At 42.7% G+C, this 72,089-nt stretch overlaps 1 protein-coding gene across 1 annotated transcript; it reads left to right on the top strand.

Annotated features, from left to right (window-relative positions):
• Positions 1-26,957: 26,957 nt before the first annotated feature.
• On the top strand, positions 26,958-62,438 carry LOC137156606 (atrial natriuretic peptide receptor 1-like). Its single transcript, XM_067553487.1, has 23 exons — positions 26,958-27,011; positions 28,079-28,175; positions 30,434-30,566; positions 32,223-32,346; positions 34,273-34,377; positions 34,982-35,084; positions 36,395-36,540; positions 39,677-39,749; positions 41,987-42,134; positions 43,531-43,617; positions 43,885-44,028; positions 44,960-45,081; positions 46,261-46,402; positions 49,450-49,498; positions 50,636-50,737; positions 52,062-52,181; positions 53,103-53,196; positions 54,182-54,269; positions 55,239-55,378; positions 56,631-56,783; positions 57,935-58,033; positions 60,565-60,656; positions 61,932-62,438. Exons 1-23 carry the CDS (start codon positions 26,958-26,960, stop codon positions 62,091-62,093), a joined length of 2,577 nt encoding a protein of 858 aa, XP_067409588.1. The 3' UTR covers positions 62,094-62,438.
• The last annotated feature ends 9,651 nt before the right edge of the window (positions 62,439-72,089 follow it).

Here is a 72,089-nt window from a genome sequence, read left to right as displayed (position 1 = left end):
CCTAGTGCTCATGCAGTGCTTTTTCTTCAATAGATTTCAAAGTGTTTTACAAATTAGGTCAGTACCATTATCCCCATTTTCCTGATGGGGAAATGGAGGCACAGAATTGTGAAGTGACTTGCCCAAGGGCACCCAGCACGTCAGTGGCAGAGCCAGGAATATAAGCAAAGTGTACCAGTGCCAACAGTCAGTCAGTCTCTTTTTAGAACAGATGCAGGCTCCTGAGAGAAGAGAGTATCTGACACTGCTTTGAAGGGGTCAGGTAATTCCTATGAAGAGCAGAAAGAGCTCACCTGAACGAGCATGAGGTGATGCAGGGAGGCTTCTGTTGCGATCGAAAGCCAAACCTTTTGGGACTCTGCAGCCTGCTTAGGTCTACGGAATAGCTTTATTTTGGTGTTACTTTGAGTCTTATATTTGAAGAATAAAATTGTGGCCCAAAGGAGGGGTCTGAAAAGACTTTGGGCCTCATGTTAGTCTTTCCAGAGCTGGGGAGACAAGCCAGTGGTTTACACCAGGTCTCCTGCGTCCCAGTCCAGTGCTCTAACCACTAAGTTAAACTGCCTTCCATGGCCAGTAAGTAATACCAAATGGGTCACCGCTGCTATTATGAAAAATAAAACATCTCTCTAATCCCCAGGCCTATGCCCAAGGGAAATTCTCCACGCAGGAATGGCTCTGCCTTAGAGCATAATGAAGGTGCTGCTGGTGTATGATTAGGTAGCTGATCCCTTAGAGAGAGCTGAAGGAGAAGGACTAAGCCATAGGCCATTCTGGGAGAGGCAGGGAGTGTCTTTTGCCTTCAGCTAATAGAGGGTTCCTTGGTGCTCCGAGAATTGGCAAAGGAAAGTGCTGTCTTGGGGGAGAGGGGTCAGGCTGAGAGCCAAAGCTGTGTGTGAGAGGCAGAGCGGCAGGCTGGGAGCTGCTACTGAGGGAAGGCCAGGACACAGGCCGGCAGAGATGAGGGCCCAACAGTGCTGCAGGCAGAAGCAAAGGAGAGAAGCAGCTGCAGGAGGATGGAGCCTGGGAGGGGGAGCCACTCAGCAAACCTGGGAGTGACGAGGTCAGTTGTGCTGTTAATGCTATTTTACATGTTAATGTGCAGCCCCAGCATTTCAAACATACAGACTCTCTGCTGCATTGCATACTCATCTCGCCAGTGAGGTTTTACCCACACACAGAGGGCATAGCTGCACCTCACTTAATGCTGCACCCAGTCATGAAATTTCCCACTTTCCCTGGGATGCGCTTGCTTTTGGGATGAAACACTCCCTCCCCCCTCCACATGTTCCTAATCTCAATGGGTGCAGCTCAGGTTCTCCTCAGAGAGTTAGAGTCCTTTAATTCCCCTCCCTGCAGCGTCCATTTGTGCATTTATTATATCTCCCCCCTCCACAGTATTAACAGGTGAGGGAATATATTGAAAAGCACCTGCTTTTCAGAAAGGAAACTGTGAAAGAGAGATTTACAGTCCTCCACTTCAAGTGTCATTGGAGAAGGAAGGTTTTCAATCGCCATATACCACCATTTGAACAAATCTGTTATGTGAGTCTGCCATCTGCTGGGAAATACCAGGGGAAAAAGCTGTGTTTTTGATCAAATGATCAAAGCAGCCTTAAAGCCAAATTGGCTGGCAAGTTGCGTGTTCCCCCTTTCTGAATGGGGCGCTAACGGAGTGATTTTAATGGATGTGACAGAGGTCAGACTGACAGCACCTTCAGTGAACCTTTTCACACTAAGGAAAAGGTAGAGCCCAGGCTGTGGCAATGCAAACATTTCCCACCAATGCACCTTAATTCTGAACTGGAGAGAGAGTTGTTCAGTCTTCATGAACTATTCAGTTCTCGATTGTCCGTCAACGGTCTGATTAGCACCAGTTAGCTGGCAGTTTCTGGGCTGTGGACATTTATCCAATAAGAACTAAAACTAGAGAGGCTTCTCCAAAAATACTTACTTTTAGACCTCTCTAGCTGAAGTTTGTTTCTTTTGTCAGTCAGTAAAAAAAAACCCCAAACCAACCAACCAAAAAAACCCAAACCCAAAACCAAAACAAAAAAACCCCAACCCCACTACCACAAGAATGACCTGTTTTAAATACAACACTATTTGTAACATAAAATGGTATACTTATTTCAACTGGATTCTACAAACAACTAATCACATACAACTAATAACTATTTGAATGGAATCAGACTAGATTCATAGGACATACAACTGTAATATTTTATGCTTTACTATATTTAAAAATTGGAACTGACTGGGAAATTTTTTGTCTCCCACAAAAAATTTCTGTGAAAATGACATTTTTGTCAATAAAATATTTTAAAAATGTTAGGGTTTCATCAGAAAAAAAATCTAAAACATTTTGGCAAGCAAAACCTGGGAGAAAAGAAATTGTTTAGCCAAAAACCTGACATTTTTCCAATTAAAATAGAAACATTCCCATGAACATTTCCATTTTTTCAAAAAGCCTTCCCTCCTCCTCCCCAAACTTTATGGAAAATTCAGCCAGCTCTAGTAAAAATGTGTTTACATCTGGATGTTATTTTGAATGAAATTATGCTAGATTTTTAGTTTATTGTGTCTGTCCTAAGACTAGTTTCTGCTATATTAGTTCTTACTTTACTGGCATGAGTCAAATACTAATTGCATAATCACTAATGTTTCCTAAGCTGCTTAGGGCGTTTAGATACTTATCTTTGATTTAATTTAAATGAAAGATGTGTATAAAAGGGGTTTTGGAAGAAGAGTGTGCACAAAAACTGGGAAGAAGTTTCTAGATCAAAAGCTGAGGAACCTCTGAAGGGAGAAGATTATGTAGACTGAGCCCTCAGGCAAACAGAGCTGAGGCTGACAACTGACGGGTTTCCTGGAGTACCCTGAAGAAGTGAAGAGCGTGGGAAATGGCTGAGGGAGGATGGAGAAGTGGGGGGCGGATATTCTGGTGTCAGAGTAAAGACTGCTTCATCTGTCTGGGGCACCAGTGTTGCAGCTGGCAGAAGAGGGATATCAGTTGTGACTTTCGGTGGCATTGCTGTACCCCACAGCAGGCAGAAGATCCTTCAGGGAGGGCTGTGAACCAGGGAAAACATGGGGGAAGATTTAGGGACTTCCATTTTGTTTTGGACATTTGTTAGCCTAGGAAGGTTGGAGCTTTGAGTTTTGCTGGAGGGTTCTTTGCCACTCCAGCATGGGGATTCGTCTAGCTTCAGTTTCCCTCCTTAGTGAGTTCTTTAGCACTGTGGAACCCATTCATGATTTGCAAATGGAATTTCCACTTTGCACATATAGTTGTTCGTGCGCACACACACACAACCCCCCCCACACACACACACAGCTGCAGCTGTTAGCCAGGGGTGGCTCATATTCCAAAAAGATGCAGTAAGGTGGTCTGACTGTTCCCCAGTAGCAAAGAGACAGCATTGCCAGCATACCATTAAAATGTTCCTTTTTCTTTCTGTGACAGTTGCACAGTAAGAAAGCTTCAAGTTCACCCTTCCCAGGTGACTCCTTCCCTTTGAGATCAGAGGAAAACTGATCTATATGAAGGTCGTAGTACAAAAAACATGGCCTTTATACAAAACAGACATTTGTGGAGCCTCTGATCACAAAGCCTTCAATAATATGGTTGAACTAGGAGAACACTCTATAGCAAGTTTTCTGGAAATGTCCTATGAAACTTAATAGAGATGAAACTAAGCTCTGTGAAGTTACTCTAAAAGTCTATTGAGTTTAAGAAAGCTATAGAAAAGATAGAATTCTATTTGAACCTCCCTATGGAGTTCTACAGCAGGGATATAATTCTCTATTACATTCTATAGGATGGTCCCAAACCTAAGGAAAAACTTACCATTTTGTATTAAATTTGATAGGATAATGCCATGAGAGGATCTGTACAGTGCATAAGGGGCAAAAGTCACTGCTTCTTTCCTCCTTGGACCCCAATAGAGTTACACCAGAGATAAATTTGACCCTGAGAGTTCAAGGTCTGTCCACTTCTGCATTTGTCAAGAGCCATCCACTTATTTTTCAGTCTTTGGTTTAAGATGAACCTTGCTAATTTGCACTGACTTGGAGCCGTACACTGAAAACGAGTGACTTTTGCAAATAAGCAAACGAAGAAGCAAGACAAAAACCAATGAGGATAATGTATCCCTAAATGTGCTGAGATTCATTTTGAGAATTTTAGAGATAATGTGGAGGTATGTTTGCTGTAGGTATATTTTTAAAACAGGAACGACGTCTCAGGGATATAAGACCCTACTGTAGCACTGTCTTTGCTATTACAACGCTGCTGAAAAATGGGCAGACCGCTACTTGTATATGCAAGTCACGTGAAGCATGGCTTATTGAGACTATATTGTATTTATAGTTAGTTCTGCTTTATACTGGATTTGTTTTATCCATAGGTCTGAGTAAGCATAGCAGTTATCACCCTTATTGCCTATATGTTCCTAAGTAGGAGGCTGTTTTAAACTTGATAAAAATTGAATTTGTGAACAAAGATGCCGCAGTTAAATTGGTATGGCTACATTCTCTGTTCTGTTACTGCCATCTAGTGATTATAGGCTAAAGAAACAAAATAATCCAACCAGTAATAACCATATCTCTTTTGTGGTGGATTGAATTATTACAAGCTGCTGGCTTTTGCATAAGAATTAGCTTCTGTTAGCAAAATCTGATGATTATAGCTATCATTCTCTGCTCACCCATTTAAAAAAATGCTGCCAAAAGGAAGCCATGACTGCTATAGGACTGGTGGCAACTTGTGAAAGGTTTTTTTTGTTTGTTTTTTTTTTAAACTCACAACCCTCAAATGCAGTCCTCATCAGTTCCCAGGCCCCTAGTATATTAGGCAAGAAAATCTGACTGGTGTAAAAAACAGTTCTAGGCCTCACAGCTTTTAAAATGTTCTGCCTTTGCCATTGTTTCTTCTCTAGGAGATCGCAAAATATGGCACTGAGAATTTTACAAGACACCTGTCCTTGCGTTGGATATAGGAATCCTTTAGCCTTGATGAGCCAGTCTGGTTTGTTTTAGTTACATTGAAATCACTTGTCTTGTCAGTTCTCTGATTACTTCAACTTTGCGTTCCCCGCCATCTGAATGTGTGCATGCATGTCAAAACTCTGCAGCAAGCATGTGCAGGTTATATAAGATTTTTCCATATCATAAAAGCTTGTCTTCAGACACCACTAGATCTGGGAGAAATGGAGTTGGTATGTCCATAAACATCCATCTTCCTCATGTCTGAAAAGCACAGTACAGCAGAGCCTACATTGCTTTACTGTCACTTAGTTTATCACAATAACATAACTCTCACTTTTTAAAATAATTTAGAGCTGGAAGTAGAATAATCCTTTTAAGGGGACATCCTGTCCTCTGCACGCATTTTAATACTCTATAGCAGTCATCCTTGACCAGGGGTACACGCACCCCTGGGGAGGGACATCAACTCACCTAGATATTTGCCTAGTTTTACAACATGTTACATAAAAAGAACCAGCAAAGTCAATGTAAACTAAAATTTCATACTGACAATGACTTGTTTTAAGTGCTCTATATACTATTATACAATAAGTATCACACTGAAATGTAAGTACAACATTTATATTCCAATCGATTTTATAATTATAATGGTAAAAATAAGAAAATATTTTTTCAGTAATAGTGTGCTGTGACACTTTTGTATTTTTATGTCTGATTTTGTAAGCAACTAGTATTTAAGTGAGGTGAAACTTGAGGTACGCAAGACAAATCAGACTCCTGAAAGGGGTAAAGTAGTCTGGAAAGGTTGAGAACCAGTATGTTTTTAGCCCTACCATCAGCTCAACCTAAAAAAACTTAAAGCCACTTTTCCTTCACCTTCTTCAGCTGTGCCAAGTGCAGCTTAGATATATTCCATTCAAGTAGTGTGGTGTGACAGCTAACCTGAGAGCTTACACTGATAAATATCTCTAACAAACTAAAGGAGCCCCTGTGTATTTGAGTTTTGTTCTCTCTCAGCTCAGAGTCTAAACTTTATAGAACAAGTGGCTGTGGTGTATGTGAGTAAATATTACTCTTCCTAGGTCAGTGGAGGAGTGTGACATGCCAGGCTTGTTCAGAGTAACAGAACCATATGTCTCTTTATATTATTATTCCTTTTCCAATATTTCTCCTTTCCGCATTCCTATGAAAGTCGATGCCATTTTTTCCAAACCCTTTAGTAATGGGTTCCTAGTACTGGAGTTTGCCCTGAGTAAACAAAACTAAATGCATCATGTTTTACATACCTATTTTCCATAAGTCTGGATAGATTCCCGTACATCTCAAACTTGTGCTGTCATCTTGAGATTTTTTGTCATTATACAGCTCCAAGGATTTAAAACTACTTTACAGAGAGATTAGTTAAGCTTCATAGCATCCTTCAGCTGTAGGTATTATTTTGTACCAATGCATAAATTCAGGAACAGAAGTTAGAATGATTTACCCATGTTCACAAGACAGATTAAAATAGAACTCAAAATTCCTGTATTCTAGCCTCCTTCTGTATCCACTAAACTCCTTGCCCTTGTATTCTCTGTACACACAATTGAAAAATCATAAAATAAACTAGCAAAAGCCGAACAAGTTCTCCCAGTCTCTTTACTGTGTTCCTATCTGCTGAAAGAATGAATTGTTGAGGAAGAAAACAAGAGAGTCATGAGACAAACTTCAGCAATGCTGGTTGTGCATTACCCCACACTGTCAGTCAATTGGTGTTTTGAGTGTGCCAGGTGTACTTCTGAAGGCTTCAATCCTTGCACAAGAAATAGACTCCTCGACCGAGGTCCAGAGCAGAGAGTTTGACAGATCCCCTGTGCCCAATACTGTGATCTTTAGCAAGCCACTGAACACTTCCGTGCCTCAGTTTCCTATCTGTGAAGTGAAATAAGACATATCCACTTTTTTAAAGCACTCCACTTGGGGCTATTTTGGTCTCAGTGTGGAGCAGGTCCCAGAGTAGGCAACCTGGAGACTTTGGCTCATACAGAACACAGCCATCCAATGTTCTGCATCTTGGTCTGATCACAGGGCAGCACTTTCCTGGAATTCACACTGGCTGTCTATTTGTTTGTAGGGGGGAGTTTAATGCATATTGATCTCTAGAAATGCAAGCGGCTTAGGACCTTCCTGTTTGAGGAACCACCTCTCTGCTGGCCACATAGCCACAGCCGTGATCAGCACAGGCACTTGAACTGGATATAAAATAGAGGGACTCAGCAGAGCATTGTCTCTGAGGGGCCTTCTGCTTTGGAAGCTGCTTAGGGTGACCAGCTAGCAAGTGTGAAAAAAAATCAGCACGGGGTAGAAAGCAGGCACCTATATAAAAAAAAGCCCCAACTATCAGGACTGTCCCTCTAAAAATCAGGGCATCTGGTCACTCTAAAGCTGTTCTATATTTGGATCCAAAATAAATCCAGGTCTGTGGCCCTTGAGGGCACATGCATCAGCATGTGGTCCACTCCTGCCTTTTAATCCCACAGAAACCAGCTCAGACTACACCGCTTGTGTACCCACTGTGTTATTTATTGGAATGCCCTCCACAGTCAGGTTCAATAGTACAATTTATAATACTGCCTATGCTTTCAGCCCTCTCCTCAGGTCTCCCTCACTGAAGTCTCAGCTCACCCTGTTCCTCTCCCTTTGGCACTTTCTTCCTGTGGCTCTTTGTCAGTCTTCAGCTGATGAGCTAATTGGTTCAATAGCTACTGGTCTGATTAGATATGTATTTACTTTTGATTACCCCCACTCAGCTTTCTGAGGAGAACTAATGGGTGTCAGAACAGGCTTACCTGTTAACTCCCTGTACTCTATCACCACACGCTGCTACAAGATGCATCTATTTATGCAGACCATTAAAGATGGAGGCATCTGATGTTTGCAGGGGTAGAGAATTTTGTTGGCTAAGTTCTCATTAGGGGTTGGCTGCTGGTTTTATTTTGACTGATTATATTTTTAATTTGTGGCAAAAAGATGCCCAGGGCAAAGTCTAGGGGCCTTTTCTCTAGACATTGTTAGAAATTTAAGAAATAAAAAAATATGGACCAGATTCTTATAATGGAGCTGCACCAATTTACACTAGCTGAGGAGATTCTGGCCATGTCTGAGGAGAAGTTTCTTGTTACAATAGGAAATGTACCTTTTTAGAGCCCAAACCCAACTTTGCATGAGCTTTGAGATAACAGCATTTCACTAAGCAGCATGTTGCACTGCTGCTCAGATACCTTTCTTGTCAGATCGGAGGCCAAGTACAGAAAGCACCAATCCAAAGAAGTGACTCAGTGCTCCTTGGGGAAGTGCTCAGCATCTCAGTGACAGATTTATTTTAAAAATACACTGCATGAAAGTGCAGGGCAGCTTCCGGAAGCTGGTTCAACATTCCCTCCAGAGGGCTGTTTAATAGGCATGGTGCTGAGTTCTAAAGATTCTGCACACCTCTACAAATATGCTTCACTGTATTTTATATGCCATGTCAGTTTCTCTCTAAACCACGTGACTAGGGCAACCCAATCCTTCTTTTATTGCCTTATCTGAAGACCTTTATACCAGGGGGGGCCTTATGTGAAATTTTTATTCCTATTTTACAGATGGGAAAATCTGAAGCACAAAAATTCAGTGACTTACCCAGATTCACCAAACAAGTATATGGCAGACCCAGGACTAGTTCTCAAGTCTCCTGACCCTCAGTTCTGTTCTTTAAACCACCAGAAGAGACCTTGTTGCCTTCTAACAGAAGGAAGGACGAGGAGAGGTGGAATCGGCATTTGTTTTTGCACCACTTTTAAAATGAAGGATTAGGAGAGATTATTGCTAGGAAAGGGGAAGACCAAAGTTTCCCAAATAGCCTTCAGAACTGCAGTTTATAGGAGCTACAAGTACATGGGCAGCTCATTGGCCTAGCTATGGCCTCTTTGTGTAGCACCAGTGATGCCAAGAGGCCATAAAGCCAGATTAACTGGCCCATGGAAGATTCCTCAGGCCTGGGAGAATCCTCAGGTGTTTTGGAGCAGATCCGCCTCTCTGCCCTTCAGCATAGGGAGAGAGGCTTGAGTGCTGCTGCTCTCCAGTGATCTCCAGCTGCTGGAACAATCCTCTGGTGGCAACTGGGTGCTATAAGGGACTCTGGGTTTCGTTACTAGGATGTGACAGCATGCGTTACAGTACTGCAGCCCCTCTTGCAAGTCATACACACACAGCTACTGCGACTGTTATGTTTGTCATGGCTCTGCCGCTCACATTTTAGCAGGCTGACCCTTTGATCGGGAAGCCTGTTGAAGGAGTATGCAACACAACTCCACATATTGGGCCTGATTCTCATTTACACCATGGCCCTTTTTGCCATTCTGGCAGTGTAAAGGGGCCTTTGGATGGATGTGAACTCTATTTGTGCTCACTTTAATGCCCCTTTACACTGCCAGAATGGTATAAAGTCAATGAGAATCAGGTTCACTGAGAATTTCTCTGCACACAGTCACCACACCTCCTCAACCCATCTTATCATATGACACAGACTCTCTTCTCATCTGTCACCCCAACTCCATGTAAGAAACCCTTCCATGCAAAGCTCTTTAAAAACCATTGGTACCTGGAAATAGGGCCCTGTAGAGAACATAGCTCCTATAATTCTAGTGATAACATCTACATTAAATAATGCATATTGTGCATAAAACAAATATTTCCTCCTAAATACTCTCTAATCAAGTTCTTGACAAGCTGTGGGCAATATCCTGCATGTAGATTCCTCATTGATGCAAGTAGGAACTCCACATAAAGACCAAGAGCATAGATACCTAGCACCCACTAAGTGCTGCAGACTAAAAGAAAAAATTTATCCATGAGTCGGGTAAATTTATAGTGCTGTATGTCTTTTGTACAGTAATCTGCAAGTTCATCATTGATTGAGATGTTTTTGTAGGATTACACAGTAACTGCCCTACTCAGTCATGTCAAAGGGATTGCTTCGCGATTACAAATAAAAGGATACAAAATTGCCATAGAAAGATTTTTATTGCATTTGCTATCCTAAGAATAAACCCTGTCATTTCAAGCCTTGCAGCAAATCTCTGCAGAGAGAGTACACATCAAGAATTCTTCAAAGTGGATTAGTTAGTGGGGCTAGCCATTCCCCAGAATGGGTCTGGACATTGGTTAATATTGTCACTAAAAATTGCAACTTTTTCCTCTCTTGTTGTCACAAGTGAACAAACGAATTTAAGCATATAAATACCTTTCTGAGGGACTGTATCATTTGATATGGAGATGGCTCCACATGCAGCAGGCCTCCCAGATCTCTTCAGCTGATGAATAGCAAATACTTGAAAGCTCACCACCCACCTAAAAACGTCAGAGCTAAGTCAGTCTTTCTGCAGCACAGGTTCACAGCACTGCTTTAATCTTCACATACATTTGCTGTAAACTGACTTCCACCGATCACAACTTCTCTACACTATATATTGACAGGAACCATGGAGCACAGAACAGATAGGGCATGACATTTTCTGACTAGAGTTTTTGAAAGGCCAACTCTGTGGGTTGCACACATAGGAAGGTTTAATTAGAAATGAAGAAGAATTTGTTACAAAAAGAGGAAAGGCCAAGATTTTACAAACTCCTAAATCCATAGCTATGTACCTGATTTTTAAAAGTGACAAGTATCCAGCAGTTCCAACTGACATCAAATAAGCATCTCATTGATTATGAATAAGGATCTAGGAGCCTGATTTTAGGTGCACATTATGGAAAAATTGGCCAAAGATTTTATTCTGAAGCATGATGAACCATCACAAAGTGTATTTAATCCACCACAACTTGGTCTCAGCAAAGAGCTAACGCAACACTGTGGTTGAGACTTCACTATGCATGCGGAAAAGAGAGCAAATTCCAAGTGATAGTTTCAACAGCAGCCTTAGCACAAGACACTTTGTACAAGTGTAGGGCTGTGTTTCTGTATATTATTCTCTTTAATGTCTCAGGGCCAGGCAGCCTGAAATTGGAGTAGGGATTCTAAAGTGAACCTCCGACTGCCTCAGGGATGGGATGACTGACTGATATCCAGTGAGAAGGCAGGCCAGGTTGCTGCCATCCCTTCTCTCCCTGGGTTTTCCACATGAGCAAATATGCTTTAGTTTTTAGTTCTCACCTTAGGAGCTTGTCAGAAGCTTTGAAGGGTTGCACTGAAGCAATACCTCCTATCTCCTGCTTGGTGGCAACTTGTTCCTAGCCACACCAACGTAGCTCGTGGGCTGCATTGGCTGCTATACGCCCACTCAAATGGGGGAGGAGACTGTGGCTGCTTTACCCCATCGGAACCGCTCTGCTCCCAGAAGCCTATTTCTGCAGCCCTCTACCAAGCTCTCTGTCTGCAGAAGCTTGAAGACCCAGCAGTGAGTTTGTCCCCCAATGCTTGAGGGACGTGTCTGCAGGTGCTGTGGGAAATACAGCTTTGAGACTCTTGGGGTGTGGGAAATCTCAGCCATAATGGAAATTGCTAATGCAATATTTAAGTGCCGTGCAGAAAGCTAGGCTGAAAATGGATTTTTTTAAAAAATGTATGACTGTACTACAGAGAAAAGACATTAGAGATGGACAAATACTAGCTCATTTAATTTGTCTATTAATGAATAATAATTCATTCAACAAATATTTTGTTCCCAGGTTCAGCCAAATCTGAACCGAAGCAAAATTAACAAGACAATTGAGTTAATGCGAGTGGTAGAAAGATGCGCTGGGCCCCCTGGTGATGGGGTATGCCCCATCCCACTGACTCTGCACTCAGGCAGTGCCAATTAGCTACACCTGCAGAGCATGCTCAGCCTGGAGAAAGGAAGCTTAAAAAACTGAAGGTGGCCAAAGAGCAAGGGGGAAAAGTTTGCTCAAGAAAGAGGCTGCTAGAGACTGAGGGAGCCCAGTATCCAGAGGAAACTAGTCCAAGGCAGTGACTAGCCTTTCCTTCCCTCCCCCTCCTCCTAATTACACGCCGAAAGGACTCGAGGAGGGAGCCCAACTGCTTTAAGGAACAGCGAGCTTGCACAGGAGTAGGTGCTCTGGAGGGGCAAGGGACAGAGAAGGCGGGCAAGCCCAGGCTGAGAGCTGGCCGACTACAACCCTCCATTATTCCGCACAGCAATAAGGTCTAACTTTTTAAAAGTCTTTAAGTGTCTCAGAACTAATAAAGTCAGCATGACACAGAACGATGCATTCTGGGATCTCTTTGATAAACCAGGAAGAGCCGGAACATTTCACAGAGGAGAGAGGGTTTTTGTAAAAGGCTCCTTGAAAGCGTTTTTGCCCCATGCAGTCCAGTGAGTGGGAGAAGTTCAGCATACATTTCTGGAAGCAGGCTTAACTCCACTCTTGCCTCCATTTTATCTCCTCTCTGCAATCTCCTGCCAGATGTCCTGCTGCAATTTAAACTTAATGGGACCCACACTGAATTGGTTTCTTCCCCTTGCCCTGCCTCTCCTTCACTTTGTCACTGTTGCCAGCACCACCATCCTCCCAGTCACTCAGACCCATAACTGGCAGGACCCCTTTTGCCTTGCCCAGTGCATCTCGGCAGAGTATAAATTCTCTCTTCCTCCTCCAGGGCAGTCGATCTTTCTTTTCTAGCCACAACATTAATCTCTAGTTCAGAGCCTCACCGTCTCCCATCTGTCTACTAAACCCTTCTTTTCTCTGAACTTTATGACACACCTCACTCCGCTCTAGGCCACTCAGAACATGACTGCTAGCATCTTCTTCTTTTACCTCCTGCTCTGCCCACTCTCCTCTTTAAATCCCTCCACTGTCTCATCTTCAGGGCATCAAGCTGAGGCGTCTCAATCTCATCAAGGCCCTTTACACCTCTCCCCTACCTCACTTATCCATGTTTTTCCTTATTGCCTGTTTCCTCTGCTCCCTCAACACCAGCTGCATCCATTTGTCTGCTGCTCCCATCTCGGTCCTTTATTCCATGATGCCCTACCTCTGAATTACTACATTAGGTCATCACCCCTCTCCTTCAGATCTTCAAGTTCTACCTCTGCTGTGACACCTACAAGAAATCACCCAGCTAATGTGGAGATGGGTACTATCAGCAGCTGGGACTAGCCCATTAAAAACATCCCAAACCAAAACGTCAGGCACCAGAAGTTATGCAATAGCTACTTATGTAACTGGGTGATCTGATTTTCATTACCCTTCTCCTGCCTCTCCCCTCCTCCTCTCGGTCATTGAGATCTATTGCAACTTGGTTCGGGTTGGACTTCAGGACAGAGACTGTCTCTTGCTTTGTGCGTGTACATAACCGAGCACAACGGGGCCTTTGGATGCTGCCCCAATACAAATAATCAAGAGTTAACTCACTTTTCATTTGGCTTTCATGAAGTCTTTTACTAGGTGACTGAGGCAGAAACACGGAGGAAGGCCTCCCCCAATGGCTATCACTGCTACTTTAATAGTGCAGGTTCAAACCGGTGGCTGGGCTGGGCTCATACAGAGCTACTAGAACCAATCTGTTTTAGATAAGCAACCTCTTCATCTCAGCCAGCACAGCCAACCACTTTCCAGCCTGGCAACAGAGCCATAGTTAAGGGGGGCGCGGGGGGGCTTCAAAATCACTTAAGTGAGTTAGAAGCACAAACAGGTTGACAAAACATAGAGGGCTAGGTTGTATCCTTAGGCACAGCCCTGTAGATGGGGTGGTGGATAGCTTCATCACACTGACAGGAGACCCTTAGGGGCACAGTTCCTCCTGTCTCCTCCCTTGATCCCGGGTTGGGACAGGGAGTAATTTTCCACAGCCCTTTAACAATCAGCATACTCTGGCTTTTGCCTTGGAGGTTGCAGAATTGAGGCTTAGGATTTGGGGAGGGGCAGGGGGTGAGCTCTCTGCCCACCTTACGAGCATGCAGAGTACAGCTGTTGGGAACCTGATCTCCCTCCCCCTACCTGTAATAGAAATGCAGGGAAGCGACATATAGGAATGGACAGGAGTCTGACTTCCTCTTTACAGGCATATTAGAGTCAGTCAAAATTTAGCCCCTAGTCACAATACCTAAGCACCCCAGAGACCAAGTTCCAATCCGGGGATCTTTGCTCTATGCACAGTTTAAGTACACATACGGTGTTGACATGACATGCTGCTACTGGTCACAATCACCATGACCTAATAGGGGGGTGCTTGACTCACTGCTAGGGTGACACCTTCTCTTGGCTGTTCTGGGGGTTAACTTAGTGAGGTCAACACCCCTTCCTGCAGTTGTATACGGTCTCTCCACCTCTTTCTCTGGGTCTGCAGCCCCTCTCTTGCTGCCTCTTCATGCCTCAGCCAAGCCACTGTATGCATTTCCCCTAACCCAGGGGGTCAGTGTTTTTTCTTCAGCAGTCTTCCCATTCACTGCTTCATTGCCCCTTCCTCAGTCTTAGGCAGCCTTCCCACAGCCTGCCCATGGTACCACAGCCTCAGTGGCTGGCAGAGGAACACAGGCCCATCCTTTACTCCAGATTCCAGCTCAGGTTCCCTTTAGTCAGCAGCCAAGGTCTGTTCCCCTCTAGACCTTACTGCCTTTCTCTACTATCTGGGTTTGCCAGTCTCCCAACTTCTTCCTCCCCAGAGGTCACTGTATGCTACCTCTCTCTACAGCCTCCAAACACACCACCTTCTTCCCAAGAAGTGTCTGCAAACTTTCCCAACCACACTCTCTGCTTTCAATTTCCTGTCTTTATACATCCAGCCCAGCTCTTCCTCCCAGCTGGGCTCCCTCACCCAGTCAGGGGATTGCTTAGCCACCTGATTCCTCTCAGCTGTGGCCCATTGGGTTAATTAGCCCCCTTCTCAGTTTATATTCACCCTTTCATGGCCTGTGTGGGGTGAACACCCATCACACATGGTTGTATCTGTTGGGATGAAAGCGGTCTGCAGGCTTGTTGGGGGATGGGGATCATTCGCACCAGGACAGGAATATCACATTTAAATTTTGTCCTCAGAGCATGAGAGGTGCATTGTTTAATGGTGTCACCATTTCGTACAAGCTCCGCGATGCACTTGAATCTATTTTTATTTGATTTTGAGATCCTCTTGCAGAATAGGATCTTCCAAATTATGGAGCAGCAGGAACAGGTCGAACTGAGCATGACTGAAACTACACAAAGCAATCTGGAAAGAGAGGATGTCTCTCCTGCTGGGTTCAACTCTACCAAAGCTCCTCAACGAGACATGGTCTTACATATCAGAGCCCACTTCCATTGGATGATTTGACCCTGAGGGCAGGCAGGAGGCTGAAGCTAGCATCTCACAATGGCATTATAAAACATAACTCTTTTGTAAGTGCTGCATCAAACAAAAAGTGCCTTGAAACATGCCCTAGTTAGACGCAGCAACAGCCCAGCCTGAGATGGAAGGGAACCTCCTGTTCCAATGTAAATATCCACGTCCCCATGACTCACCCTGGCAGTCCAATCATTCCCAGAGCTAGGGACTCTGGGAGCCATTCTGGCCAATCAGCTAGCAGCACCTCCAAACATTTCCCCATCAGAGATGGAGTAAGTTTTCCAGCCTGCATGAGACACAACAAAGGCACCGACTGAGAAGACGGGACTCTTATTTTCCACAGTCCCGTAATAACACGTCCCCTTGCCCCTTTTATCCTAGGGGATAATTCCTGGACTTGAAAAATGGGAGAGCAAATGTTTGGATTTACCTCTGGGATGAACGTGCTCCAGCGTGTGGTACTAGTTAATAAATATCCTACAGACTTCATGACAAAAAAGAGAGTCTATGTTCTGACTACCTGTCAGGTGGGCTGCTCCAGCACTATGGCAATGGGTGTAGTAAAACGACTAGATAGATTAGGTTGAAAGGTTTCTGACTCAATACTCAGGTGAATACCCAGTGAGCACTGGGAGCGGGGAGCCACACTGCTGCTCTAAAAAACACCCAGCTGGCCATCACTTCAAGGGGCTGATGCACTAGCCAAGGATCCCTGTAATGTACAACAATGCGGCCACCACCCCATGCACAGAAGTGTCTTACTCAACTTCCTAGAGCTGAACCTGCTCCTTTGGTTTTGGTTGTGCCCTTCCCCAGCACACCAGCAGTGCCCCATATAGCATTGGGCAGTGGAGTGGAAGGGTGGCATATAAGCTGATTTCAACCTGCTCAGTGCCACCGAGGGATTCCTCGATGGCAGAGGAATACTTTGCTTGGGACATCTGCCAGCTGGCACTGCAGCACGTGCTATATGCGTCGCACAGAGCCCAGAGTTCAGCTTGGGTCTGCGTCTTTCATCTTGGGCTTCTCACCATTCCCAATCCTTCATGTGGGCATGGCTGTGATACCTGAAAGGCGAGAGTATAACTCACCAAAGCAGGCAGTTCACTTTGTTCCTTGGCAATAAACAACAGTTTGTTTTCTCCTTTTATAATAAAGACCCCTGATCTCAGCTAGTATAAACCAGCATTGTTCTATTGACTACAATGGAACTACACCCTTTTACACCAGCTAGGAATCTGGCCTGAAATAATGTGGATTTATGATCAACTTCAAATTTGAAGTATTAGCAAACTCCCAGAAGTTCCATTATCAGGTGCTGATGAAGTAGGTTCACTTTCAATCTTCTGAATGAGTTTATGAATGAAGATAGTGACATTATGAACTAATGTGAAAAACCCCAAACAGGGTAAAGTCTGAAAAGAACTCAAATGTCTGTGTGGATATACTAAATGTAATGGTTGGAGGCAAGTAATTTGGAGTGGGAATAAACCTAAAAGTTAAAACAATTGGTTCTATTGATCCTCATTAGCAAATAATGTGTAATCCCCAGTAACTGCTCATATACCAGTAAAGTCTATTTCTTTCAGTGAACTGTGGTTTAGCCACTTGCAGTGTAATGCTTGTGTACTTCCGGGAAAGAGAACAGTTACCTGTGTGTCTAAAGAAAGAGTCCTTGTCTCATTTGTCCAAGTGAATAGAAACGGTAGTAAAAGTATCATAGCATTGCTGATGGAAGAGATGGAAATCACTGACCTGTTAGGTAAAGCAGTCCATCTCCCTCCTAGGATAGAATTAGTCCCTGTTGCACATTTACTAGTGTTTTGTTCAGTCTATGAATGATTATCATTATTAAATCATGTTTTTAATAAGTACTGCAGTACAGCCGTGGGCCCCTGTCAGGACTGCAGTCCCAATGTGCTAGGCACTGCAAACCCATAGCTGGAAGAGGGGGAGACCTTACAGACACAAATGGGAATTAGGGGCCTGACCCTTACTGTCAATGGAAGTTAGGCACCCAACTCACATTTGTGCCTTTGAAAACCTCCCTCAACATCCCCGTCTCAACGAGTTTACAATCTGAAAGGGCAAATGGCCTAAAAAGGATTTGTAGGGCCAGCTAGCATCTTGAAAGTGTAAATGAAATTCAAATGAACACACACCGTTTAACCATTGGGATACATCATAATGTAGAAGGGATATTTGGTAGAACAAGGAATGAAATCGCTCAAATAAGGATCACCACTGACAAACCTTGCCGCAGGCAGCAGCATTTCTGCAAAGAAGAGCATGACACTGAGGTCTACAGTCACTGAAGTGAGAAAGAGCTCATAGGACAGTGTAAGGGGTGGATTATATGGTAGAACCATTGCAATAAAAATCCCCTCTTAAGTGTATCGGCTTTATATGGATAAAATTCTCTTTCACTGAGTTATCAAGTCACAGCATCCTACTGTCAGGGGTCAGGGCCTGATTCCATGCTCATTGAAGTCAGTGGGAATATTTCAGCAGGATTTGAATCAGGCCCTAAATGCAAAACCCCTTCAGCATAGGCCGTACCTTTCCATATCTGACCAATCTTAATAATCATCCACATCAAGTATTCGCATTTCAAGTACAAGCCCTCCCTCCCTCCTTCACAGTCTGCCTCTGAGCCATTGCTTCTGCCATCAACATTACTGTCCAACTAATAAGGTGCGTGGTCTCCTCTGGGGTGCTAGATCTGACCGGAAAATAAATCGTTGACTATCAACTGGCATTTGACAGAAGGCAAATGTGCCTGCCATCGCAATGACTAACATACTCAAGGCAGCAGGGAGTCTTGGGTTTCAGTGAAGTGCTTTCAGATGCATCTTCCTCAGAGAATTCCAATGCTATTTCGGGGAAAGACATCAATAGAAAACCCATTCAGTGGCTGAAGCCAGAATGAGGCATACAGCTTATAGAGGGGAAAAGGCATATTAGGGCAAAGTATGGCTTTAAATGCATACCTTGGACCAAATTCATCCCTGGGTTAATGCCACTGAAATGAATGGAGTTACATCAGGGATGAATTTGGCCAATTGGAGTTAAATAGCAGGTTGCGCTGAGGGTCGGAATTATTCCTTGCCCCACATCCTTCGCACCGACAGCCAGATCTGCCAAAGCAGATTTTCCTAAAAGCAAAGGCAGCGTGCCAGCTGAGTTACATTGTTCCTGTACACTGCAGACATCTGCAAAACAGCCGGCGTATGTGAGTGAATTGGCAAGATGGGAAGAATTTTGGCCTCCGGTGATGTTTGTCTTCCCTCCCGCTTTTGTCTTTGGCAGCACTAATTCTAGGGAAGCCCTCCAAGTGCCTCTCCAGCATCCAAGACTTGGTCCATACCATCCTGCCTCACCTGCAGAGACAAAGAATGCAGTCAGCTGCTGTAACCTGAGTACTGCCGCACAGTACTTTAATAAATACATCAGCAGAGCACACCCTGCCTTATGCAACACTCTTGATAGAAAGAGAAATTGATTCCACAACAGCATGTGTTGCAGAGAAGATCATTTGTGCTAAAGCCCTAGCTAAAGAGGAGAGGTTGGCAGCATAGGGGATGGTAAAAGGTATGACCAGAGTGGGCTGTGCTGTAGTCAGCCCCAAGTGGCATAATGAGCTGTAGAAAGCTTTCACGGGCCAAGGTTATTTAAACCAGCTCTGATGCTGTTCTAAATTAGCCCAGTGGCCGACCTGAGGATCAGGGGAAATGGGAAGGCAATGTAAAGCTACTTTTGCCCCCACCTCACTGTTGAGGCTGCTTCAGCATCCTGAAGACGGAGCCGTTTGTATCAGATTAAGAGTTGGTGTGCATTCACCGTAGCGCAGTCCTGCTAGGGCAATACAAAAGAGTTACAGAAGCAAATTGTCTCTGCAGCATGGGCAGGTAAGGCATGCTGTGCTGAATTTCTCTCTCCCCTCCTCCCCACTTTAGAAAAGGCACGATATATTAAATGCAAAACCTCTTTGTTCCGTGGGAGAAATTAAACACCCTGAAGTCAAGGGGCCTGATTCTCTTTTCAGTTATAGTGGTGTAAATCAGGAGTACCTCCGTTGATGTCATTCTAGTATAAAATGAGGATATCTGAGCGGCATACCAGACCTAGGACTCCAACGGGAAACTTAGGGCAGACACATTGCCTGACTCTGCTCTCACACTGCTATAATTTCACTGGCTGCAATGGTGTTACTCCCCCTTCCCCCTCCCCTCCGATTCTGCTGTAAGGGACAGTAGAGTCAGGCCCAGGGTATCTATTAGGGCATGCATTTAAAGCAAAAATTAATACACTGTAGTAAGCAGTAAAGAGTAGTGGTATCCAAGTCTCCATGTATAAAACTGTCCTATTACAGGTTCATATCATATTCCCCATATATCATATACATCACTGGTTGGAGTTTAGTCCATGAGCCAGCATAACCTGACCTACAAGATGCGGAGGATCACAACATATGTTCTAAAAAAAAAGCAAACCTCAAAATTAAGCCAAAGCAACACAGTAAGAGGGAGAAGCAATGACCCTTAAGACACAAGATATATAGTGCAGCTTAAATATATTCTGTAGGGTTACTTTAACCATTATAGCAGCATGATTCACATTAAAATTATGCAGACCTAAATTCCCCATTTCATTGTGCCAAAAATGCATCCAACACATATGTTTATACTTGAATTTTGATGAACAGATCCTATAACTCATTACCAAAGTGCTCCAAAATCCACATTAAAATATAAAACAATAAAATAAACCAGAGTGATCGAATTACAAGAATGGTTCCAAAGGAATCATCTGTGATAAAGTGTGTCATGGACTGAATTGAAATGAGGAGTTTATTTTACATCTAATATTTTACATCTAATATTTGTCAGCTAACTGAGACTGTAAGATCTTTGGGCCATAAATGCATGGCATAATTTCACTGGCTCGATATTCTCTTTGTCAAGCAATGCGTGTTTGTAGCCCGGTATAAGTGACTAATAATAATATTAAATACAAAAACATCCACCTTAAAACCACTGATACAAGAAAGGAGTGTAAAGATAAACTTGCTTTCCCTTCTGAATAAACAGGGAATGCCTTTACCTGCAAAAATGTACAGCTCAGACACACAAACATTCTGTACAGTGCAGGTACAAAAATGCGCCTTATATAGAACTGGGACCTACCCTTACAACAAAACTGGGTAAGTAGTTGCAAGTTTCCTAAAGGAATAGTGTTTTTGTTGACAGGAGAATCGCTGAACCAGCCAGCTGGCCTGACCTACTAGCTAACTCCCACCAGCTGCTTCCCTTTCGTGGAACCGTTATTGTACACATCTACACATTAACATTTCAGTGTCAAATCAACTGTTTTGTCATCCTTTTCCTCCCCATTCCCTCTCCCTCCACACTGCATCTTGTGCTGTCTGTCCATGGGAACAGGATTAGGCTGTGATCCTACAAGCTGCTCTGTGCAGACAGATTCTTATGCCCACATTGAACCTCCTGGAAACCAATGGGACTCTTGCCAACCGCAGACGCCTATCCATGCAGAGCAGTTTGCAGGTACGGAGCCTTGATTGTACGCGCATTTGAAGGGAGGGAGCAGGAACCAGCTGGTGTAAATAGGTGTAGCTCCATTGATTTGCGTGGAGCTATGTCTTTTTACACCAGCCGACGATCTGCACTCTTGTCTGTTCCTGTTTGTAATACACCTCTGAAACCTATAGAATTATACTGTGTAAACAGCGGATAAGAGGGATGTCTGCACTGTTCCCATATCTCTTTTCTCTATAATCTGTCTACGTTAGCTATTCTTCTAGCACTCATCACTATCATATCTACAGTGGCCATTTAGATTTGCAGTGTTGCCCACAGAGAACTCAATAGAAGGTTCTGCTCTTCATCTGTCCCAGCTCTACTTTTTTATTGTTTTTCGTCTCCTTTGCTGTTACTATAATTATAGCCAGATCAGCAACTCCTCTCAGTACAGGGCCCTCAGTGAGTATTCACCCACTTTCCTGCCTCAGTAAGTCTCTGCAGCACCAGCACCATGGTGCAGACAAATCTTAAACCAGAGTAGGAAGAACAGTGCCTTTTTCCCCTGAAAAAAACAGATAAATCACAGAATCATGCCTTCTGCCACACTGTCTGCCCTGATTACGAGCAGTCTTGCTATCTATTAGCCTCCCACGGAGCCCAAGTGTTAGGCTGTCAGTATTCGCAGTGAGATTAGTTTAACGGTTGCCATCACCTCCAACTATCAACATGTAAAGATCCCCCAAATGACAAAAATCACAGCTATTTCTTTTTAAACCATGAAAATCCCAGAATCCATTCCTTCCATGACAGCGATTAATCTACAAATGCAGAGAATTTCAATGCTGTGTGTTCCCTAAGGAGGAAATTTCTTCCTAAGCATTATAGCAATCCCCAGAGGACATTCCTTCTTCCTAGAATATGCAGGGAAGATTCTGAACATTTCACCCTGTAAATTAATATTCAGTACTTGGTTGTCGGTGTTTTTTAAAAAAAACTTTTTAGTGAATTAAATGCTGTGTCAAAGGAGTGGATAGACCACTCTGGAGACTAAAGACCTCTACTGTAGTAGCAGTACAAACTTCTACACAATGCCTCACTCACATGAGAAATCAGCTGTAACACTGAGAGCGTAGTTCAGTGTCCTTGGCAAATTCAGTGCCTGGCTAAGATTACCTTTACAAGGATGCCAGATAGTACCAGCTGTGGTCGAGGGAACAGACTCAGGCCACACATTTATTTCATGTACATGATCAAAAAGCCATCAGACTGAAATACCCTCCAGTCACCACCACCTTGGACTGACCTTTGATGTACCAAACTGGAGGTGAAAAGGAAGAATAGTCTTGTGGTTAAGACACTTGAGTGGATTTTGGAGATCTGGGCTCCATATGTGCTCTGCCGCAGACACCCTTTGGGACCTTATTTTCCTGCCCTTTAGTCTGTCTCGTCTATTTAGACTATAGGCTTTTCAGGGCTGGGACTGTCTCCTACCGTATTTTGTTCAGTGCCTACACGATGGGGCCCTGATCTCAGTTAGGACTAGCTCTGCCACTGGATTGCTGGTTGTTTCACCTTCCTGTGTCTCAGTTCTCCATCTGTAAAATGGAGATAATGACATTTACGTTCTTTGTAAAGCACTTTGAGATCAATGGACAAAAAATGCTGGATCAAAGCTAGATATTATTATTATTAATAATAATTTTAATTATTGGTGTAGCAACAATGCAGGTCCAAGTCTGAATGATTCTAAAGTCTATAACGATGCATTATATACATAAATACATATACATGATAACCTGGGGGCCAGTAAAGTATATATACCTTCCTTGCTTTGTTTAGGTTTCCCACAATCTTGAACTTCCTTTAATTCTCTCTTCACAAACCCTTTTTCTGAGCTGCCATGCTGGCTAACTGCCTGTCAGCTTTTTTCCTCTGTGTAAAACGTACTCTTTGCAAGCTTGATTAAGTGCTCAGTTCCTTCTGCTACAGTTGAGTTAAACTGTCATTAAACATTAATCAACTGAACCCAAGAGTTCAGGTCTCTTGGAACAAATGTGGGTTAGTTTTTATTTTTAATTCTAAGGTTATGGTTGCTTCTTTCCTTTGAGATTCCCCACAGCACTCACCCCGCCACACACACACATTTGAAAGAGAAATAAATAAGCTGCAAGTTTAAGTGTTCAAGGCCCAAATCCACATAAGGACGTAAGCAATGCAGACTTAGGACAGGGCATTGCAAGGCCTAATTTTTAGGCACCCAGCCCCCCAGTGGAATCCACAAAGCCTGAGTTAAGTGCCCAGGATCCCTATATGCATGGAGAGAGATAGGAGCCAAAGAACGGGATCCACTAAAGCCAGGCACTGTATGGGAAGCTGTCTAAGCCCAGCCAGTAGCTGATGTTGAGGAGAGGGGTGTGTCTCCGAGACCTTACCAATCTCTGGCTGGAGGGAGGGACCTATCCCTGGTTGGAAACAGCTGGGCATTCCACACAGAGCATTCCACAGCTGGGAATGCTCTCCTGGAATCAGACGCATAAGATGTTTCTTGCATGAATGATGGCAGGTCACATCTAACTCTGCACAAAACAGCCAAGAGGGTAGGGGGGAGAGTTAGTGACAACTGCTTCCTCCTCCCTTGTAATGTTAGACTAGGGCTTAGGATACTCACCTGGGATATTGGAAACTCCAGTTCATTTCCCTCCTCTACCTAATGAGAAGGGATTTGAACATGGATTTTTCCACCTCTCAGATGAGTGCCTGAACCACTAGGCTCTGGAATATTCTGATATAGTGCGCTTGCAATCTCACTTGTTGAACTGTTCCACTGTCTAGAAATACTTAAACAACAAGTAGTGGGGCAGAGAGAGTGAGCCTGGCTTTATGGTCCAGTGGTTAGGGCATTCACTGAGAAGTGGAAAACCCATGTTCAGATTCCTTCTCCTCAGAAGAGGAGAAACTGAGCCAGGATTTCCCACATCCATGGCGAGTCTTCTAATTGTTGGGTTAAAGGTTATAAGGGAGGGTGGCGGCTGCGGCTGCTCTGTGTGGCCTGAGGCATGCTTTGAGAATGCCCACCACTAGAGATAGATGGGCTAGTATGTTCCTCAGACCAGGTGAATCTAGGCACTGGGGCTTAGGTGTGAGATAGGTGCCTAGACTGAGGTGCTGTGTGCATGCCCAACTGCAGAAATATAGACCCCGAGGGGACCTTTATGGCAAAATGTAGGCGCCTCCAGAGTTCGGTGGCCGCTGAGCAGGGGTTCTGATGATCTCAATGGCATTTTGGACTTAACGTGGGGCCTAAAGTCCTCTTGTGGATCTGGGCCCAAGTGCTTTTCAGGAGGACACTGAGCATGCCTGCTATCCCCCAGTACCTAATCCTGTGAGATGTACAGCGCCTCCTGCAGGCTGAGGTCACTTAGTATTTTGTAGGATCAAGACCTGATTTAGCCACCTTGTATGTAATCTATAAAGCCTTTTAAAAATGTATCTGCCAAGAAATCTGTAAGAAATCTAATCGATTGCTAATCTAGCTGTCTTTATTATGTGTGTTTCAATAGCACCCTGAGGCTCCAGCCAAGCACTATCCATAAGAAAAAGTCCTTGACCTGAGCAGTCTGCAATCTAAAATCAACAGGACAGATAAAGGGTGCGTGGGGAAAGAGGCACAGAGAGCTGGATTGACTTGCACAAGATCACACGAGGGCAGTGGCAGAGCCAGGAATAGTGTTCCAGGGCAAAATTTTCAAAAGTACGTAAGTGATTTAGGATCCTCAATCCCATTTTCAAAAGCGATTTAGGCACTTAGGACCCTAAGTCCCATTGACTTTCCTAAATCTCTTTAGAAAATGGACAGTGGGCTCCTAAATCAGGCAGGTGACTTTAAAAATGTTACCTTAGGTCTCCCAAATACCAGTCCAGTGTCCTATGCATTGGACCACACTGCCTCTCTCCAATGGATGCCATACAGTCCCTAAAGGCAGCTTTGCTGAATTCCACAGCAATCCAGCTGATGGATGACTCTTCTCACTTGACTGCAGCTGAATTTCTAATCATTCCCCCTGTGATGGCTTTTGTAGCAGCAGAAAGCTCTAGTGACTAGAGTCTAGTCGACCCCAATTCAACCTGTACTTTTCAGAGCACTGCTGTTCTGGTCTAAAACCACTAGGTGGGAGTAACAGAACAATCCAAACACTGTTAATTATCCTTCCTTTTATATGTGCCTGAAATATCACAAGCTGCAGACTAAATGTTGATGCCTCTAGAATTATAAATAGTCCAGAATTTGAATGTACAAATCTTCATTCTTTGAATTGCTAAAATACGTGTGTTATTATCAGAGATGGGACATGAACCACCATGAAGTTCGGATCTGGATCCAAACGTTCTTAACATGTCTGCACATGAAGTTTTCATTAGAGCTGGCCAAAAAGCTTAGAAAATTTGCTGTGTCGTTGTTGGAAATAGAATTCTAGCAACATTTTTCTACAAATTAGAACATTCAGCAAATGTCAACCAGTCCTATATGTGATCAACTCCACCCACCCAACTTTTTTCTCTTTGTGTTGAAAATCAACTTTTAATTAGGTTTTTTTCATTCAAAATTCAAAATGTTGACCAGTTCTTATTTTGTTTCAGCTCATTATCAACACAGGAGTCATCTGGAAACCCTGTATCTCAATCCAAACATCCCTAAAGTTAAGGATGGAGGATTCATATCAGGAAGTTTGGTTTGGGTGTATTGGTGGGCAAATATTGTAATCAAGTATTTACAAACATTTATTTGAACAAACAACACAAACTTTAGCAATATTTATAACCCTTTTTACTGGTTTTCTGCAAACATTTGCATTCATATTATTTTGGTCGCAAGAATATTAAGAGTCTCATGAATACTGATGTAACTGTGTCCACATAAAGATTTACACTGGACTTACTCATACATCAATTTTGAAATCTCTTTAATTACCCTCTGCTTGTTTCTAAGTTAGCCATCCAGTTAGGAAACTGAAATAATGCCATGTGACTTAGGTGACCAGTTGCACGCCACGGATAATGACTAGTGAATACCCAAAGACATAGCAAGCAGTTTGTAAACAACACTTAGACATAAATATGTCAGCACACAGGTCAGCTGGTGTGAATATATGTAATTCCATTGAAGTCAATGGAGTTTCCTTTTCTAGTGAATCATTGAGGCCATTTAAAGGGACCACGCTGAATAACTACATTACAATATTTTAGTGCCCTGTGTCACGAAATGAAGTCAATGATTCTCTGCTGATTCGCACCAGCTGAGGAGCTGGCTCTGATAATGATAATCAAACCGCTTTGAATGACAAACAACTTAAATAAGTTAATAAAAATCCATTTGTCCAGAGATAATTTACAAACAGAAAAAGGAGCAAAAAGCATTGGATAAATAATCCTGTTGTATTCAAGTCTATTTTCTTTTAAAGATAAATATAGCTACGTGTGAAGTATGTTGCTGAGATTTCTCTCAAGGCCCTTTTCTCTTTTCACCCACAAGTATGAATCTGAATTCTGAGATTGTCCACACCAATTTTCTCTGAAGAATTTCCAATGCGTTGATGACCAAATTTCGTTCTGAGCGCATGGGACTGCAATCAGAATTTCAATGAAACTCAGAGTGAAACTGAATGCAACAGAAGTGAGCCTTAATATACACCTTGGCCTACCAAACCAATAGATAGCATACCGCACGTGCAGAGGAAGTGTGCTACCAAGCAGACACACGTCATCGGGCTCAATGCAGGGGTAACTGGGCGGAATTCTATGGCCTGTGTTATACGGGAGGTCACACTAGATGATCAGAATGGTCCCGTCCAGGCTTAAAATCTATGAATCCATCTTACCCCAGACCCAGCCTTCCCTCAGCACCTGGGCATTTGGGTGGTAGCTGCTGTGTGGCTGAGGTGACAGTCTGCTGTTTCATCACAGGTGCTTTGCCAGAGACAGGGGGGAGATTCCCACCCCACAAAGGGAGAGAGGACAAATAACTGCAGCAGCTAGAGCTGTGATAAACGCCTGGCTGGCTGGAAACCTGTGGGGAGGGGAGAATCTAGCTAACCTACAGCAGCACCAGCCCTGAGCCGAACTGGGCTTGATGCCTATTTGGGACCATGGGAACTGCCAAAACACCTGCTCTGGGGCTCCGAAGCATCATCAGTTTACTGGTAGGTAAACTGCATAGATCCTGCCCTCATAGATGGTTCAGAGTCAAGAAATTAGTATTGCAGTGCTGTTGCTATTAATACTTCTTAATTACCGACTGTTCCTAATATATCCTATTTCACTAATTTACAGAATAATAACAATAGCTGTAGAATGCATAGGAACAGGTGGTTCGACTCTCTTCCACTCTTATGCACAAGACTAATGGCAGAATCTGTTAGAAGAAAATATTCTATTCTCCTAATATATAGGAAAATAATTAGAATATATTGTATTCTACTCTACTAAAAATATGGAACAATAATTAGAGAATGCATTAGAAGACTATATTTTATTCTATTTACTGTATTACTAGTATGCAAAATAGAATACATGAGAATATTCTATTCTATTCTATTCTTCCAATATATAGAATAATAGCAAAATACATCAGAACGTTTTCTATCATATTCTTTTAGTATTACCTAGAAAAATAGCTGGATATATTACTCTATTCTAGTATATAAAATGTAATATATTTTATAATATGTCCTGCTGTTGCTTATGCTCTATATTTTGTGTCCCGTTTCTTGTGATTAATATATTCTACTTTTATTAATAGCTCATAGTACGCATTAATGAAATACTATTAAAAATTGATATTTAAACGTGTTTGATAACATATAAAAGTTATGCTGTATTTTTGTATAAAAATACTCTAAGAAAAGAGAGATTCTAAAAATAAATTATGTGTTAAAGATTAAAAAACAAAAGAGGATTTGAATGGAGAATGACATTTTAAAAGCACACAAGATGAGCTCTGTTTAAACCCATTGCACAGCTGGATGAGCTGAGTTTCTTTTATTGTCTTAGAAATAATTTCTGGGGGACCCTGTGGGAATATAATGAACCTGTAATCTAGTTACTGAGCATTTAGGTTATTCCTGGATCTGATCTTTGTTCCAGAAAGTTGAAGAGACAAGGAATGAAGGAAAAGTGTTTCTGGTTTTATTTTTGTTTTAAGAGAACAGACTTTGTAGACAAAAGATCCTGTTTTTCAGGATTATTGGAATGTTTTTTCCCATGGCAGGTGATATTAGTGGAGGGATGGCATGACCTGGATAACAGTGACTATGATTGCTGGCCCCTGGAAAAACCAGATGAGTATAACATGCTGGACTGTGGAGGTGAGTGGGTCCCACAGTTGCTCAGGGAAGATCATCTCTGCCTGCTAGGGAAATGGATGAGAACTTGAAAATTTAAGTGATCAGACTAATTCCTAATGCTTCTCAGGTCTCAAACCTAGCAGAAAGTATTTGAGTCATCAGCAACATTACTTTCCAGATGAAGTAAGTCAAGGAAAGTGGCCAGCACTCATACACTTCAGAATAAATATTTGTCTGGAGCTCATCTGTTCCAAAGGAAACATAATTAGGATTATTTCAAAAATGAAATCATTGTTTTCAAGCAGGGAATTTTGTTTGGCATTAGAAAAAACTAAAGCAGCCTAAACAAAACAAAGCAAACAATCAGCCCTGCATTGCAGCCAGATTGTGTTTAGTACGTGCTTCAATTTTGCAATGCCAGTTCCAGATTGGATGGAATCTATTTAAACACTAAGCCATTAAGTGGAACCCTGCATATATATTTTCATGCTTTAATTCCCCTGCCGCCAACTTTGTTCAGTAGAAGCAGATAAAGAATCTCAGATATTTACACACCTACGTATAAGACTTTGAAAGATGGGTTTCCAGTGCAAACAAATCAGAAATGTAAAGGCTATTTGTTTGATCTCTGAAATTCAAAGTGGTTTTTTAAAAGGAGTTAAGAAGTAATCAGAAATAAGCAGCTAAATAATTAATGCAAATAACAGTTATATAAATGTTTGAAAAGGTTAGGATGAAATGCAGCAGCTTTTGATATACTGCTGCGAAGAGAAGTAACAGGACCCAATCCTACAAGCCATACACTGGTAAAACTTCCGTTGAAGTCTGTTCACAGACTGTAGGCTCAGGCTCAGAATGTAACATAAAAGTGTTAACATTGCCTCAAAGTTCAGATCTCATGGTGAAGTTCAGAGAATATTGACTATAAACTGGACTTTCTCTGCTCTGGTGTTTTTAGCATTAAAACAACGGTTTCCTAATGCAATTGACTTTCTTGACACTGTTGTTACCAGTGAACCAAAATGCAAAATGACTGTAAAAGAAAACAAAGAGAAGGTAGGGGAGGGGCAAGAGAAGGGTAGTTAGAGTTTTGCTTCCCACTACCCTCATGAATAAAGCGATTACACTAATATGTGTCGGTAACCAATTTTAGAATGATCTTTAAGCTTTATACCATTTATGTAAAATACTTTTACCAGCTTCTAGATGCAGATGAAAACTGAGCTAGAGAGATATTATGGCTCTTATTGCTATAAATCACGAACACACTCTAGTTCTTTGGTATGCATTTGTATCTGTGTGTGAATAGAATTAGATGAAGGGATTTGATGATGTTGTCAATCTTTTTCAAGGAAATAAAGCCTTTTGTTCTAAGACATTTATTTTGTCCTTTCACCTAGCTGCAGTGAAATACTCTCAAGCTAAACATTTATTTTACCTTTTAATAATTTGTGACAATCTGGCTAGAATAATATATAAAATTGAGCTTTCTTTTGTCTCTTCTATCATATTCATTATTAATTATTTGATATGATTGTTCCTCTCATGCTGTAGACCCGAAAGGATTGTTTCTTTTATAATTAGCCCGTTTATATCTGAAATGGGAATTATATGGAGAAACAAACAGTTTAAATCACCAACAGGTATGCAAGTGAAAAATATTCTAATAAAGGAAAACTCCATTGTAATAGAAGAGATGTTCTAAATCACATCTAATTACAATGAAAAGGAAATCACCGCAGAATAGTAACCCTTACGCACATGAACAGTACTATTTAAGAAGACTACTCGTTTAAGGACTCCTTATATGATTAAGGGTTTTCAGGACTTGGCTCTATGTGTACTAATGATTCTCACTGTTTGTTCAGTGATCTCCACTGAGAAAGAATGGCTATATTTATGGCTTGATGTAAATAAATTAGCAGGAAAACAGTGTGAATCAAGAATAACTGCACTGAAGTCCGCTGATACAAGTCAGAAGAGGATGAGGCTCACCTGAGCAAAGTGAGCAGGGTTTGGTCCTAATTTTCCAAATACTCTGATTCGTTAGCTTGCACATTGTAAGGGGAAAAAATCTAAAAACACTTCCCCTCCAATAGATGTGCTTTTGGAACATGATAAATAGGGAAATCCTTTGGCCAGCAATAATGACAGGAACAATATTTGTGAAAACATTTATATTTCAGTTGGATTTTTGCTATAAAACAATGTGTCCAGTTGCACACAACTATAGTAGGTTAAACCAAACATGTTGACACCTAACTGTGTGTTATTTCTAGGCCTTGAGATGGCATGGGTCCAGAGACCGCCAGAAAAAGCTGTGAGTGGAGAGTTCTTCAATGTAACCTATGCCGTCTTTGCTTCAGATCAATTTTATCACTATGCTGTGCAAAACGGAATCCTCTCGCACAGGTACCGCCTCCACTGGAGGGTTTCCAAGTTTTCAGAGCAATCTAGTGACCTGTGTATTCCTTTATAAGCAGGTATTTTCAGCACTATGACTGGCACAGACTTTGGGAGCATTTTTTCCCCTTAGTGATTGCCCCATTGCTCTCTGACAAGCGTACACAATATTACTATAACATATACTTTTAATTCTCATAGACTTTAAAGTCAGAAGGGACCACCATATCATGCAGTCTGACCTCCTGCACATTGCAGGCCACAGAACCTCATCCACCTACTCCTGTAATAGACCCCGAACTTCTGGCTGAGTTACTGAAGTCCTCAAATCATGGTTTAAAGATTTCAAGTTACAGAAAATCCACTTACCCCTCTCTCTGAGAGCCTTATCTACCCACAGTCTTGCACCAGTTTAACTAATCCAATTTAAATTAAATTGGTGCATGTTCATATCTACACACACTTGGTTCAGGTTTATAATGACTTATGTTGATTCAATTTACCTCAATTTCTTTCTGGTTTGGGCTGAACCGACATGGGCCACCTTCAGCTGAAGCAGAAGTGTCTACACTGGGTTTTTCACCAGTTTACCTGAATAAATGTAGTCAATTTGGATCAGGTTTGTTTGTAGACAAGGTGTAAATGGACTGAGCTCCTGGGCAATGGTTAGGCCACTGGTGTACTGAGAACACTGCCGATCATGCTGACCAATATTATGTCATTGTTTACTTGTACTCCCCCTTCACGCTCTGTGTCCATTTGTTGTTTCTTGCCTTATATTAAAAGTTCTCTGGGGGCAGGGGCCGCCTTTTTGTTCTGTGTTTGTACAGTACACTATAGAAAGTCTTTAGATTTTAAGTCTGTTATATCTATAAAGTAAGCCACAATTGAAGAAAATCAGTTTGATTGTTTTGAAGTAAAGAATATTTGAAATGGAATATCCCAAAGTTCAGAGAAACATGGTGCAGAGACTGTAAGTAGAGATGGGCAAATGAGATGGGGAAAATCTTGAATTTTTTTTAGGGTTGTTTTTTTTTTTTTGTATGTGGTTTTTAACATGTCATGAATTTTCAGGGGCCCCAAATCACTTCCCAGATCATCTCAAAATGACTTGATATCACAAGTTCACATGTTTGAAATTTTATACACACATACCACAGCAGCTATCCTTGGCTAATTTGGGTGGTGTAGCAAAGACAGAGAGGAACTGCGTGACACACAGGAAATCACACGTTTTATATCTATATCACTGTTGATATACACACTAAGGCGAGGATGGAAGTAGCCAGAGATATAGTCACTCTGGTTCCACCATCAGAAGTGACATGAAGATCTGAGCCAGGTGTTGTGTGGCCAAGATCCCCCATCTGGTGGTGTAGTCAGGGTGGAGGGCCAACCTGAGGTGATGGCAGCTGGTAGAGAATTAATAGCTGCCAGACCTTTTCTGCATGGGGCCAGATGGTGCCCGAGTTTACTACAGTCATCTATCTCTCTGGGGCTACTCCCACACATAATAAAACAATATAACAAAACAGCAGTGTGTCTCCTGCTGTGTATATCTGTGCAGTGTAAAGAACAGGACTTCATAACATGCCTGTTAAACCTTTTTAGGAATGAGAAATGAATATAAAATCACCTCTTTGTATTTAAAAATATACTGGTTAGCAATGCTGCAGCAGCCAAGAAGTTCTGTGAAGAACAAGAGTGCCCTTCCAACTGGAAAGATGCAAATGGAGAGAACTGCTGTGTCCATCACGCCAACATCCACTCCTGTCCTTTGGCCTTCATGGTTAGTACAATGGATGAGGCTTTCAGTAGTCTGTTCCGTATACTAGATGAGACAGTTTAATAGCCAGGATCAAGATAATGTAAAATGGGTGCCTAAAATTAGGCCCCTAAATCCACATTAAGGCCTGATCCAAAGCTCACCAAAGCCAATAGAAGGGTTCCCATTGATTTCAGCGGGCTTTGGAGCAGGCTCCTAGAGACCAAAACATAGCCTGATTTTCAGAAGTTCTGAACATCCAGCAGTTTCCATTAAAATCAATGGGAGCTGCTCAGTGACTTGCAAGATTGGGCCCCATTTGAACTGGTTTTATCATATTTGATCAAGGTAGAAAAACATCCAAAGGCCAGACAATAAACTCTGATGGCTGACTTTCCACTGCAAGAAGAATCCATCCATTTCTTTTGGACTCCATTAGAGCATTTGTACCCAAACATACCGGGTGAAATTCTGGCCCCGGTGTTTGTGCTAAATTGTAGAGGGGGAGATTCCATCTCTCTTCATTTTGAGTACTTAACATATTTTAAATGGTGACTCCAGAATGACCTGCTTGGGCCTCTTAGTCTATTTGTATTTATGGAGGGCCAGATAGTATCCATGCCTAGCTCATAAATGACGTTCACTTCACCCAGCTGCATCAAGGCCCCCGTGTCTCCATAGCAACGTTGGCCCTGCTCCTTGCCAGCACAGCTCTCTTGGAGACACTCGGTTAGGGATTCCCCAGGCTGCAGCTGACCTCAGAACTTCCCCTTGAAGGAAGGGGCTACAGAAATATCATCCAGCCTGTGGACGTGTAACCTTTTGGCTGGAATCTCCGCTGGCACAGCAGAGGACAATATGCATTTTGCCAGCACACACTCTCCTCCCTCAGTCCACCCAGTGGCTGCCGCCTCCCTCCAAATCACTCCCATATCCACACACAACCCCCTATGGGAAGAGAGAGGATATACTGTTGTGGAGGTGTTCTGTCCCCAAATCTTGTGGGGAGGGTGAGATCTGTGAGTGACACTAGCACAAAGGCATCATCCAGCCTCTCGCTTTTAAAGTTTGAAGGGTTTTTGAGCTTTCCAGCTTAGACAAGACAAGCCTATGTAAAATAGTCCCCACAGAGCAAAAGTGCTGCAGGAATGTGGGCTTGTCATACTGAATGGATATTTACAAATAAAGCTCTTTCCATTAAGCAGGAGCTTTCCATACGGTGTCATTTTTCAGATAGGTTTTACCCTAGCTAGCATGAACAATCCATTTCTTTTTTGTGTGCTGTATTCTAAAATGCATGAACAGAAAAGCCTGAATAAATATCTGAAATTGAGCAATAAGGGACTAATCCATTTTTAAAAAATCCATGATCCTCAGACAGTCATTATAATCCTCCATGGCTAAGGCTGCTGGGAAATTAGTCTATGCAATTTTAATGAGAAATGCTCTGAAAATGGAACATTTATGAAAGAAACACCATACTCCATAGTTATCACAAAAAAAAAAAAAAAGCTGCCACATCAAAAGTAGAGCTACAGCGAATCCACCATATAGAGAATAAAAAACTGCAGGCAAAATTCTATGTTTATTTACACAGAAGTAAATACAGATTAACTCCATTTACTTCAACAGAGTTACTCCAAATTTAGGAGCCTAAATGAGATGAAGACAGAATACGGCTCCTGGACTTTAAGTGAATGTGAATTTTATGGAATTCTAAACCAGACTGTCAGTCCATGTCCCCTTCCATTTGTTTGTGTTTTATTTTAGCACACAATAGTGTCACTTATGATAGAGCATCATACTTTAGGCAGCGTCATAATGAATAATACTTTGTTAATTATTGGAATATAGCACAAGGCCCCACAAGAATACTAAACAGAAGAGTATTCAGGCCTGGGATTTTCCTTGTTTTATTATCTATTGAAATAACTGATCTGTTTGGTAAAGGGTAAAGGTGGAATATGTGGTCCATGGATTCCGGATGATGGCCAGATATTTACTCACACCTTATCTACAGCTGGCAAAATGAGTCAGACAAACTGGACTGCCAAGGTATAGTACATTTACTGCGCACTATACTCTAGATCTAGACCTTTAGACTAGCAGGCCAGATCCTGCAGTCTTTATGTATGAAATCCACCCACTTATTTCATTCGACACTGTGCGCATATAAAGCTGCATGATCAAAACCAGATCCTGCGAGGTGTCCAGCTGTCTTTACTAGGAATTGAGTGCACCTCGCATCTTGTAGCAGCCAGTCCCCTGGAGGGTCCTGCTCCTCTCATGTCACGGCGGTTCTGTGAGGGCTGTCCACATGTATCAAAAACATATGTGGAAATGGCTGAGGCATAAGCCTTGGAAGACCATAGATGTCGCCTGTCCCAGAGGCTGACCTATTCAACAGAGCTGCATGTGCAGCAGTCAGGTTGGGTGGAGTTACAGACTCTCCCAAGGAGAGACAGAAGTCTTGAGTGGGCATTTAACACCCATTCTGGTAGCAATATCTAATGAGATTTGGAGACAATGGATCGTATTACCCTACAGGCTGATGGGAAGATTACGAGACCTCCATTGCCTAGGAAGAAGGGGGAATAATAAATTGGTGTTAAAAAAATCAAATGTATGAAATTTAAAGCAATGATTGTTTGTTCTGCAGGTGGTTTTAGTGCATGTGGGTGTGACCTCTCTCATCGCACACATCAGGGTTGGGCGAATGCAAGTGGCCCTGGAAGCCAAAACCACTGTGCTACCTGCAGTAGGTATGGTATGAAATGAAGCTTTGTCACACGTTAAATGGGACTTACAAAGCCCTTCCTGTTGTCTTGATAGGAGGGGAGACCAAAAGCTCTCAGAGCCCCTTTACAAGTGAGGGTATCCCATCAACTGTTTCTATAATTCTTTTTCAATCTACTTGAAATCTCTGAAGTTTTTCCAGCTTCTCGTTGCCTGTGTAGGACATGAGAACTGTAGAAGGCTGCACGTGATCAAACAGCTGGAATCAAATACCAGAACTAGGTGCTCCAGGCACTACAAGGCTTGCTGGGTTGTTATTGGGATGTGAAACTGTTCTACCACGGGGTCTCTTTCTAGTAGATGGACATTCTTCATCAGACAGGAAGCAGGCTAGCCTGAGGCATGACAGCTCATGTGCATACACAATTACCTTCTCTTTGCTTGAGAGTCTGAAGTACAATGTACTAGTAGAATAGCTCTATGGGTGAAATACAGACTCCATTGAAATTAGTGGGAGTTTTGCCATTGACTTTCACTCTATAGTATCTAAAGAAATTCCCAATGGGATTATATTTTAAGTAAAGGAAAGGAGAAAACAGTGATTATTTAACAAAGCTACTGTCTGTCATTGGTCTTCCTGCCTTCAAAACTAAACAGACAGCTAATACCTAACTCGCATCTCTTTGAACATCTGATGTACAAAAATCAGGTCTTTCAATTTTGTGATCAAGATCATTGGTGATGTTGGGTTTCCCAAACAGAAAAACTTCCATTTAAATTACATCTGATATAGGTGCTAATTTTTATGAGCTTTCTTTTGAAATGCCTTCTAGCATGGGTTGGTGTGTTCTTTATGCCTGAAGTTATTCATAATAGCCTATACCTGTCCTGCTGATTGAGAGGAAAGGGGGCAATGATGGCTTTCTGTTCTCCTGGCTCCTTGTCTCTCAATGGCTGGGATGAATGCACAGGGTAAGAGACAGTCCTTGTCTTCAAGAGTGACAATCTAAACAGGCAAGACAGGCAAAGAGAAATAAACAGACAAAAGGTAACAACCAAGCAACAGATCTGCAACAACATATCAAAAGCACTGATGTCCACAGCTCATCTCAGCTCAGTTTGATTTAAGGGTCCCCACATTACATGGAAAATCCCACATCTTTTAATTGCAGGGCAAAGGTCCCAGAATCTCTCAAAACTTGGTCTTTCAGATATTCTGTGGCCTCATACGGGGATCCCCAGCTCAGGAGCCATATGTATGTGTTACTGAATTGAGTCCTAAGTGTGGACAGGGCTATTTTCAAGTATTGTGCTCTCTCTGCCCCTTTCGGTCCAGTCTGCGGAGATGGTGTCTGTGAAGAAGACGAAGGCTGCTCCACATGTCCTGCTGACTGTGAGGAATGCCCAATGACAGCTGATGCCAGGATAGCCATTGCCTTACCAATATGTTTAGTCTCTGCTGGCTTCATTCTGACCATAGTGGTAAGTATCAAATGAAATCTCCTTTCTCCTCTTTTATTTCCACCGTGGTTTCTCGATTATTTTGTTGTTTATAACACCGCTCTCTACAAGTAGAAGAACAGGTTAGTGTAGATGCAAGCAGGGAAGAAGAGAAATGGGTGGAAAAGCTGCTTCTTGATTCTGAGGCCACTTCTACATCAGCCCTGGCATAGTGTCAAGAAGCCCAATATTGCCAGAGAATGGCCCACAAGGTCTGTCAGCTGGGATCATCCCTTCCCTGTAACGATCCTTGCAAGTCTAATGCCACATAGTAACACCAGCTGGCGCCTTCCTCAAGCCATGGGAATCCTCTATTTAGGAGATCCAGTCAGTTTCCAGCCCTTGAGTTTTGTTTAGTAGTTATTAATTATTATAACAGACTCACTTACTGGGGGGGAATATAGAGAGGAGTGAGTGTGTATGTGTAGAGAAAGGTAGACCGATATATGGGAAATGCTTTGTAATTCTTTGGAATGAAGAGTGCTGGATAAATATAAGATGAATAATTATTTATACTTATTCTTTTACTATATTTCTGAAGAATGGGTTCTTCTAGATGTTGCATTCATATAGTTTCCTCTGTACCTGAAGGTACATAAATTAATTTCTGAACATTATGGAAAGCTGGTGCCAGCGAAACATTTGCAGATGTATAGTCACTGTATTGATTGTGTACATAATGGATAACTTGTTTAGTTTTAACCTATAGGTGCATCAGCTCTTTGTTATGGCAGGGAACACTTCTCTCCTCATGTCATACTGCAGCATTTGAAACATCTGGAGCACTCAGTCTAACCCCCTTTGCAAGGGAGTAAAAGCAAGAGGCTCTTGCTCAGGGGAAGGAGGACGGTCTTACGGTTAAGGCACTGGACTGGAGTTCAGTTTCTCATTCTATCATATATTTCCTATGTGACCTTGGGCAAGTCACTTAATCTCTGCGTGCCTCAGTTCCCTACTTGTAAAATAGGGTTAATAATATGCACCTACTTCACAGGGCTTTGGTGAGGATAAATCTAAAGTCACAATCCTGGGAGACACTCGGATACTACCATGATGAAGGCCATATAATTAGATAAAAGTGTGGGGTTAGCTTCCATTTGCCACAGCCCAGATCTATTGCCTTTCAGGTCACAATGCAAGGCCCATTTGTTCTTGCAGGCTTTTTCTAGGGGCAAGAGAGAAATTGCTGGGAAGGGTGTTGAGACACTCTGGAGGGAACTGGAGTGTTATCACTCGTTTTCTGAAGGGCATTTTCATTGATGGAAATTGTTGTTCTGTGTAAGTGTGTCCAGAGTCTCGGCTAGGCCCATGATTATTTAAACACCCAAATGTAATGAATTATTTAAATAATAGAAAAGTATCAGTTATACAGCTGTTAAACCTCATTCCACATTTCTTTATCAAATATATTAACATAAAGTGGGCCCAATCCTGCATACCTTACTTGGACAAAACTCTTATCACAGTGAGATGGTCTGAATATGGAGTACAGGATTGGACTCTCAACCTATTGCAACTAGATGAGCCTCCTGATATTTCCTAAGACAAGTACTATGGTCCTGATCTCTAGGGGTGGAAAATTGGCACTGCTCAGGTCCAGCAGAGGGATGTAGGCCCCGGTGTTGGTTCAATGTTGGCTTGTTACTCAAACATTTTTATTGAGGATCTTTCACCATAATACACATCAGCCCACTTCACCCTCCATTTCCCATTTCTTTGCAAGACAGGCTGGAGTTCAGCCAAGCCCTGATAACCAGATTTCAGGGATAACTTTAAAGTGATCATACTAGTTAGGGAAACAGTTAGCCCTCTTCTCACTTATACAGGTATTGGCAGTGAGTCCTCCAACATTAACCTAATTTGCCTATTGGCTCAGAATATTCTTTGAAGTATGTTTATGTTGTATTTCCTCTTATGCTGGAGTGCATGGTAAGTATCACCTACCTAGCTTCCATAGCTAGATAATACTTCTCATTCATGCCTGCTTGTTGCTCAGTCAATGTATAACCCTGTTCTTACAAACAGAGCTGGAAATGTCACTTTTATCCAGTTTTCTCTATACAGCAAAACCATAACGCTCCAGTGTACCTATCACCCCATGGTCTGATCCAGTCCCCCATTAAGTCACTGAAAAATCTCATTTAATTCAGTGGGTATTGAATCAGTCCCAGTCGTTTGTTTGATCAATCCTTGCACACTAAATTAAGTCTCCTTTTTCTGGAAGCACACAGGGCCTGATTCATAGGCCCATTGAAATCAGTGGAAAGACTCCCATTGATATCCTGGGTTTCGAATCACACCCAGCGCTCTCCCAAAATGCTGCCACCACTCTCCAAGACGTCATAAGAACTCTTGAGTTAATTTGGTTTTTGTTACTTATCATCCAACGGGTGCTGTTGAAGGGAATGTCAGACAGATGGCAAAATGCTGACCATCTAAAATTCATGTTTAAATTGTCATGTTATTTTAACATAGCTAATCTACAACTCTGATCTACAAACAGCGTATGCTTACCCAAAATGGGTTTATTGTACTTAACAGCTTTTTGGGTTATTAGACATGCATCTTATTTACAAAATAGTGACATTGTCCCATCTACTTTTATGCAGGCTACAATACTTTGTGCAATAATGTATCATCTAATTTGCTGCTCTAGGGCCTGATTTTGATTGGTGATACAGTACATGACAGCCACTGGTGCTTATCTTGAAGGGGGGGGGGGTGGCATTTCTTTCCACAACGCTGGATGTTTCCTAGATGTGAAATGACATCCTCCACATCACCCGGCTAAGAGCTGGGTTCTAAATGTAGTTCACAAAAAGGCAACCAAGGACTGAAGCTTTCAGACTATCCAATAGGAAATTGTAATTTTCTTTAGTCTTCACCATTATGGATGTTTGCATGTTAGATCTGGATCTGTTACTTCCAAGTAAATCAATAAGAGGGTGAGATATGAGGGGTGCTAAAATGGTGATTCTTGTTCAAACACCAGTAGATTTTATGTTTGAAATTATCCATATAACCAGCCAGTTAGGGGCTATACTCAGCCCTTGTGCAACTCCACTGAAACCTGTGGGGTTTCCCTAGGAATGAATTTGGCCTGTTATGCTTTCTGCAGTGGTTTCAATATCAGAAGCAAAAGATGTTTTGGGATGAAAGCTGGATTATAGACTTCTCCTGCATCAAACAAGGTTTGTAAGTATGGTCATTTTGACGCTCTTCTCTGTGCTCATCCTGTTGTGTAAATGAACCGCCAAACAGAAATATGCCCCTATTCCATAAGGGTCTGACCTAAAGGAGGAAGATCTATCCATCATTAATATTTCAAATGTGCCCATCACCACAGCATCTCGGAGCAGATCACTGGAGTTTTCCTTTAAGGATGTTATTTTAGCTTCAACACTTTGTTAGTATTTTTAACATATGCTTTGGGGGCTTTTTTCTTGTAATTTACAAGCAAAAGATGAAGGAATAGAAATAATATGAAAATGGGCACAACACATTGTGATGTCCCCAGTTAATTCATGATCGAGCATACTCTGTATAAGTGACTTCAGGGGAGGTACTTTCGATTTACACAGATATAACTGAGCACTTAATTCAGGCCGGTGTGTGTTATTCAGAGCTGAAATAATTCATCATGACTGAAGAAAAATCCAATTTACCTAACATGTAAAACGTAATTTATGTTTGTTTCCAACTTAGACATTTAAAAAAAAATCAGTAGCATTACTGTACAGTTTGTCACCCAACATGTACAGGAACTGTACAGCATGTAATTTACCATGTCCTTTATAGCTATTATACTCTGGAGAAATATATGGCCCAGCCGCTGTAGAGCAGCGTAGCTTCACTAAAGTCAATGGAACTATGCTGATTTACAGTAGTTGAGGCTCTGCCTCTGTAATTGTAGTCCTGCCTCCAGAGGATATTGCTGAAAAGGTCCACTCTGCTTTAAATATCGAACATTATTTTCAGTACAAGTGAATGACCAAGACTTTATTCCCTTAATACAGTACAGATAATTGCAGGCTTGGAGCTGTGTGTTCATTTCTGAGTAGTGTAATAGGATACCCTGATGGTCTTAAAGAATGGATATCAGGTTAATAAGGAGTCTGATTTACTAGAAGCAGCCACGATCATGTGGGGGAAAAGAATCAAAGTGAATCTATTGAGACAAATTAAGCCTTCAAAGGAGGAACATTTTAAGATGAGTGTAGCAAAACAGCATGTCAATGAAATTCACAACTGGAGCTAAATTGGAAGGAGTTGTGAACCCCCCAGAGGGCAGAGAAACAATGCAAAGGGGCAGAGTGGTTAGAAGCCTGGGCAGAAAACAACAACATTAGAATCCAGTTGGAAGAATGCAAGAGGGAACACAAGTATTCAGTGGGAGGGAGAAACCTGGAGAGAAATAACGCTGAAAAAGACCAGATAATAATGGATAGCAAATTAGAAGGAGATGGTCTGAGTTTGCAGTGGGATTTGGCAACAAAATGCCAATGTAGTTCTGAGTGGATATGCAGAGGTATAATGCTGTGGAACAGGGACATAATAGTCTCTCTATAGCTCTGATGTGACCTCAGCTGGGAAACTGAGTTCATTTTGGGTAACCCTTTACCAGAAAGATATTGGCACTAAATGGAGTTCAGTGAAGATAAACAAAAATGTCTAGGAGGCAGATGGACTGACTGTTTTGGAAATTTTACAAGTTAAAAAGATAGAGAGAAGGGCTAAATGACTTCCAGCCATACCTGAAGAATACAAATAGCAAGGAAAAAAAGGATGTTAAAGTCTGTTACATCTGAATGAAATCAAGGAAAGGAATTTTTAGGTTAAATACCAGGAAAAATTATGTAGTTTTGTTGCTTTGAGCAGGACAAAAAAGTACATGCTTCCATTCCCCCCACCCCACAAAAAAACAGCTTTGTAAACAAAAAAGATGACATTCCAGTTTTTTTTTTCCCCACCAGCTGGATTGTTGCTCTGCTCTGCATTTTCTTTAACATCACAACCACCTCCCATGATAGCAACTTTAAATTCTTCAAAGAGTTCCGAATAGATTTGCTAAATCATAGGTTTTGAAGGTTAGGAGATTTTTTTTTGTACTGTCTCTTCCTGTATTGGCTTTGCCCCTTGCATAAAATGACACTCTCGGTTTGAAATTGTTCCATTAAGGGCTTTTAGTTTTGAAGGCAGAGGTACTGACTGAGCCGCTGAGGTTAGTGGGAGGGGCCGCTAGCTATGGCTGTCAGCCACAGTCACCATGTTAAAATGTAATAGATGAATCCTTAATTCAGCATCACGCCTGCAAGCATAAGTGAGCCTGCTCCCAGGTGCAATGGAGCTTCCTATGTTTGTATGATTCAGGAGTCTCCTGCCACATGCACCTGCATATAACGTGCATCTCAATGACTTTTTTATTTAGATCGGATGCTACGGACTGCAATGGGCAGCGTCATTAGTGTGGTCCATGCACCCAGCGACTGCAACACCAGTTGTGTCACTGCACTGAGCTCTTGCACAGCAGCTGTCAACACGTCCAGGAAACCGTACTTCACCCAGACAGGGATATAGTAGGTTATATACCAGTCAATCTTTCTGTGTTATGCTGTGTGTTGTAGTTACACCTGGGCAAGAGGGGGACTCCGTTCTTGTAGCACTATCACTTGGAAACAAAGGAAGGGCTAATTTTCCCTCCGCTTGAGCTAAGAGCAGGAATGTTAGTCCCCTCACTTGGCCTTCCTAGCACACTCAGGCTGAAGGATATTCCTAAACACACAGTTTTCTATTTTTGGATGCCCCTTTTCCTGCTGAGATGTCAATGCTCGTGGGATTAAGTTGTTATCTTGGCTCTGCTTCTGAACACCCACAGTCTTAGAGTTTATTTGGACCTCGGGTTTTGATTCAGGCCCATCTAACATTTAAATAAACTACAAGCAAGTTCTTTGACATACACAATGTACTGTATGAGAGCACCATATAATCTATGCCCTTAAACCACCTCACAAGACTGGGAATGGTGTATTTCCTCTCTAGGTCGCATCCACCGAGTGTATCCATGGCTTCTAAACTTCTTTTGGAGGAGCACCATCTTCCAACAGACAGGTGGACACGGTCTACCCTGCTCCACAGAATCCCCTCATGCTCCATGAAAGTTTTTGCCAATCTCTCCTTTGTCCAGCAGAGTTTTTCCTTCCTCCTTTCTTGCTACGCCCCTTCTTTTGTTCTCTTTTTTTTAAAACTTCCTCTTACCATCCTTGGTTTTTGCTCCTCCTCACTAAGTGGGTCCTCCCCTTTCCACAGTGGCTTCCCTTGCCCAGTCCTCTCACTCACTCCATGGCTGTGCTCTGGATAGAGACAAGAATCCACCGATGGTGCTGGGTGGCTATGCTGTACATGCCTATGTGACTGAGCTGAGTGCCATGGAAGCACAGAGAAGAGCTTGCATTGGCAGGCTGCTGCCTTAAGCTGCAGGCCTGGACACAGGAGCTACTCCCCCAGCTGACTGCATTAGAAGTTGCTACATGAAGAGGGAGGGAAAGTCAAGGAATCACCTGCTACTTTGTCCAACCCTTTAATTGGGGATATGCAGCTTTCCCTGCCCCACACCACTCCCATCTACTCCATACTAGTCTGGGGCTTCCCTGCAGAAAACAGAAGGCTTCACTTCTTTGGCTGAGAAGCATTCTAATACAGAGAAATTTGTAATGATCTCTGGGTTTTCATTCCATACATGCCCCCAGTTCCAGGGCGCTTGAACACCGAGTTCTGGCTCAGCCTATTACAGAAAGAGGGCCTAATCATGAAATTCAGACCCAGATTCTGGTCTAGATTTTGACAAAATCTACCTCCCTGCCGTCTCCCCAGGGGAGCAAAGCACCTATATAGAGAATACTGCATCCTCACTTATACTGCAGCCTCACCATGAGGGATTCCAGCACCTAGAAAAGCGTCTTTGTCTTGTTGCAGTGATGGTAGAACAGTCGCCATCAAGAAAATAATGAGGAAGACATTCACCCTGTCCAACTCCGTACGCAAGGAAGTAAAGCAAGTGAGGTAAACAATGAAACCTAAACCTGGGGTACCATTCCACACCTGCACCAGTGTAATGATGGGACAGGTTTGGATCTCATTACTTTGAGTTCACATTTCTCTCTCCCAAACCAATGTTGAAACACGTTTCTTTGAAGCTGGTTCAATGTGTTTCTATGCATATTTAGCTTTTCCTCTAGATCCAGTGGCAAAGCCCTAACTTTCCAGTTCCAGAGGGGGGGAGAGGGGGAAAGACTTCGATAGGCTGTGACTCCTGTTCATTTTCCACAGAGAACTTGATCATCCCAACCTCTGCAAATTCATCGGAGGTTGCGTAGAGGTGCCAAATGTTGCCATCGTGACAGAATACTGTCCTAAAGGTAGCCTGAGTGATGTCCTGCTCAATGAAGACATTCCTCTCAACTGGGGCTTCAGGTAAAAAAGATTTGTGAAGTGATAAGAGCTACATTAGGTGACACTGTTTGAAAAGGGATGTTAATTATAGATAAAGTCATCAGGTAGACATGGCAATAATGAGATGTAGCTCACAAGATACCATGCTTCTGGAAATGAAGGCGAGAGAGACACAGACACCTATTGGTTAAGAGATAGATAATCCAAGTGTCTGATCTGGCCTGTACCATAGACATCCTGACAACCCTGGCACTACCCACGTCACGCCCAAACCTTCTCATCTCATCTTTAGTTATGCTGTAACACCCTTGTAGACCTTGGTTCCCCTATACCTCTCTCTCTTTCACAGCTCCCAATGTGTTAGTACATTTTGATGTTCTACTGATTTAAGATGAAATAAGCAGTACAGCTTCGCTCATGTTGGTCCAACAGTGAACAGATTAATACAGCTAAAAGTTCATCGTTAGAGTTGTACACAACTGGCTCAGAATTTCAGAGGAACTCCCTTAGGAGCTACTTCTTTACTTTACCCTTTTCATGTAAAATTGCCCCTTTCTTCCTTCTGTCTCTGCCTTACGTTTGCCTTGCTTCCAGCAACAGCAAAGAAAAGAAAAAGGTCAGAGTCGACACCCCACATATACTAAGAAAGTTGAGTACTTTGCATATCTTGTACATGTCTGCACACAGGGCTCAATTCGACAAGCTGCTGAGAATTCCTGCAAGAAGCTGTGTATTCCTACAAGGGCCCAACATCCTCTGCCATTCAACAGTGTTGGAACTGAGGGCATTCAGCAACCCACAGGAATGCTCAGCACTTCGCAGGATTGAGTCCCTGGAGGCTGATCCAAAGGCCAGTTAAGTCAGTGGGAGCCTTTCCACTGATTTCAATAGGCTTTGAATTAGTGTCTGGTTCGGCGGAATACTAACCTGTTAATGATTTTGTGCCTTTCAGGTTCTCTTTTGCTGGAGACATTGCCCAAGGAATGGCTTATCTTCACCAGCATAAAATCTATCATGGACGGTTGAAGTCTAATAACTGCGTAATAGACGACCGCTGGGTCTGTAAGATTTCAGGTAATAGACAAGAAAAAAATTTGAGGCATGGCCAACTAAACTACTAATGCCCATTTGATTTCATACCTGTCACTGCTCCACCAAGACCGCAAGCCAGCATTTCAGGTGGAAATGCTAACTGCACGAGCCTTAACTAAAAGTAAACTATTCTAGTGCAAACATCCTATTCCATCATCCTGTCTAGCCTCCAATTTAACATGCATCACCATTGCACCAATCATGACACAAATGACGGAGTCAGTTAACATCAGACATGGCAGTACCCATGTCATTCTCTACAGATTCTTTGCCTGCTGCCATTCTTTGGCACCAGGCAGATCCTCCTTTCAGGCAATAAACACAGTGCCCTTTTACAACTAGATGGGACGCTTGGCTTCCAGTCTAAAGAATGGGATCATTGGAGTGTCCCAGTTAGAGACTGGTCTGAGCCAAAACCCGAACCTGAACCCCGCCTCTCACACCAAATTTCAGTGATGTCTGGATCCAGGATATAGAAGTCAGTATTTTTCTTATGCTGTTCTCTGAATACAGCTCAGCACCCAGAGTTTCAGATCCTGGGGTCTAGACAAGCTTCACACAATGCAGGTTGGAAGATGGGGTGCAAAGCTGGTAGAAAACTCCCCTTATCCCTGTGGCCACTGTGTAGGTCCAGGCCCCAACGTATGTTGGAGGAACCTGAGAACTGCTCTCATTTACACTGATATCTATTTACTCCAAGATGCCAAAACCAGAGCTGGAAATCTTCACAGCCTAGGGGAGTTTCTAACCACACCCCATTTTAACTGGGCACACTGATACACTGGCAGCAGAGAGGTGGGTGATGCAGAAGAGAAGCATTCTGGGATGCTGGCTTTGTCTTACACTGCCATGATCATCCTGTGGCTGGATATGCTGGACCAGAATCCACCACTGGGGTAGCAAGAAGCAGTCACACCTCACCAGAGGAGGTCACCCCATATTCAAACTGCAGTTCCAGTATTCACAACTATATCTGAGTACCAAATGGAGCAATGTAGTGCCTTGTTTTTAAAAAAAACAAACAAAAAAAAAACCCAAGTCTCACTTCCACATACACAGCAAACTCCTTTAAACCTCTAATATCGCTACTTAATAATAGGAATTTTCAAGAGCAAACGTAACCCTTGCTGAGTACCTGTTTCCCTCTTTCTTCCATGAAAGACTATGGATTACAGTCCTACAGAAGAGAGGATTCTTGTGAGGGTGCTAGCTCGTATCAGCAGCATTTGATGCAGATTTATTTGGCTCCTGAGGCCCATTCATTGTCCGACTTTGAACCCACTCCTGTGGCAGATGTGTACAGGTGATAAACTTCTCTGTCTCTCTCTCTCGGTGGTCAAGTAATCTTTAATAATAATCTGGTTAAATTCCACCGCTATACTGGGGTGAATTTGGTGGAATGTTTGATTCTTATTTAGAGAATAATTTAGATGCCAGGATCTAACTAGGTAGCCAAATTCTGATCTCCAAGACTGGTGTTTGTTGTTATGGAGTTACTCTGGATTTGCACCAGTGTAAATGAGAAACTAACCCTGGGTCTATGATTTTAAAAACAAACAAAACCACTTCCTCCCTTGTGTTGTCCCTCTTGAAAAATGTATTACTTAGCTAATGGCAATGTACTAAGAGTTAAAATAGGAGTTGTTTTCCAATGTGTCAGCAAAACTCATCCATAATATACTTCCATATGTGGTGAGAACAAAGTATTTTTGCTGACTGCACCAGATGGTTTTATTTTGTATGGAGAGAAAAAACAGCTACATAGAGGAAAAGATTGCATTCTTGAGTGATTCCGTGCCTTTCTTTCTGAGAAAACCTAGAGGGCAGTACTTCACAATTGCTCATCTGCCCAGAAGATTCTGCCATGCCAGATTCTACTAGATTTTGGTCTGCCACTCCTTCTATTCAGACATATTGATGGTTTACTAGGAGGGGTGTAGAAGAGAAGGATGGCCTTGTTAAGGCATTGGATTAGGACTCTAGAAACCTGGGTTTACTATCTTGTTCCACCACAGAATTCCTGTATAACCTTGGGCAAGTCATTTATTTCCTCTGTATCCCATTTTGGAACAATAATATTTAATCTTTTTGGACTGAGATCTTTGTGGCAGCAATTGTCTCTTACCTAGTCTTTGTACAACGTTTAGTACAATGGGGCCCTGATCTTGGCTGGGCCTTCTAGCTGCCACTGAAATACAAATAATAATCAGGGATGGTGAAGAAATAAAGGCTGTGGTGTCTGCAGAGATCTGCTTGTGCATTTCCATCTCATCTGATGGAGACAGAGCATTTGAGCAACAAGGAATTTGTAAAAAGACAGCCAGAAGCACTCCATCAGAGGAAGAAAGCGATCCACACTATTTATTAACTAAATCACTGTATTCTAAGGAGGCAGAGAACTCTAAAACTACCTTTTACCTCTAGGTCACAGTTTTAATCTGGCCCAGGCTGGCCCTGACCCAAAGACTTTTGCCTTCAGAAGGCTGTTTGGGGACATGTTTATGATTTAGTTGCTAACTGGGATGATATTGCTTTACTCACCACTGGACAGTACCACCTCCTGGCAGTTCTGGGGATTAGCACGGTCAGGTCAACACTCCGCCCAGGGGTTAAACCCAGTTAGCGTCACCTCTGCAGCCCCTCTCTCACGCCAGGAACCACAGCATCCTCTTCAGAACTCAGCCCTCTGGCCAGACCACAATTGTGGTTTCTCCTTCCAGGGGGCTGAAGGGGAAGTGCATCAAGGCTTGTACTCTCCAGCAGTCTTCTGCTTCACTGCCTCACGGTGCCATTCTCACAGAGGCAGACTGGGGAATCCAAATCCACCTTCAACTCCAGGTTCCAGCTTAGGGACCCTCTACACAGCAGCCAAGGTCTGTTCCCTGCACTTTGCTGCCTTTCCCTGAGCTGCTTCCATCCCTGCAGGCCTCCCCCACTCCTCTGGGTTTGCCAGTCCTTTCACTCCCTCCTCCCAGGGAGTAATTTCAGGCAACTCATCTGAACAGTCCCCAAACACACCTCCCTTCTCCCAAAGAGCAATTGCAGACTTCTCCCTGCACCCCCTTCTGTTGCCAGCCTCCTGGCTTTTGTAGAAGCCTTACCTGTCCCTCAGACGTGAGCTTCTCTCTAATTAGCTACCTCCAGCCTCAAGCTCCCCTGTTCGCAGCCTAATTAGCTGATTGGGCCCACCTGGCCTAACTCACCACTGCCGGGCCGGTGTGGGAAGCTCACCCCATCACAGGAACATAAAATGACTTCAATTTATTCTTCCCCTTATTATCACTAAACATCCACCAGAAAGGAAACCGTCTGCAGCGAAGCTTGTTAGTTTATATGTCTTGGATTCGTGCCTATTACTGTTTTACAAAGAATCATACCTGTGTTATGCTGATACCGGCCAGGACTCTGCTAATGGCCATTAGCCGTTTCAAGCCCTATTTTTTATTTTGGTGGGAGTTAGGCACCTAGGCGCTTTGGAAAACCCCACTAGGTGCTGATCTGCATTTTTAGATGCCTAAATACCTTTACAAATCTGGCCCAAAATAGCTTGGCCTGCTAATGGTTGAACCCAGCTCTGATATTGTGTTTCTGGGCTAGGCCTGAGGGCAGAGAATTTGAGTGATGGAGCTGCAGGTTTTTTTTGCAGGCGTGTCTCCTGCATCTTGTTTTGTCACTGCCTCACACCCAAAAAGCATCATATTTCCAAGGAATGCTGCCTTCATTTTCCATGCTTTCAGCTTGCTGCCCGCTGCAGGGGCAAAGTGGGCAGTTTTCACCAACCTAGCCTTAAATTTTTGGCGGAGCTTGCCTCTTGGAGCCACGTCTTGCCAAGATCTTCCCTTAAAAGAGGGTGTCAACAGGTAAATTGTTCATCTCTTAGGCAAATGAAAACTCCAGTGAACTTAAAGGGTTACGGTGATACCTGGTACAGTGCAACCTGTCAACCCCAAGTGCCCACAAAGTTTATCTTTGCTACACTGCAGAAAACCCTTCCTTGACAAATAAATGGCAACAGGTGTAGTCAAACAGAGGCACATAGCAACACAGTGCCCAGGTAGTCCAGCAAAATAGCTCCTGCAAAAGAGAAGGCACCTGTAGTACTGCCAGGGCTGTCCATCTAACCCAGATTCACTATTGCAGTCCTTAGTCGTTAGACATGCAAAAGGTTCATTGATTTTCATGAGAATTTGGCCCAAATAAGGATGGAACAGAGACTGTACCAAAAATAAATAAATAAATAAATAAAAGCAGGGAGCGAGGGAGAAAAGGTGCAAAAATTGTTCAAGTTTGTTGTTCAAATGCTCTGTCTGCAAATATATTCACTATGACTGTTTGTCTGTAATATTGCAGTTATTCCATCATTTTATTAGAGATCGCAACAAGAAGTGACCCTGTGCCGGTAAGAGTTGAAGAGCTATTTGTGAAGTTCCTCATAGTTTTGATCACGCTACCCTTGAAGTTATTGTCAGAACTCCAGCTGACTTCAGCTGGAGCGGGACTGGGTTCATGATATTGTGTTCACAATGGTATATATTCTCGCCAAAACCTACAGAGCTTACTCAGGGTTGGATCTTTATCTTGGTTTAACTCCAGCTCCAATGGAGCCAGACCACCAGTGTGAGGTTCCTCCTGGCCCCACCAGCCCTTGGGATCCCCAAGAGAAATGCAGTGGAAAAGATAATACAGCTTCCACCCTATTCTTTTTTCCTGGGTAAGCTCTGTAGGGCTGGGTGGGACATGATATTTGTCACTCCCAGCCTTACCCTTGACCTGCCCGCTCGTTCTCTGGCCTGCCCAGTTTCCAGTCCTCCCACAACAGGGACTCCAGATCCACAAAGCACTTTGATAGGATTCAAAGCGGGGTGGGGGGGGGGACAGTGCTGGGGTAGCAGCTGACCCCTGTGGTTGGGGAAGGTGTTGTCTGTACATAGATCTTGGGCTGAATGAGCTATGCCAAACTGTCTGCATAAGGGATGTGCATCAAAATCATAAGGTGCCCTGAAAAAAAAAGTGTAACAACTCTGGCTCCATAAAATGATTTTGCTTAAAAATAACTCTAGTGACCTGAACTTATGATTACGCTTCTCCTACTGTTAACTGTTTATACCAGTGGCCCAGTGTGGTCCTTCCAGCTTCATACGGGGCTGGGGATCTTGCTGTGTCTGATGTTTTCATTCATTTCAAGAGCTGCTTCCCTTTGATATAGGCTGAGCTCAAATCGTCTCAGCGGAGAGCTCGGAGACAGCCACCTGTGGCAGAGTGAGATATGTAACTCTCTTCTGTACTGGGATATGTAAGCACTGATCTGGAACATTTCCAGTAGAGAGGAAAAAGGAAAGTTTCTGTACAGGAAGCAAAAGGCCAGAATATGTCCCAAACTTATAACAATATGGTGTATTTGCAACACGGTGAATGACAAACGCACCAGTTATTCTTTCTCTCAATGCAGTATTCAGTGCTTTACATCATTATTACTGATTTCTTCTCACTGCTCTCCCCATACCTGTTCTCTTCTTCCAACATTATTTTCTAGAAGGATAATTCTCATTCAGTGGAATATTCCTCCTGCCTACCTCTGACAGAACTCATTTCAGGAAAGTTTGAGAATTCTTGCCCATCCCCTACAGACTATGTGGAGGTAAATAAGGTTATATAGTCTCTCACACAATAATCTTTATTAAGGAGAATTTAAGATTGCGGGCACGTGACAGTAGTTTCAGTGCAATATTCCTTTGAGAAATGTAAACATTATTTTTAAGTTAGAAACCCAGGAAATGCAGAGTCAAGGTTGCACTTCTTAAGCAAAGCACTCTAAAAATGCTCTTTAGCTTTAATATCTACTACAGGCATGGCTACACTTAAAATACTACAGTGCTTCAGTGAACTCACGGCAGTGATGGGAGAACCACTGGAATTAATGCAGCTCCCTGAGAAGTGATAGCTAGCTCGACAGAAGAATTCTTCCATCAGTTTAACACTGTCTACACCAGGGGTTAGGTCAGTATAGTTATGTCTCTCAAGGGTGTGGATTTTTCACACCCCTAAGAGATGTAAGCTTTCAGTGTAGACCGTCCCTAAGAAGGTGCCATTATTCTGACAAATGGAAAATTTCAGTTTAGCTCCCAAAAGTTTCAGCGCAGTAATGTTTTTATATTCAGACATTGGAATTTTATGGCTTTTAATTTTGTTATCAAGTGTCAAATCCATATGCATATTTAATATCAGTGAGGCTTTATTATTAGCATATGAAAGTCAGTTATTAGTAAGTTAAAGGGTATCTCGGGAAACTTCTGTTTTTTAAATGAGATTAAAGGTCTGAATCTTATTTATACTAAGCTCTGGTCCGCAGACACCATTGCACCAGTTTACTAAAAAGTGTGTTTTAAAACCAGTTTAGTTAGTCTGGTTCGAGTTTGTGTGCAGGCACTCTTATTTCACTTTCAGAGTGCCTTATGTCAATGTAGCTTACCAACTTAAATTAAACCAAGCTACCCTTAAACTGAAATAAGAGTGTCTATACTGTGTTTTGCATTCATTTAACAAAATCAGTTTTTAAACTGAGTTAAGTTAAACCAGGACAACTTCTGTGAACAAAAAATCCCAAAAGCCAACTTTTTCACTGCTCCAGCAGCATAAAGTGGTCTCAGCGTAAATAAGAATCAGGCTCAAAGTTTTAAACGTATTCGATAGAGGAAACCAAGCATCAGTTTTGAACATTCCAGTGTTTTTCCCAGAAGCAATGGAAATTTTACATGGGCAATTGAATTACATGGGCCAAATTCTCAGTCAGTGCAAATCACTGTAGCTCCAGAGACTTCAATGTAGCTATGCCAGTTTATGCCATCTGAAGATCTGGCCCCCAAGTTCACCAACGGTCCAAGTTGCCGTGCCCAATGGAAAACCCATCTGAACCTTGAACTATTAAGGATCATTTTCTTTTTCTCTCCGTTTCCCTGTTTCAGCTAATCAGGAGGTGCAGGAAAACCAATCCAGCCCAAAGGCCTACATTTGAACAAGTAAAGAAGTTGTTGTACAAGATGAATCCTAACAAAGTTAGTCCAGTCGACATGATGATGACCCTGGTAAGCTAAGTAGATTCTTAATCAAACCAGAAAATAACTCCTGCCTGGGTTAACATACCCACCTGAAACTGCTTCCAGCTTTCCCTTCTAATCACTCGGAATGGTCTTGTCCTCTGATGTCACACCCATTGTTTGCCAAGAAGAAGAAGAAACACTCATTGATCCCTATTCGAATTAGCTGTAGCTTGAGCAGTTATGTCTGAGTCCCAGATTCCGTTCTGTCTCCTTTCCTTCGGTTCATAACTTTCTCAGATTTGTTTAGGGCTGAATTTAAAAAATAAAATAACTTGACAACATTGCTTCTTAAAAAAATACAGTTGGGGAAAATCCTGCCCTGCCTCTTCAAGTGCACAACTCCACAGCTGCAGCAGAAGCAGCTCGGTTTACTATATATCAAGAGCACGGCTCTCCAGAGGCAACTTGAGCGCTGTTGCACAAGACCTTGGTGGTGGGAATGGGGCAATGGTGCCACCGTCTATTGCCACTCACAGCGCAGTGGTGTAGAAGCCACAGCACTGCCTAAAGCAGCTCTGCGATCTGTTGGTGGGGGCCTGAGGATTAGCTCCTTCTGCCGTCTCTGCAGACAGTCTCAGTGCACAGCTCCACAACTGGTACTGTGCACTGATATCCAGCATTCGGCCCCCGATGATTAGGTAGACTTTGAAAGCACTGGGCCAAATTCTGCCTTCCGAAGCAGGAGATCTTACTGATTTCAAGTGAGAGCCATGAATGTAGCTAAGGACAGAATTTGATCTTGAGAGTTTGTAAGGAAAAAAAAATAAATCTAGAGCAACTTTTGACCTGTGCCCATCTAAACGTTACCAACCCAGACCAACCAAACGCTGAAGTCCCTGCTATTTATACACATGAACACCTTAGTGAATGGATTGTATTATGGATTTCTCTATTTGTGCTGCTTAGATGGAGAAATACAGCAAACACCTGGAAGTATTAGTTGCAGAACGAACCCAGGACTTAATGCATGAAAAGCAGAAGACCGATCGCTTATTGTATAGTAAGTCGGTGATATTACAGGAAATATAGGATATTCTTAGCAGTAATAATTGAAATTTAGCTTTCCTAGTGGCAAACAATGGAAGAAACTATCTTTTTATAGATAATTCTTTAATATAGATCCTCCATGCAAGATTCAACAGATATGTATCATTTCTTCATAGTTCCCTCCCCCCCCCAAATAAATACTTTACCATTGACTAGTTAATATTCCAGCTTCCTCAATGTTCTGAGACCCTCTTCTTTTGCTGGGAATATTATCTTGAGCAGATCTAGACATGCTGGAGGATCCTGAAGAGCTTACCGAGTGGTTAGGTTGTTTCATAAATTATGCACTATAGAATTCCATAAGAGGACAGGAATGAGAGGACAGACAGAGACAACAAAGGAGAGACATAAAGAAGATGAGAAGGGATAAAGGAGAGAGAAATGAAGGAGAGAGAAAAAACCACAGATGAAATGCAGAGGAGGAGAGGACACAGAAGACAGGAAAGACAAGACAGAGGAAAACAAAAGAGAGGGAAAGAAAGAAGACAGAATCAGTGATGGGTCTGGTTACATCTGGACCTCCTCTGACTTTGGAATGTTTAGCTCCCACACTTTCTTCTAGCTCTGTATTGATCCATGGGCCAGCTGGGAAGCTTGGACTAGGATCCAGATAGGATGTGAGTTTCCAGTTCAAGCCCATCTTTAGTAGTAATATTAGTTCTTATAATAATCATTAGAATTCATAAACAGCAGCACATAGAGGCAAGTGCTGACCTCAGTTATAGTGATGTCAAATTGCTGTTACTTCAATGATTTCAACAGAGAGACTCTGGAATTACCAGGTTGTAAGTGAGGGCAGATTTTACCTCTACGTTTTTTCTGATGTCAAAGCATGTAAACATTTCTTTTGCTTTCTATATCGGAGTGGGGAAAAAATCAGGTTATCCTCCTTTTTATGTATTTCTTGACCTACCATTTTTTTTTATACTCTAAAATAGGCATGTTACCAAAGCAAGTAGCAGATGATCTAAGACAAGGGAAACCTTCACAAGCCCAAAGTTATGCAATTGCTACCATCTTTTTCAGGTAAGTGGGAACAGATGGATTTAGGACTATAACTTTCCGGCACAAAACAATTTGTGGTAAAGTCAGTTTTAGAAAGGAGGCAAATAATGTCCCTAAAACACAAACATTAAACTTTTTAATTGAGTGAGGTCATAATGAAGGTTTGCAAATTTCCACCTGAGAGAAGGAGAGCTGTTAAAATGCAACAGATGAAACCTCTGTTCCAGACACATTATTTCTATCAAAGCTATGATCACTGGTGGAAAATGGCAAAATTTTCCTCGGGGCAAATTTGAGAATTTCTGTGAAAGTTCACAAAATTGCCATTTTTAATGTTAAAATTAACCAAGTGGAAAGTGAGAGTATTACATAGCTGGAAGCCTAACGTTCAGTAATATATTACTTCTAGAAGTTAAAAGAAATATTTATCGCCCAAAGTAGGACTAAGTAAAGATGTTAGGATAGGTCCCTGTGGTGGAAAAACAATACATACAAACATGTTTTTACTGACTTTATTTGGCTTTCGGCATTGAACAGCATGGTAAAAGGTACAGCAGTGAATTGCTGTCCAGCTGCTCAGTCCATGGGAGGGAGGATATTATGTCCACTTATTATTGTGTGCAATCTAAGACCAGGGACTTTTGATCCACAAAAAAGTCTAAGACTGGTTGTTGATGAAAACTTGCCTACTTCATTGGTAAATGAAGCTGATTTAGTTCAGTCCAGTCATGGTACTGGAGGGATCTCTTCTCAGTCTAAGCAAATGTTTTAAAGAGGAAGATCCCCCAACCAGAAAGAGACACTTAAAAAAAAACAGAATGCGAAAACAACTTCAGGGGTGAACGGTGGGGGAGGGGGCAGGTGGATATCAAAACCTCCAGTTGAGAAAATAGTACTACAAGGGAAGATGTGTCATTGGGCTTATGTTTAATCAGAACGTGCCAAACAATGGACTGGATAATATTTGTTCTCCCTGTTGTGCCTTACCAGTGACATTGTTGGCTTCACTCATCTATCCAGCACCAGCACACCTTACCAAGTGGTGGACTTCTTAAACAAACTCTACACTACCTTTGATGAAATCATAGACAACTATGATGTCTACAAGGTGGAGACAATTGGAGATGCCTGTAAGTTCTCTGTGCTGTGGGCAAGCGGGATGCTTAGGAAAGGAAGGGCTCAAAGCATGACAAGAATAACCAGTCAAGGGGATCTGAAAAGATCATTACCACATTAAGGCCAGAGTAATTACATTTTGAGAAGGGAGAGCTTACCGCAACCCTAAAGGTGCAGGGTCTTTTTTATTTTCCCCCTACACGTCCATAGTACTCCATTAACCTGATGAAAAGTTCCAGAGGAGTAGCTGTGTTAGTCTATACACAGCAAAAACAACAAGAGTTCTGTAGCACCTTAAAGACTAACAAATTCCTGCGGGCATAAACTTTTGTGGGCTGCAACCCACTTAGTCAGATGGAATGGAAATCACAGATAGGAGGTGTATATATACATCCAAGGGTAAGAAACAACAATGGGGAGGGCAAGTGCTAACAAAGTCAATTCAGTCAGAGTAGATGAGGCCTATTCACAACCGTTGATTGGAAGGTGAGAATGTGTGAACAGTAACAATTACTTCTTGTAAGCAGGGTGTGGTAGCCATGCCCTCCTTCCCACCCTGTATGGGGCTGGAGCGCTCTTTCTCAATTCTTTAACAGACACCACACATTTCCCCCCCATTTTGTAGGTTCGCAGAGGATGGCTGCCAATTAAAGACTATTTTTGCACCAAATCCTTAGGGATCTTTTGGGGAAATTGACTCTAAACTTTAGATATTAATGGTAGTAATGAAATACCTCTTGCTGCATCAGCTGTTGCACCAAGCAGTAGAGTTGCACACATCAGAAATCAAATGCTAGCTAAGATGCCCGTGATCCCTAAAGTACTCAGATGGATTCCCTAGAACCACAGAGATGGTCTGTAGACTACCTCTGCCTTTGTCACTCAGTGTAGGAGCCAGCTTCAGAAGGAATGAGAGGGGATTCCTGATGGATGTGGGGTTTGTTCCCATTTCTCGGTGACATCTAGCCGAAAGCTAGAAAACGTGTGGAGCTGCCACCTTCCCGTAACCTCAAGAGACGGGGCACAGGGCCTCATGGAGGGGTAAAAGGGAAATCCAAAGTTGTGCACAGCTCTAGGAATTAACCTCTCAAAATATTGTGCTGTGTTTCCTTTGTTTCTGGCTGTCTTTGCCCTAAACTTGTAGAGCTATCCCAGTGTGTGAAAGGGAAATAGGTTTTTTTTAAGATAAGGCAAGCATCCTTTTTGCAAATGCCTTTTTAAAATGACTCGTGTTGAAGGCTGACGAGACTCCGTTTTTGTTTTGAGACATGGTAGTGTCGGGGGTGCCTCGAGAGAATGGTATTCTTCATGCCAGTGAAATCGCAAGCATGGCTCTCGACCTGGTGGCAGTGTGCAAGACATTTAGGATTCCACACAAACCCGACACGCAGCTAAAGATACGGGCAGGAATCCACTCAGGTGTGTGGGCATGCTGCCATCTGGCAAACGTTTGTGATGATGTCTCGTCTACGTAAAGAGTGAGCTGAATTTTCAGCCATGGGCTGAGCATCCCGTTCAACGTTCGTAGCCCCAGCAAGCTGCAGTGTTGCCTTATCCTTAGAATCCGAGACCCTGTGACAAGGCAGTTACTGCTGAGTGGCAACTGCTGAGTTTTAAATGGCCCTTGCCATCCCTCTGACACAAATAGCTCCCCACCAGCCAGACTGTGAGGAGCAGAGCCCACTTGTGTCTCACAGAAGGTGACAGAAAGCTGATGCTAATACAGGCAAGGGATGGTAATTTTGTTGCCATTGCTAGGCCATTTAATTGTTTGAGATCCAAAATGGAACCTTTTTCTCGCATCCTTGACTCAGTCTCCACACTCGCTCTTTCTCTGTTCCCTGATCTGGGCTACCATCTGATTTCCCCACTTATCTGCAGGCCTGTATTGAGTACTGAGTCCAGATGAGACCAGCACACAGGCAGTGATGCTCAGCACTGTAGAGATCGGTCCCAGCAAGACCATTAGCCCTTGTTATATCAACAGAGCAAACCCTTCTTATTTTAAAGCGGAACGGGCTGTCAACACGGAGCCAAAGCTAAGAGTCGATAGAGATACCCAGGAATAGAAAGCTCATCTGCTACTGTCAGCAATATATGAGCTTGGTTCCTGCTCTTGCTTTTCCAGATGCTTAGTGGGTGTGGGGCCAGCCTAAGTTTTTTTTTGTGGGACCTAGTGTGAACAGCTCCTGTGGGACCCATGTAGCTCTCTGCCCACCTGTGACCAGGCCCTCCTCCCCACAGCCCCATAGCACCTCTTGCCTGCCTGTGATCCCAGCCCTCCCCTGCTTATGAGGCTCTTGGTCTTCCAGTGACTCACCTACATGGCCCTGGAAGTCAGCAGGGGAGTTGAAGCACAACTTGTCAAATGGATGGTTTGGACAGCGCTGGCATTTATGCCTTGTCATTGTGCAACACAACCGGACTGGACCACAAATGGGGGAGGCGGGGCCAGAGCTGTGTGTGGTGCTGGGCTCTGTACAACCACTGAGGCTGCATAAGCCAAAGGGCAACTCTGAGCGCGAGTTAAAAACATCTCCCAGAATGCTTGGTTTTCATCCCTTCAATAGGGCCGGTTGTAGCTGGAGTGGTTGGAACCAAAATGCCCCGGTACTGCTTATTTGGAGACACTGTCAACACAGCTTCCAGGATGGAGTCCACCAGTGAGGGTAAAAGAAAAGCAAAATGCTGGGGGCAATGCTTAGCACCTTTGAATGAGTTGTGAAGAAACAATGGGTTGAGTTCTGAGTCCAGCCCTGGCTAAAGAGGGTGCAAATCCCCATCTCAGGAAGCTTTGGACTTGAGGGCCCCATTGTACATCCACGATCCACACAAAGAGGGGAACCTACATGCCTGGCTTTCCTCGCTTTGTGACAGCCTCTATTCTTCCTCCAGGCTCCAGAGAGGGGTTTCCATGGGTCCAGAGTTCCTTGCAGGAGATGGGGCAGGCTGCAGTCAGGCCCTGGAGAGGCATAGGAATGTTCCTTGTTTCCCCTCTTTCCTTGCACTCAGCAGAGCTCACAGCAGAACTGTAATAAGTCCCATGACCTATCCTCCCACTTCCCTTTAAATGCGGAGTCCAGGATACTGCTAGTGACTGCGGAAAGTTTGACAGCTCATTGGAGTTGTGCTGCCAGCCAGTGGAGATGGCGGCAGTCAGTTGCATGGGGAAGCAAACCCTGCCGTCCCGCAGAATGATTAGAGAGAAATCTCCATGAGAAACTCTTCAGAGAGTTCTTCTCTTTCAACTCCTCACAGGGGCCAACCGAGTGCTGAGTTTGGTTAGCAAGCTTTGTCTTTAGCTGAGCTGAGAATTAAAGGCTCAGGATCTGAAACCTGATTTGATCCGAGCTCCAGGGGCTGGAAAAAAAACTGAATGAGCCAAAACTGGGCTTTTTTTAAAAAAAAACAACTTGTATTTGTTCCTATAATCTAGTTTTACTATTTTACTAGTTTTAAAATAGTTTTACTGATGGAGTTACAATGCTTTTCAATTGTGTTAAAACAGGGCAAACTTTCAATATATTTTAAAGGGCTGTTCCGCTCTGAAAAGTGACTCTAAAAAATGACATGATGGTGTTCAGTGTGTCCATTGTGTCTTACTGTTTCCTTATCAAATTTGCCCAGTTTACAAACTGAAAGTGTTTCTTAGTTGTTCCCTTCCCTCCCACCCCCCAATTGCTGGCCTTGCAAACTCAACCTGTGGATCTGAGCGTCAAGCTGGGTTCTTTCCTTCTTGTACATCACCACAAGTACGAAGACTGTAGAACAAATTATGCCCGCAGTGACACCCTGTCACCCCCACTGTCTTCAACTCATGCTCTCAGTTGTGTGCAACCTCATTAGCTTTCTGTCAATCTCCCAGTCTGCTTCCTCTCTTCTTCCTTTACACACTCTCCTTGAGTGAACCCATTTGATATCATAGCCTCAGCTACCACTTCTGTGTTGATGACTCCCAAATCTATTCCTCCATCCCTCACATTTCATCTTCTCATCAGTTATGTATTTCTGCCTCTCTCTCTCCTCTCGGATGTCCTATCAGCCACCTCTAACACAGTGTGCCAAGAAAGAGGTTATCATTTTATAACCCTAATCCTCTCATCTTTCCATGCTTCTTTAGGAATATTCATCAGAGGATCTCAAATAGCTTTACACACTTTAGGCAACTAACCCTATGGACATCACAGTGATAGGTTAGAAGTATTCACGTCAGTGAAATCCAGAATTTTCATCCTGTGCAGTCAGAACATTTGTTTCTGTCTCAAATTGGGATGAAATGTCAAAATATAAAAGCTTCTTGTAGGACAAAAATAGTTCAGAATAGTTTTCATTTGGAAATATGGAAACATTTTGTTTCAGCATTTTCAATCTAAATGAAATGTTTTGTGATTTCTGAATTGAAAAGCTGGGGAAAATTTTGATTTTGAGGAAACTGCTTTTTCTGTCAAAAAATCATTTCAATGGAAAAATCCCACCCAGCTCATGTATCATCCTCATTTTTACAAATAGGTAAACTGGGAAGCTTAGTGGCTTGCCCCAGGTCACACAGAGAATTAGTGCCAGAAGTGGGAATAGAACCCATGCATCCTGGCTCCCACTCTCCTGCCATGGACGAGACAATAAGCGTTTTGTATTAACATAAATCCTTCCTTGGTTAAAGAAAAGATCACGTTGCCAGAATAATTCAGTAGGAATATTTATATAGTTACAGGAAATGGCACCTTCCTCCTCTTTTTATTTATTTTTAGGCTTAGACGCAGTGAGTGGGTGGCAATTTCTCTTAGCTTTAGTCTGTTCAAAACGGAGTACGCGAAGAAGGCAATGGCTTTTTAGTGGCCACTGGCTAAAACTCCATATGGATTTCTTCTCTGTGAGATGAAAGGGTCACTTGGCAGCAACTCCAGCCAGGCAGCTATAAAGAGTAGAAAAATAATATCAGATACAGGATGTGATGTGAAGTGTTTGTTGACAGTCACATGTGTCCTGAGATGACTTCCAAAGAGACGCAGGATCTTTCGGTTCCTCTGTGAGCATTTCAAATAACATGGTAGTGACAGCAAAGAAATGAAGAGAGCCAGGTGTCATTCAATAATAATAATGCAGCCTGGGGGGCAGAGGGAAGTTTAGTTGGTATTCATTGCTGGCTATGTTTTCAATGGATAAATGGTTATAAAAATATGGCAATTTCCCCCCCTTCCAGCTCTTAAAATACAATGCAGTTCAAATACATACCAGCTGTTGGAGCAGATTGGCGAGTACGTATTAGTGTGTCGTGGGAATTTGCAAGTCAAGGTAAATATGCAACATTTGGGTACTGCTTTTCAGAGGGGAAGAGTGTGCACCGTCTTCTGGAATGCTGTGGTTTTAACCCTCTGAGAGGAGGGCTTGACTGAGTCTGACCATGACCTGGATGGTGTTCCATGTGAGGATTACTCAGGGGAGTTTGCTCAATGGTGACATAAGCTGCTCCCAGGCCTCAGCTTTGGGACTGAGGGCCCAAACATGGGATCCACACTCAGATTAACTGTTTGGCAAGCCACCCTGCCTGCCTGCTTAAAATCAAGGCTTTAAAATGGTGATAAATAACAAACACAAACGTTGTGTTTTGAATCAGTCATTCCTAACGGCCCATGTTTTGGGAAGTAATTCATTCTCAGTGGGATTTTCTTTGTGGTGAAAATGGAGTTGAATAATCACAACATTTGGGAGGAGTCTGAACCCACATCCAAAACTGAATGTTGCGGGTAGCTTCTCTCACTCTGTAAAGGGCTGATAGAAAACCCATGACCCTGGACTTTGAAGGGTGTGAAGTCCAGAATCCATTTTTTCATTTGGGAGTCCTTATCTGTCTGGCTAATTATCCTGCCAGATGAAGCATGCAGATAAATGGCGAAGCGTCCCACAGTTTTGCTTTGAGAAAACAATTAGTTTCCATGGCCTCTCTCTGAAACAGTCCCAATCCGGTTTACACCACATGTACAATTGAATCGGGGGACCAAGTTACTACACAATTTGCCACTGACCCAGTGACAACACAGTTACAATTTGTAGTGTAGGTAAGTCCTAACCATGTTGTAACTGTGTCTCATAACGTTCTGGACTGGCCTCAGGACTTTTGCTAAGGCTTTTACCTCAATAATGGGATATGCTAAAAACACAATTAGATCCAACTCACACTACAAATAGACATTGTCTTGTAAGTGGGTCAGGAGAAAAGAGTGAGAACAGCATCCCCTAATTCATTTATATTTGTAGTGTTGACAGACCCATCATTAAAATTAGTGAAACTTTCTCAGAGATCAATTGTTGCTTCTGTCATTAATAGATGCAGTAAATGTAGTAGTGGCTAGAGCACTGGACTGGGACTCAGGAGATCTGGGTTCCATTTCTAGCTCTGCTGCTGGCCTGCTGGGTGATCTTGCAAGTCACTTTCTCTCTCCATGTCTCAGAAGAAAGTTTCCCTTTCTGTAGAATCGGGTAATGATACTGCCCTCCTGTATAAAGCACTATACAAGAGCGAGGATGTATTATTATTATTATTATATCTTGACTTATTTTTCTCCCTAGGGGAAAGGAGACATGGTAACATACTGGCTAAAAGGAAAGCAGAATATTACCATCCAGAAGGGAACTCCCAACACTACAGCAACCACTCAAGACTCTGACGGCACCACATTTAGTCTTATTCCAGGAGTCTTGCCCTATGATCCTCTCTCAAGCCCAGCTTAAAGGATGTGGGTAGATGTTTAGTTATTCATTCCTCCTTGTTTTCAGTCTTAGCGCTACCTGGCAAACCTCTCATGTGATCCTGAAGGGCCGGAGGTATTTGAAAGCTTCCATGACCATGCCACACCTAGAGGCAAAGCAAGAAGATAGATGCTGCTCCCCCTCGCCTGTCTAGATGTATGGCCAGTCATTAACCATAGTGCTCTACCTTTCTCTGATGGGAACAACAATAAAAAAGTAAAACAAATTGCTGGCAACGGTAAGTGTGTGATGAATAAGGAGTGAAATGGATTCTTCTGTGCCACCAGCTATCCAGAGACAGGGATCAGACAGACAGCTGTACAGCTGTGTCACAGCAGGGATCAGACAGACAGCTGTACAGCTGTCGCTTTGGTTTTGTTGGGGAAAACCCTGCAAACAGCTTCATTATCAGACTTGGCACAAGCTGCCGCCTGGAGATGCCAGCATATTAACTCCTCTCATGGCGAGGAGGAGAAAGGGTAGGCATTGCTACTTAGTGCCTGAGTGGTGATAAGCCTCATGGGATTAATTTGTTCAATGTTTTGAAAGGAGGGACTGAAATGTGGACTTTGCTAGAAGTGAAGGCTATGAGGGGGACAATGTGGCCTAGTGGATAGAGCATTAGACTAGAACTCAGGAAGTCTGGCTTCTATTCCGGGCTCTGTCGCTAGCTATCTGAGTGACTTTGGGCAAGTTAGTTTACCTGTCTGTGCCTCAGTTTTCCCGTTTGTAAAACATGGATGATACTAACCTCCTTTGTAAAGTGCTTTGAGATCTAGGGATGAAAAGAGCTAGGTATTATATGAATAGGAGAAAAAGTTTAAATGGGTCATGTCTTAGTACTGTTTTGGCTGCTATGGGAGCTCTCTGGAATACTGATTGCCACTTTCGGATTATACTATGGATTTATTTACCAAAGGCGAGTAACTCTTGGGTGTTACTGCAGTTTCATGGGGAAACAGAGCTGGTCTACCTTAGAAAAGTTTCACTGGTGTAACTAAATGTTTTCAAAATCAATCTAGATACACCAGTGCAAAACCCTAAATTAATTAGATGTACTTAAACCCCATAAATCAGTTTAGATTAATTGGGTAATTTACTGACTCATGTCCCTGGGTAATTAGCATATTTCTATATTAAATATGTACTCTGATCACTGAGATTAAAATTAAAAGGTATTGTTGATACTGTAGTTTCTTATTCAGTTGGAAAGCAAATGCATTAGTATTAGCAATTTACCTTACTGAGTGCGATTACAATATATAGTGTGACAATTTTTTTTCATAGTATGTTTTTCCATTTATCTAAACTTAAAATGTTGAATTTGTATATGTTGATAATGGGGCGGCACTCACCTCTCACAAATACCCCCTTGGCCAACTGCACGTGCCTGCACTTCCTCTCTGCCTTGCTGTGAGTCTTCAGTGACTCAGTCATCTGACTGAGTCAGGGCCTTGTCCTGGTTGAGTTCCAGGAGCCAGCCAAGAGATCCTTGTTGCTCCCCCAGTACCTGCCAGCAACTGCTCTGTTCAAGATCCTTCAGACAGCCAGAAACACATCTTAACTCCTCTGGCTCCAGGCAGCAACTGCCTGAGTCTGGTGCTGCCTCTCCTTTTATATTGCCCTCCTGGGCCTTGATTGACTGCTTCCTGAAGCCTCTCTGATTGGCCGCTTCCCCCACAGCCATCTAGGTGCCTGGAGGATTTCTCTACTGCTCCTTTCTGGACTGGGGTGTGGTAGGACCCTGAGGCCTCCAGGTCACAATGTTCCAAATTTTATAATATAAAGTATAGTATAACCACCAGTAAACGAAAACTCCCAGTCAACCACAGCATAGTAACATCTTCTAACACATTGCATTCCTCTGTTGGTCAGCCAATGCCCCATTTATCTGAATGCTATGTATGTTCCTGAAACACTTCGATCTACACCGTTGCATCATGCATTATATATTTTGCAGTACACTTTCATTGAATTAACATTTTAGTCATTTTTCAGACATGCTAAAAATTTGTATTAGAAGTAATGGAAAGGAAAAGATCACAGGCCTTTTAGGAAATGTGAATTTGTTACATTCACTCTATCTATTGCACATTCCTTTGTAGAAAAGTTGCAATTCTTACTCATCTGCTTTATACTAATGTTGACGGCTAGGATTAAAGGACATTAAAATGAACATTTTCTGAGTCAAAGTTATTCTAATATGTTAGTGGTGTGAGCATTTGAGTTTTGTAAAATGTTTGTGTGACATTGGTGCTTAGAAAAATTGTATGACTGACAGCTGTGGCTATTGACAGCATATCTTTGAGTTTCATCCAAAGCCTAATGAAGTTAATGGAAAGACTCCGGGTGACTTCAGAGGGCTTTGGATTGGGCTGTTTACTTGCAGAAGAAGAACACCATGGACAACACCACTGTAAGCGTCCCTCTGTTGTTTTATCAATGTCTCTCCACCCTCTCCTGGGTGGACCACTCTGCTGTGGTTTTCCATAGCTCATTGAAATGTCTGCTGAGACTTCCAGAAAGTTTGAGTAGTGTCAGTTATGCCGATGGTGTCTGTTTTATTGTCATGATTGACAGGTCTCAAACCCACATGCACAGGGGTCATGGAAACAACCGCACGCCAAGCCTCCCTGCGGTAGCCTGCTAACAATGACTTACCTGGGACCCATGAAGCCTAATCCCAGTGTGAGGCTCTGCCTCTGAGCTCAATTAGTGGCATTATGGAGCAGTTGACTGGCTCTACTTAAAGCAAAAACAGGAACAGGCAGCTGTCTGAACAACCGGGCTCGCCTCCCTACCCCCGCTTTCTACTCCTACTGCTTGATTTCCAGGCATCACGACTCTGCTTGATTTATGGTTCCTGACCTCCAGTTTGTTTCCTGCCTTTGAGCCCTTGATATCCTGACCTGTCCTGTCTCTGGTTCCCAATTCGTGGTTCTGATCTCCAGTTTGTCTCCTGCTTCTCATCTTCCGATATCCCGACTCTTGACTCCTGTCTCATGACTACAGACTCTGGCTCCGACTACTAGGCCTGGCTGCCCGTGACTCCATCGTGACATTCATGAATGCAATGTTATATGAGCCCCATAAGTTATATAGGACCCAGTCCTGCAGGGTGCTGAGCAATTCATGGAGCTGCTAAGCACTCAAGCCAAATTAATTAGGTAGTTGCATCATGCTTCAGGGTGATCTGGTTGAAAACATTACATTCAGCATTGTATAAAATTGCTGAAAATCACACTATAAATCCATAGAGACCTGCTCCTGGAAACACTTATACACTCGGGTAGCTTCACACACATGAAGTAGCTCTATATAGGATTGGTTATAAAAATGGACATTTTCCACACAAAAAACGTAAATCAAAAGAAGAGGTTTTGATTTGCTTAAAAAGTCACCTTTCCATTGCAAACCACACAAATCTTTTCGACCCACTGTTTCCATTGAGTTAAATGGGGCACTGCATGAGTAAAGTTACTGCAAGAAAAACTGAGGTTAGTTCTATTATATCTTTCACCAAACAGAGACTCCCGATAACATCTCCTGTGCAAGATGATTCCAAAAAGTATAGCCCTCGGGCTTGATCTGGCTCCCACTGAAGACAATGGCTCAAGTCCCACTGGCTGTAGTGGTGCAGGCAGGGCTGATGAGAGGAAGATAAAAGGGGGACAATTGTACCAGGCCCCAAGGTCAGGGAGGCCCTCGAAATGCCTGTAACTGGGGTGAAATGGGAGGGGGGTGGGGCCCAGGGAACATGATGTACCAGGGCCTCAAATTTCTCTTAAAGGCCCTGGATGCAGGATAGAGTCCAAGGTGTCCCATCAGAACTCAAATTACCAACCAAGCACCCTGATATGAGACACTGTAAATCTCTGAAGAGCTATGCGCTCTCAGGTGACATGGATCTGTGGACAATTAGCTGGTGTGGCCAAAGTTCTTGTGTAAAAAGTGTACACAATAGATGTTACCCTTATATATATATATATTATATACATATCATTGATGATATTTTCCTCCTCTTACTTAAAATATCCATTCCATGTTTAAATTTGAAAGCAGATGGCCAGTGAGCATTTCCAATGATAGGGCCTGATCCTGAGCGGGGCGGAGTACCTCCTGTGTCGTGCTGAGCACCCTCAACACGCTCTCCCAGGTGGGAAGTGAAGTTGCTCCATTGTTACTGGGGCTCTCAGCCCTTCACAGGATTGGGCCCTCAGTGTCTGTAGTCATAGAAAAATAGCACGTGTGGATAGCAATAATACCACTCTGTTTTTATGGAATGTTGATTTTATTTTTATATATATATATATATATTCTGATTACTATTTATTACAATACAGGCTGGCTATGTACGGATAATGATGCACGCAGGCATCAGAAATAAATAGCAGGAAACAGCAGAAAAAGAATTACAAAATGATTTACTATTGAGCTAAACTGTCTGAATGCTGAAGAGCGGACGAAATAGTCAAACTATAAAATAATTGCCAATGTTGTAAATTTTTTTGGTAAGTCAATTTTCCACAGTTAGAAGTTCCCAGAATTTATTCAGTCAAACTGTTAACGTTGGGGAAACTTACTTTCTTTCTTGAAACAGAGCACCCACCTCCTACCAAAGACTCGGTAGCAACTACCTTATGTTTAATGTTGTGTTAATATTTTCTATAGGGACTATAGTGCCAGTGATGGAATATGAAGGTAGACCCCGCCTAGAGAGCCTCCCCAACAGATCTGCAGCTCTGCAAATCAGGACAATGAAGCAGCTGTTCAGGAGGAAGGGACTCAGTGTTAAGAGTTTCCCAACCAATCTGGGAAGCTTAACAGAGCCGGTCTGAACCAGATTGTGCAGCAAGAGTCTGCTCCTGTACAATTCAGTGACAATGCTCCCATTGGCTTCAGTGATGCAGGACTGACCCCAGTTCTTTGTGGATAACTGCTGAGACAGGAGTCAGTGGGGTCTCCGTACATGGACAGCCATATGGTCAGATCTGTGGTGCTAGGCAGATCACTCACTCACTCTCTCCCTCCCCAATAACTTCCTGGTCATTACTACTCCTTGCCTCAGAAATGCCATCTTATAAAACCTTTTTCCCAGCATGCCTTTCCCGAGGGGTGGGGTGTCCTTTACGTCTGGCAGAACTAGGGATTGGCAGCCCTACAGTAATTGTTTTATAAATAACTACTTCTTTTCTTCCAGCTGGCTAAGTACTCTTACCTCCTATGTTTTCCCTTTCTTCTCTCTGAGCAACTGGCCCATACTGACACCCCTGGCATGAGCTTTGATCCCTAGATTTAAAACAAATATTCAATCACCTTTTTCCTTCTCCAAGTTATAAATCAATCCTTTGAAAATTTGAAATGGCTGTGTGAATTTGGGGTTTGCAGAAGCTGTTGGTTTGGAAGCCCTGAGTACTCAAGTCCTTTGTAAAGCCAGAGGACTACGGCAGAAGGAGAATCAGTGCAAGTCGTTATTGCATCAGTTGATTAACGATGCACCAGTTGTTGGCTTAGGGCCTGATCCCGAGAGCAGCTGAGCACCCCCAATTTCTGTTTAATTAAATGCGAGTGAGGAAGAGGCACACGCTCTCTGCAGAGCAGATGCATACTTTACATTGAATCCGTGATGGATTAACCCTTTCTGCCACCCTGGGACTAGATGAAAAATGTGGCCTGCCCCAGCGCAGAAAGGCATACAGAGCGATGCTGCTGACTCTGGCAGAGAGCTAGAATATAGACCCAAGAATACACTGACTGGAGTGGGACACAATGAAAATAGAAAAAATGATGAGACCGTGTGTCCCTTTCTCTCTTTTTGCTTAGTGGTTGGGTGTTGCCTCTTGCTTACACTTGCTCCAGGGTTTCGGCCCACCTGGACTGTACTTTAAAGGCCTGATTTTCTCACTCAGTTCCCATTCAGGCCCCTAAATGATATGGCCAGATTTTCCAAAACCCTCAGCAGCTCCTGGTGTTCAGTGGGGCTGTGTGGGGATTGGTTTTCAAGGGCACTGCCGGGTGCTAAGCACTTTAGAAAATCTTGGCCCCACTGAAGAAAACAGGAGTCTTGCCAGGCCAGTATTTCACCACTGATTATAATGGTATAGTCCTGCAGCCTTTAAATTCCACATGCCCTGCAGGAGATATCCTCCCAGACAAGCTGTGTGCTGTTGAATATCTTTTGAATTCCTTTCCTAAAGGACAGGGGGCTTCTAAAGCTCCAGGAGTTTTGAGATGGACCTGAACTGCAAGGTTTGGTTCTGGTTGTAGATTTAAACTTCCCCAAATCTTGGGAGAGTTCAGACCTGGGAGGGTGCGGAAGGGGTGTTGTTTGAGCCCATCTCTAATGAATATATTCACTGTATTACATCATATGGCCCTGATCTGACAAACAGATGCACCAGTGTAGACCCTTATTCTTGTATGGAGCAATGAACAACGCACCACACACATGTAAAATATAAAGCCCATGCTTGGAGGAGTGACAATCTAAACCAGAGTGATGATTTAATATCGCCATCTAAATTAGCTTGATGATTTAGGGACAGATTCTGCCACCTTGACATTGAGTTGTCCCTTGTTCTGTGAATAGTCATCTAGAAATCAGTGGGGCTGTTCGCAGAGTAAGGTGCCACTCAACATGAGTAAAGTGTCAGAAACTAGCCCTTACGGTAATAAGCCAATTTAGACTGCAGATAACAAAGGCATGGGATGAGAGAAGGAGAAGAAATTACATTAACCCCCCAAAAAAGGGTGGGGAGGGGACAGCCACTGAGACACTATCACATTTCTATAGAACTCCGATCAGTTGTATGGACCCTGTACTGAGCAGGACTCAGCACTGCACCACTGATGTCAACTAGGCGTGGAGGACACTTAGCACTTCTCAGGATCAGGCCACACACATTGTGTTTTTGTTTCCCGTTTGCTTTCTAAACACTGATGAGGTGACGATGCAATTACATGTGAGCAGGGATCAGAAACTATGGCTGCTGAGAATGTTGTCTGTTAAAGATACGGCATGGGATTTTTGTTTGTTTGTTTGCATAATGTAATCTGTGTGGTTAAAAAATGTTATTTTATAACAAACAAACAAAATAAAATAAAATAAAGCAACACTTCAAACTATGTAATGAATGCAGTTGATTTGTGCATCACTTTGACATGACTTCAGAAAAAATACTCCTCCGTACAGAAGTTTATGGCAAATGCTATACTGAAAATTATATTTTATAAATCTTAGACATCTGTCTTAAGTGCTTCATCACCTGATCACTACAAAAACAATTTAATGCCCTGATCCTGCATCATTGAATCAATGGAAGCTTTGCTGTTGACATCAATAGGCTTGGACTTAAGCCCTGAGAATCGAAGAACATTGCAGTTATGTTCACTGCTTTGATACTTAAAAAATCAAGGATGAAAGCGGAATTTTAACCCAGGGAGGCTGGATGGTTTATTGAACCTGCAATGACATAAAGAGACTCACCTCCAAGTCATGAGTTTGAATCACACCCAGGTTTGTAGTGACCATGAGTCAAATTCAGCCCTGGGATGAGTGGGAACAACTTCATTAAAATCAATGGAATTGCTCCTCTTTACTCCGAAGTCAAAGCTGATCACACTGGTTGTAACCATAATACGGCTGCTGGGTAGATAAATGTCCAGATTTCAAATACACTCACCAGCAAAACTGTGCTAACTGACTATCTCAACAGAGAGGCCAAGAACTAAATGGCCACAGAGATTAAACAACTCTCATTCTTAAGAGTGAGACAGTGCAGATCAGAGTTGAGCCATAGACTCAGCCTTGCTGCTGCTTATGCTCTGCTTGTCTCATGGGTAAACAGAGGATTTAAATATCTGGGATTATCAATTTGGCATTTTTCCTGGACATTAAGGACCTGAACCAAAGTCAGTGAAAAGGGTCCCAGTCAATCCAAGGTCTTTGGACCAGATCCTAGAGACACTTTTTTTTTTTTTTTAATGGCCAAATTCATCCCTGATTTCACTCTCTTCCGTTCATTAAGGGTAATACTAATCATGGGAAAAGGAAAGATGCTCAAGTAAAGAGGTTTCAAAGAAGATTTATTCATATTCTGCTGGCTTCAAATTCCTCTTTGTGCTTATGTGAAATTACCTATAAATACAGTTTAAACATGAAAACTTAGTATGTAAAATCCTGGGCCCATGGACTTCAGTGGAGCCAGGATTCCACCTTTAATCCTCACTATCTTAAACTTTCAATTTTTTTAAATTGAAAAAAAAAATTGCCATAAGAATCTGCCATAAAAATCTGCTTTCATTTAAAAAAAAGCAAACTCCTAAAGTCTAACAGTGAGAATGGAATATAGTGCATGACTAAGAATTGCTTGATTGCATTGCATATTACACCTTTGGCATGCCATTTCCCACTAGAATTTATTGCCTTGCCTTATGAGAGACCTTTCTATTACTTTTAAAATGTGTGGTTTGGCAGACAGCATTTAAGCCTAAGCAAAAAAACATTCAACACCCCCTCTTCATACATATTCACAGAACGGTCCTAATCTGTGTTCTGCATAGGTGACCTCTTTGCTACCAAGCACAATGAGGGGCTGTTTACATTGTAGTCTCTACAGTCCTGACTGATTCAAGACTCAGTTATCTGCAAGGTTGCCTTTCTGCCTACGGGCCTGATCTCAAGCACCTCTTGCGCTATATTGAGCGGCCTCAGCCCCTACCGATGGGTGCTGAAGGCACTCAAAAGACCTTATTCTGCACCATCGGAGTCAGTTGGATTTTAGCTATTGACTTCAATAGAAGCAGGATCTGGGTTTCAGCACCTCCCAGGAGGTGCTCAGCACCATGCAGGATCAGGTCCTATATTCTGGTGTGGTGATTAAGATCTCTTGAGCTATTTTTGCTGACAAACCCTGGAGTGTCTTTGTCCAGGGCTGGAAGCTGAACATTTACAGTTGAGGGTTTCTCTCTCTGTGGGACTCATTTACTCTGATGGCTCACAAAAGCTTGAGTTTTGCAAATAGGAGGACACACCTATAGTAGTCCCTGAACTACACCCCACAGCAGCGAGACCTATGGTATATTAATATTAATTGGTTGTCCCTGACTGAGACTAACCTGCATTTGTTTTATTTGTTTTAACAGCACCCTGATGCCACATCAATGGGCACTGTGTGAAAAATCAGTACATAACATTGTTTATTTTATTTATGTGGGTAAGTTTAGTGCACCAGAGAGAAGCAGAGAATGCCCAGGCCTCCCTTTAGCAATCTCCTTTGAGCTGACTGTCTGTAACAATTTGCGAGCAGTTTCTAAATGTATAGACCCTCCGGAGGTTTCCCTTTATTTTCCAAATAATTGCACAGACATAATGATGAACTGTTCAGCCTTCAAGCTCTCAGTGGAAAATTCCACAGCAGTTTCTGCAGAATATTCCCAAACTCCTGTTAGCCAGGGGTAGTTTCTTTTTACACTGGTGTTCAATAAATCTGTCTGGTGCAAATTATGGTCGATTAAAAGTAACTAAAGCGAGAATTGTTATTAAGACTTCCAACAAAGAGAGGCTTTTCAAAGCTGTGTTGAGAATTTAGTTATGGAAATCAAGGCTCTGTCTGTGAAATATGAACAAATTATTCTATGTTTTAGCAAACATTTTTTCTAATAGGTTAACCCTTAGATTGTCTGTACATATTACATATATATTATGTAGTACCTATACTATGGTAATATACATGTGAGATTATGTATAATCTCTTGTACATTTATGTAATTTCTATTATATATGTGTGTGCAGTCTCTAGGCTCTGAAAGGTTAACCACTATGTTTTCTCATCACTCGGGTCATGGTTCCAGTATTATGCATCTGTGATCAGTAAACTAGTTAACAACACACACAGCATGGCTGTGGAAAAATCCTGCCAACCACATTTCTCTAGTCTCCCCATCTTAAAAATGGCTTTCATAATATTGAATAAAATG

Source organism: Emydura macquarii, unplaced genomic scaffold (genome assembly GCF_026122565.2).
Source record: "Emydura macquarii macquarii isolate MOO-44397 ecotype Brisbane River unplaced genomic scaffold, CSIRO-AGI_Emac_v2 contig_1451, whole genome shotgun sequence".
In the NCBI taxonomy this organism is placed as follows: Eukaryota; Metazoa; Chordata; order Testudines; family Chelidae; genus Emydura; species Emydura macquarii.
This window is presented reverse-complemented; position numbering and strand designations above follow the sequence as displayed.

Coding starts and splice junctions, on each gene's coding strand:
- LOC137156606 (XM_067553487.1), top strand. CDS start 26,958: ATGGGAACTGCCAAAACACCTGCTCTGGGGCTCCGAAGCATCATCAGT. Junction 27,012..28,078: donor GAAGCATCATCAGTTTACTG/GTAGGTAAACTG, acceptor TTCCCATGGCAG/GTGATATTAGTGGAGGGATG. Junction 54,270..55,238: donor ATTGCTACCATCTTTTTCAG/GTAAGTGGGAAC, acceptor GTGCCTTACCAG/TGACATTGTTGGCTTCACTC.